The sequence below is a fragment of the Haemaphysalis longicornis genome, unplaced genomic scaffold, assembly GCF_048455015.1.
Source record: "Haemaphysalis longicornis isolate Haplotype H1 unplaced genomic scaffold, Haemaphysalis longicornis Haplotype H1 scaffold_2, whole genome shotgun sequence".
In the NCBI taxonomy this organism is placed as follows: Eukaryota; Metazoa; Arthropoda; class Arachnida; order Ixodida; family Ixodidae; genus Haemaphysalis; species Haemaphysalis longicornis.
The window spans coordinates 117,222,954-117,295,042 of NW_027526295.1; the positions used below are offsets into that span (position 1 = coordinate 117,222,954).

The window sequence follows — 72,089 nt, forward strand, 5'->3', positions numbered from 1 at the left end:
CAAGCAACAAGAAATATTTGCTTATTGATCACGTGACCAGTTCTTTAGTGGGTTTGTAGCCGTTTTGTATCTGGGCCAGACTATTGCGGCCTTTTTCTACATATAAATGTCAACATCCACACACTGGGTGTCCTATGCATGGTTTGCTTTCATCGTCACCATAAATTTTGCTTTACGACGTGAAAAACGAAATGTTTCGATCCGTGACATTGAATGGAGTACTTCGCAAATGTGGCTGTGTGAACGTCTCTGCTTACTGAAAAAGTCGACTCGATCACCAGCACCTTTTCACTTTTGTTGGAAAAGCTCTACTTCGGGAGGCTACAATTGAACACCTTTTTACTAGGTCTGTGTAATCGTTGACACGCGAAGCCTGTGTAGTTTCGGTGAACACATAATTCAAACGTGCTTCTTTATATAAACAAAGGTCTATCGCCACAGCTCAACGTAGCTAAATTATGCAGTTTAAGAGATGAAACATTGCCCTCATAAGCGCCTAACCTATTCCGCTGTGGGGCGATAGCGTTCTGCATGGCTAATACGTCTTTAACTGTTTCAATTATTTTTTGAGTTTTGTGAGCTGAAGATTTAGGTGAGTTTTTTATCTGTGTAACTTTGGAGCGGATTGCAGCTTGCAGATGTTCCAGCAATAATAACAATTCGTGCATCCCGTTGGAGTCTCCGGGATGCCTTAAGATTGCTCCAGATGGCTGCTTTACTAGACAATATAGTGTGCTTATTCGCTAAGAAGCAATGAGATAATATCTGCTCAATCACAAAGAATAACAAAGATGCGAACTTTATGAAGTTTTTCTGATGCACCGCTGGTAAAGTGCTTGTCATTCAAGTCATCCTTGCCGCGTGTGGCCAGTTCATTGTTTAGTCTATCTGCAGTGGGCTTTGTAATATCTCCACGCCTGCGCGTGTAAAAATTCAACTTATTGCAGTACATTGAAGTTCGCATCTGCATTGGCTATTTCCTAGTCATCGTTTAAGAGAGGTTTTGGTGTTGAATTTGTCGTACATTTCACTTGGTACGCTGCTAACCATTAAATCAGGGTATGAAAGGAAACCCCACGATACTATCTTTTCCGAATAATTGCAGTGGTACTCAGAAATCCGTCAACTATAACTATAACAATAGCACAAAGCCCAAGGCTGAGCGCCTGATGCTTCATCTCGTCCATACAAGCACACAAATAATCCGAGAAGCCCCACTCCCTGACAAACGGTAAAGTACTGTGCGTGATTTGTAATTGCTGTTTTTGAAGGCGCATCAATATTACTAATTACGTTTGCTGGTCTCCCGCAAGCTAACATGATGAAATCGTGGTCAGGTTTCTTATCCACCCCAGGAATAACAGGGTGAGGCCTGAACTAATAAATATTACAGCAAATCATTTTACTGTTCATTTTTAATATAATTAAAAGGAATTTGTGGTAAAGATACCTATGCCGAACCCACGGAATGTCTCATCATCATCATCCTCCTCAGGTCCACTGCAGGACAAATGCTTCTGCCATTAACCTCCAACCGCTCCTCTCCTGCGCCGCTCGAGTACACTGTTTACGCCCATATTTCTTTATTTCTTTCCTCCATTATGTTATGGTCCTTCCCCTTTTTCTATATCCGTCTCTAGGTATCCACCCTTTTACTCTTGTCCACCGGTTGTGGGTTGTTCTCACCACATTACCAGCCCAAGTCCATTTCTTTTTTATTTTAAATATGATATCTCCTTCTCTAGTTTGTTCTCTGATATAGGTAGCTCGCTTCCTGTCCCTAAACGTTGTTCCTAACATTATTCGTTCCATGGCCCATTGAGCCGGCTTACGTTTACTGTCTAGTTGTTTCATCATCATCATCATCATCATCATCACCAGCCTATCTACGCCCACTGCAGGGCAAAGGCCTCTCCCATTATTCTCCAATTACCTCGGTCCTGTGCCAACTGTGACCAATTTATCCCCGCAAACTTCTTGATCTCATCTGCCCATCTAACTTTCTGCCGCCCCCTGCAACGCCCCCTGCAACTTCTGCTGCCCCCTAGTTGTTTATAAGGCGCCAAGGTGCACGTCTGTATGTAATCACCGGCAGTATGCACTGGTTGAAGATTTTCCTTTTGAGTGACCGAGGTTGCATACTTTAATTATTTAAGAGCGCTGGTCCCCAACCCATACCTATTCGCACCGGATTTCTCTCTCGTGGTTGGGGTCAGCCTTAACCATGTTGTCGAGGTAGTTATATTTTTTTTAGTTCTCATAGCGTTTCATTTCATAAGCTGAAGGGGATGTTTTTGGCATGTTTATTCCTCATAATTATTTTTCACCCCGCGACCGCGCTTTGGGATTGTAGTTCCTGAAGCATTGCTTGCATGTGCTCTGAAGTCTCACTCAGCAACACTATGTCGTCCGCAAAAATCAAATGGCCCACGTATTCCCTGTTTACCCTTAATCCCATATTTTCCTAGTCAGGGTTTTAAATACGCCCTCCAGACATGCTGTGAATCGCTTTGTATAGATCGAATCTCCCTGTCTTACTCCCTTTCTGATTGTAAATTTATAGTTTTGCTTGTGGAGGGTTATCCTGCCCGTGCATTTCTTTTATATGTCTTCTAGAAGTCTTATGTAGGTTCACTCGGTTCCCTGGTCTTTCAGTGCTACTAAAACAGCCGCGGTGAGTACGGCATCACTTTCTCTTAATCGCAAGTGCGATATTAATGCGTCTGTTGTACTCTGCGGATTTTTCTATCATTTGGTTAACCACAGGGATATGATCCCTGCTTGATTACCCTTTTCTAAGCACAGCCTGTTCTCTGATTTTTTGGGAATCAAGGCTCTCGCCTGAGCAATTACCTATAACTTTAGTAAACAGCTTGTAAACAACTGAGAGTAGGCTGATAGGCCTGTTATTCTTAACGTCATTGAGATCTCCTGTCTTAAGAATCGGAATAATATGGGACTTTTACCAGGCTATGGACAGCTTTTGAGTCCTGAAGCATTCCGAAAATACTACAGCAAGTATTTCCAGCACATTATCTCCTCCACCCAACGATAAAAATCGTTTTCGAAATTTTAATTCCCTATGCCTGGAAGTTTTGTCTCCCCTATGATGTGCCTGCCATAGGTATACTGGCCCACCCGGGCATCGCCGGGTAAAAGCGCTAGTATTTAAATAGACGCGTTTTTGTGTGCCAGAAATGAGAACAATGAAGATGCACCATGCCATATTACTGAGCGTTTTTTATGTCATTTCACATTCCTAAACAAAGAGCAAGACCAATGCTTTTGTTACAAGTTTGTTTTGATTACGGTACGCAAGCATCCGTGGAATTATTGTTGTCACCCAGACATAAAGTTCAGAAGCCACCTCAGTCCAAAGAGCAGAAAACGAATGTCTCGAGGCATGTGCTTGGCGCCGCATCGCTGAAAAAAAATTATTCGGAGAAATTACATGCTGAAGATTCACCTTCTTTCTTTAGCGTTATGATTGTAGCATAGTTAAAAAGTAAGATTTGCAAAAGTCTGTTCCCATGAAAATTCACCTCTTTCGCCGTTTCGTAAACAAGCTATGTAACAAACAGTGGATTGGTAAAAAATGGGGCTTGTATCTGCTGTGCAAAGCTGCAAAAGCATCTACTAAACAGGCATCATTCACTGATGGCTGCCCAAGTAAATAAAAAGTCATCAACGGAGACCATCTATTGGCGGGAAATCAAAGGAGTATCGTTGTTTGGGCGAGCATTAACTTCTGTCTGCACTATACTGCGCTTTTCATAATTAGTAGCCCTGACTATAGCTGCCCCGTCACAATGAGCAGCTCTAGACAGCTCATTCAAGGTGTTATTAAAAGGGTTTGGCAACATTATCGAGCTTTTGATTGTTACGTTTTTTTTATTCAGATACACTAACGGCACCGAAGGGCATTATATAGGTGAGGGGGACAATCTGTTCGATACATTTCAATTCAAGAGCAAACAGTCAAGAGCGGGCATGTAACAGGAAAAGGTAGAAAAGCAACCAAACAAAACAGTAAATGGAAAAGTAGTACAAAGCAAGCGCACATAGCACATGGTTCACGGATCGGATAATTTTAGCTATCTATACATAAAAATCGCTTCAAATGGCTTACAAACAAATCGTGATTATGAATTGTGGCAATATCTTCTGGTAATCGATTTCAATGAAAGATGGCCAAGAACAACGGGGATTTACGAAGAAGATTAGTACGGGCAAACAAGGGGAGGACCACTTTGTTACTTAATGCAGGAAGTATACAAAGACGCTAGCTACGCCCGATGAGTGGCGTGGCCTGAACTTCACTGTGAAAAAGTGCTTTACTCTCACGCCAAACTGGAGAAAATGTTTTGTTCACTTACGGCCGGATCGAGAATGTTGAAACCAGATAGGCGTGACATACATACGACGATATGTTATAAAATCGAGTTCACGGATGAGTGGTTATATCGTAGTGGTTAGTGGTCCCGTAGACTGCACAGGCTTTCTATTCTTCGCTCTGGCATGTGCACGGCGTAGCTGGAGATCTTTTGGTTTCTCACATCATATTTATGTGCCCCTTGAACGTTTGGGTCACATATCCAGAATTTTTAATGTAATTGTAAGTGCCCCTCGGCATCACATTACCACCAGTTCAAGAGAAACTTGTATCTTGGGGAATAAGTAATTGGGGAATAAGCGACTAATCACTTACACCAAATGGAGACCAGTGCGGACTTCTGGGCAAGCTGGTGTTTTTTTCTTGAAATACTCACGGCGCGTACGGGCAAGGACCTAAGAAAGGAGGGAGAGCTCTTATGCGTGGGGCGGGGTAGTGTCCGTCTCCTGCGGTATCTTCACCCTCTTGTAATTGTTCAGTAATACCAACAAGCCATTCTTAGGCACAATAGTCTTTATACGCCGTTTTTTGTACCCAGCAGTCCTGAATTGCTCGTCGTCATACTTATGATTGACTCTACACTCTAAACTTTTTTTCCTCCCATTTAGGGAGTTCGCCGCTAGGTGGCGACTAGTATGGATGGCGCTCACGTTGGCGCTGTGTTTTTGCCGCAATAAGTGCGGTTCAACCACCCCCAGTGACCTACGAGTTACACCATCGTGCTTGTAAAGTGTTCCGCTACACCACGGTGGAAGTCCCACCTCGAACAGTCCTCCCAAGAACCTTGTGTGAGTCCCGAAGATTCCTTGGTGAGCTAAGCCTACCCAGCGACACGTCATCGCTGCCGCCGCCGCTGCTGCGGCCCGCGATGCTGGGCCGCCAGCAGGGATCTCAGAAAGGCCCCGCTGCCACGACGTCGCGTCAGAAGAAGAAACTTTCGGCTGAACAGCGCATCGTAGAGGTGCAAACTGGCTCATCACGACCAGTAGACTTGACCGGACAGCCCCCAGTCCCTCCCGACCCAGACACCCAGATGGACCATGATCAGCGCGTTGAAGACAGCGGGGACAGGATCAAGGACCTGTCTGGCAACGCAACCAGACGAGTGCCACCGCAACTATAACCAAGACAGACCGGGTAAGTCGGCCCCGTTTACTACTCACGCTCAGACCAGTGACCAAAATTAGTATCAGAGACATCCCTAAAGGCTCCTTTGCACACCTGATCGGCATTACAGCCCCTCAAACCTACCTCTCTGAAATCGCATCTCACAAATACGATGTCGCCGGCAATTGTATACACATTACAGTGTACGATAAGGAACACGCCCAGCGTATCGTTCAAACCACAAGTATACAAAGTCGTCACAATGGCAAAATCATCGCTATCCCCGTCGAGGTCAAGGAATCGTATCACTGCCCGAACACGACACGCGGAGTCATCGAAGTCGAACCGAATAAGTCTAATGAAGACATCCTGAGGTGGCTTCGATGTGAGCAAGCTAAGGTGCGTAGCGCACAAAGAATAGGCAAGACCAACAGAGCAGTCGTCACTTTTGACTCTCCAACCCTCCCTAAAGTTGTGAAGTACTATATGGCAATTGTCAAGGTAACAGCCTACTCCCCGAAGCGTATGGTATGTTACAATTGCCAAAAGATCGGGCACATGGCGAAACACTGCCCCCACCCTAGCGTCTGCCGCACATGTGACAGGGATCATGATGGAGACCACGAATGTGCCCCCACCGTTTACTGCACTGCATGCAAAGACGTCAGTCACATAGCAGTCAACCCGAAATGCCCAAGCCGTATCCCAACTCCTTCGAACACACCAGGTAACGACGCAGCCCGTGGTATTTCATGGGCTTACAGAGTGGCACAGACCAGCAGCACTACGGCCTCTAATCCAGAGCTCCCCGTAGCCTCGAAGCAAGATCACCAATCCTCGTCTTTAACTGCGTCTGTTAGTGCAGAAATCCTTGCTCAACTTGCCTCTTTACGCAATGAACTCCAACAACTCAGGAAAGAGAATCAAGAACTCAAAAAGGCCCTTGCCGAAAAGACAAAACCAGCACGTCCACCCCAGCCACAGTCCACACCTCCTAAAATTTCTTCAAGACGTAGCCGGAGCCCCACCTTTAAGCGCACGCCCACATCCCAGTCCAGAATTGACCCTGAACTGAAGGGATTGCTCAACATTATCCGATCGGACGTTCAGAAAGAACGGGCCGCTCGACAAGAAGACATTAGCAAAATTCGCAGCCTTCTAGAATCTCATGTAACGAAAACAACGTCAATGATACAGACCATGCCAAGTCAGCTACCGCAACAAGACCCCAAAGAGGAACCACCTCGCAAAATTCCACCACGTACAATTGCGCAAAGTCAGTAGTGGCTGCACCCTTAGTATTACAATAGAACTGTCGAAGTTTTTTGCAAAATTCACCAATATTACTGCAGAAGATTCAACGACTTAAACCGCTGTTTATTCTCCTTCAAGAACCTCGAGGCATTCCTCAGGTCAATGGATATGTTACGTATTCGGACCCTGTAATAACATGCAAGCTAACAAGCCCCCGAAACTCTGCCCCCCAAACACCAGGGTTATGCAACCCTGATACTGGTTCGACAAGAAATTGCATGTCATCAGATCAAACTCCCTGGACCTACATCGCAACAGCACGAAACAGTAGTAATCCGTGGCAGACTTCCTAATGGCAAAACAGTTCTTGTCGCCTCGTCTTACTAGAAGCCGATCACTGGATCTGCTCGACACACCTCTTTTCAATGGGTCACAGAACTCATGCACCAATATCCTGCCACGCAGACAATTGGTGGCGATTTAACGCCAAAAACACAACGTGGGGCTACGCAGCTACGGATGTTAGAGGAAAACTTTTGGAAGAAACGATGGAGATGAACAATCTTATGCTGTTAAACGACCCCTTCGAGGCAACGAGAATTGGATTGCATGCTTCCCAGAAAGACACCTCTCCAGACCTCACCTTTGCGTCACCGAGGCTTGTAACTACGTGGAAAACATTCGACACCACTTGGGGCAGTGATCACTTTCCAATATCAATTTCCCTTCGTGGTAAGCGAATCCGGACGGCCAAAACTTTGGAACTGACGAACTGGACCTCATTTCGTGAAATTCGCAACGAATCATCAGACCCAGCAACAGACTTTCATACTTTCATAAAGCGTATTCAGAATGCTGCCCAAACCTCTAAAGAGTCCATAACATGCTCTGAGGACACACCTGCCATGGACGGCCACCTATCAAACTTGTGGAACCGAGCTAAACACCTAACTCGTAAATACAGACGACTAGGGAAACGCCACGTCGACCTAGTGAAACTAAGGCACCAATACAAACTGATTCAAGAATATCAGAAACAATTGGCTCATGAGCACTGGCAAGAGGTATGCTCAACTTTAGGCAAAGAGCGCAAACTCTCGAAGCTTTGGAGAATCTACAGAGGCATGACAGGAAAGGGCAAACAACGTCTTCCCCTCTTCGCGACGCTCACGCTCCACAACACCCCGGAGGTAGTCGAGCGGGAGATTATAGCAACGCTTTTCCCTTCAGCAAGTACGCAACCCCGCACGTACCTACCTATCATCGAACTAGACTCGGAAGACTCAGCTTTAGACACCCCTTTTACGATGGCAGAACTTCGCACCGCCATCCGACAAAGCAAGGCGAAATCATCCCCTGGACATGATGGAGTCACGTGGCAACACATCCGTAACCTCGACGAGCCTCAGCTAGAACAACTTCTTGGCCTTATAAATCATTCCTGGAACACAGGAGAAATTTCTGACACCCTGAAGCTTTCCCTGGTTAACCTCATTCCAAAGCCTGGAAAAGACCCTTCTGTCAGCTCCAACCTTAGACCCATATCTCTTACACCCACGTTATGCAAACTGATCGAACGCCTGATTAACAACCGGCTACAATACCATTTGGAATATGTGAACCCATGGTTTCACCCGTCCCAAACTGGCTTTCGTTCGTACCTAGGGACACACGATTGCCTCTCGCTCTTACGACGGGTAATCAACAGATCCCCGTACGACCGCGGACTTCCCGACTACGTCCTTACTGTAGACCTTCAGAAAGCATTCGACAGAGTAGATCAGACGACGATTTTGACTGAACTCGCGCAAGCCTTCCCCAGCAAAAAAGCACAAGTTTGGGTTCGTAACTTTCTCCACAATCGGCCCATTCAACTCAGCAGCATGCTCCCTGGATGGACACCCAATACCCACTACAACGACAACGGTGTTCCACAGGGATCTATACTCGGACCCGTACTCTTCAACATCGTCATGGAAAAGTTAGCCAAAACTCTCGAACAGGAAACGTCAGCCCGTATCGCAATATACGCTGACGATATTACGATATGGACGGAAGGTAGAGACTACTCGTCAACATCCGACATGCTGGTTGAGCTGCAGGCGGCGGTGAACAGCCTCGAAGCATGCATACCGAAACTTGGCCTAGAACTCGCCCCAGAAAAGACAGAACTTCTAACGGTATCAAGCGATACCAAAACGCAACCCGTGGACCCTGCTCTGCTGTACATTGGAGACACAGCTATCCAAGCGACACGTGACCACGTACGCCTCCTTGGTCTCCCACTTGGCAGTAACACTAGTGCTAAGATATGGTTAAAACAACTACGACAGAAATGGAAACCCATGCTTAAATTAACCGCGAGGCTGTTTAACAAATATGGTGGCGGAAGTCAACAGGCATGCCTCTCCATGGCCCGGACAGTTGCAATCGGCGCTCTCTCATATGGAGCGCCAGTATGCAACCTGAACAAAAGGAACACAAAACACCTTCGGGTGCTCCATAGAGCCACATTGCGTACCATCACAGGCCTCCCAAAACATACAAAAACAGAAGCTCTTGAACGAGCGGTTGCGCTCCCTCCTATAGACGTAATCATGAAAGAAACTCGTGAACAGGCAGACACCAAACGTGGGCTCACCCGACAAGGGCTCCTTCTCACAGCATGGGACGAGCAGAAGCCTATACTGGTCATCGACCTTCCCATCCCTTTAGCAGCCTGGACAATCTCGGAAAACATCACCGGCAATCTCACCAAACATATTCCCCGCTCTAGAACGGCAACAAGATCTAAACGTAGCCTTCACTTGGAGAAGTCCAAACTTCCCAATGAGATCGACATCCATACCGACGCCAGTGTGGCAACTTCGCATATTGGCGTAGCATGGACCTGTCCTGAAAACCCATCCCTTGGAGGTCAACTCTCCCTCAGACACGACGGTGCAACTGCACTGGAAGGTGAACTCCATGCCATCAATGGTGCCCTTCATCATATCTGCTATGACCTCAATACCCGACCACCAGCCAAAATACGGATACTAACGGACTCGTTCGAAGCAATTCAAGAACTTCGCAAGCCACTCTCCCTCAACCCGCTCGGCAACTCTATAATCTTACTCAAAGAACTCCTCAAAAGCCACAACGTGCACATCAGAATTGACTGGATTCCAGGCCACGAGGAAACCGGCCCAGGGAACCAGTCCGCCCACGAGGCGGCACAGGAGTGTTTGAACTTTACGCCTCCACTGGTTCCCCTTTCAGCATCCACACCCACTCCTCACCCCCTCCTACTTCTCCGACTAAAGAAACGTAAAAGACAACGTTACGAACAGGTTACACCCCCTGGGCATCTTGGCAACATTGTCTCCTGCAGCAGATCCGAGGAAGTATTCATTACCAAGTTATGCGCGGATGCCGCCTACACTCCTCACACTACCCAGAAATGGACGAGATGCCCCAACACACACCCACGATGCCCCTACTGCAACACTGACGTCAAATCAGATCTCAACCACCTAGTGTGGACATCCCCACACTGCCAAACATCGCCCATAGAGTTTAACAAACATTAATCCCGATACCCTACCACATGACGCACATACTGGGTTAGACGCATCTTTATTACGAACAATTGCCGCTTTTGCAGTTAAGAGTGCTCTGGCGCGAGTAGTCTAACTGGGGCCGGCCCCGGTGAAGACTTCCAGGCCCCCATAACACGAATCCCCTCTTTGAATATGGACCTTGATTAGTAATCCCCTTCCTTCCATCCCTCTCCCCACTATACGGCAAACGCCCTCCTTGCTCCAATAAAAAGACTCAATCAGTCAATCAATCAACCTCCCATATACTCCCTAGAGGTTCTTTTTCGCCTCTCCTCTAGTGATCCTCCTTGTAGGAGTTTTTTTACTACATGGAACAGGGAGGTTTTGTTTACCTCCTCAAAACAGGGCGTTTTTAGGTGATAGAAAGGAGGTAGTTAAGGAGTGTTAAGAAATGCTTGGGAGAATTTAAGCAGATCAAAATGGAGTATTCTTTACTTCCTGAAGGCGTTTTTAAGTGATGTTTATGGACTTTTTAGGCGGTTGAATAGGAGCCTATTATGTCTCCCTTGGGAAGTAGTTATGTTATTTTAGGGGCGTTTTAAGGAGGTTCAAGGGAAGCATTTACTTCTTTTGCATGGAGTTTTACGTTTTGCAGGCCTCGCGAGGGGAGTTTTTAGGAGGTTTAAGAGAAGAATATATTTCTTTTGAATGGAGTTTTTCGAAAGTTGGGGCGTTTCTGTAGGCCTTCCGAAAGGAGTTTTTTCAAGGCCACAAGGGAGAGTTTCTAGTTCCCTGCGGGAGTACTGATTTCACACGGTTTTTCTCGGTTTCAGGTTTATTTCAAACGAACTTTCGCAAACAAGTTTACATGGTACATGGTGTACACAACGAAGTTCCGAAATAAAAACTTAGGGCAACCTCTTATAAGAAAGCACAAATGGTACATTGCTAAATAACCCGCCAGTTAGGAATGGAAGACAGCAATACAATTCTAGTTGCACAAACCGTAGAATTAATATTACTACAAGAACTGAAAATACGCGAAAAACAAAGATAGGCGCAAACACAACCGCATGGTAAGTGAAGTCATTATATAATACTAGCGGATCGAGAACGCGTCAGTACTCAGTACACAAAGTGAAAAAAATGGTTGCAGTGGTTTACAACGAAAAATTCAATTTGGTGGTGAAATGAGCGACCTGTATGCTAGTTGAACAAACTGTAGAAACAATATTACTACAAGAACTGGAAATATGCGAAAAACATATAGGCACAAACACAACGGCATGGTAAGTGACATCTTTATATAATACCAGAGGATTGAGAACTCGTGAGTACTTATCAGTACGCATCAGTACTCAGTACACAAAGTGAAAAAAATGGCTTCAGTGGTTTACAACAAAAAAAGTTTTCAATTGGTGGTGAAATGAGCGAGAGCTGTGTAACGATTTGATATTGAAAGGTAACGAGCACTTTGTAGATGGTAAAGGCACAAAAGTTAAATAATGGAGGAGACAGACAGCAATGAGATGGCTATGGATAAATGAGTAAAGAACGAGAAATATGTTGCGGGAAATACCAGTGCGTTTTGATAAAGACACAAATGCGCCAAGAAAAGTGACCGAGTCTGAGGGGTTAATTGCAAGGATATAGAACAGAATGGGTGGTATCGCGACAGCTTCTTTAGAGTGAGAAGAAAAAGCCATGTAATTCGTGTTTTTCGGATAATTCTTAGTTGATTCATTTGGAACCTGTTTCCAACGTTATTTAGATAATTGTTTCAAGTTAAATTAGTTCGTTAATATTATTGTTTCACTAAAAGATAGCTGTACTATCAGCATACAGAAGGGCCCATCAAATATCCCCTGTTCAGTAAAAAAAGAAAAAATAAAAAGTCAGAAACATAATGCCTAATTCTTTTAGACTACTATTCAATGATTACAGGATTGAAAACAAATAAAATATTAGTGAGGGATATTGATGCGATAAAAGTTAATTAGGTTTAAATCCTTCACGCCTGGTTTGGTGCTGGCAAGGTCCAAAAAGGCATGTTCCACAAACGTTAGAGCTCTGTGTGCCTTCTTGGGATATTGAATGTTGAAAACCCAGAACGATGCAAACAGACTACACAGCCCTCCTAGTAAAGATGATGCAGTTAAGACACTCTGGCCATCGATGCGGAGGCTAACTTCCCCGTTCACGGAATACAGGCAGGGAGTCAAAGGAACATCTGCCTGAAGAAGCAAAAAAGAAAAAACAATGCCCCACATGTAAAATTCAAAACAGACACTATGGTTAAATGAACTTAATAATTCGGTAAAGTAATAAAATTGTTAGGCCAGGTTCCCTGCGAATTTCAGTACTTAAATTAGGAATGCAAAGTCTTCATAAAACCAAGTGCCAGTACATTAACCTACGTGGCTTTTGCAGCAATAAAAAAGATATTACTTCCGCACAATATACTCGAGCACAACTTTAAATGACAGTAAAGTTAAAATGCAAGTCTCTCTAGGTTGATAGATTAGCTCACGGAGAACACTATTATACCCCTCTTACACCTGGCTTTTTTTTTAAGGTTGAAAGTAGCAAAAACACGGTTTCACCGGAAGGGCTTAAATGGCCTGACGCGCGCAACTTCTTTCTTGGCTGCCGCTGGATGGTGCTACTCGTCCATACTTGGGGTGGCAGTACGCTTTCCAAGGGAGCATGCGAGCTACGCACGAGAAAATTGTTCGACGCCAACGATTGCAAGGCCTCAAAAGGCCAATGTTTTTCTTAAGTGAAGCATAAATACTGATCACGGGTCCAATGGAGAAACATTTTGCTTAGTGATCTCGAACGGCAAATGACAGGGGAGTTTGGGGAAGCATGAGCGATTTGACCGAAACTGACCAAACTGCTTGGTACGTGGTAATGTTGTATTCAGTTGCTTGTATACTGCGAATAATCACCGCTGCTTCACTTGCTTCCGGTTTATCCTGATGCAAACAGTGACTGCAGTCATGTTTGCGTCACGTTTGATGAGCATTTAAACAGCGATTTCTCCGCACTTAAGGCATCTTGGCACTAAATCAATGCTGAAATGGCTATGCGGAGGTCCGACTTCCGTTTGAAACCAACTTGCTGGTTGTCTTCAATGACCCTTTAACAACAAGTTACCCTTATGCCTCATCACTGCAACCGATTGTTCCTCCGTGTGGTGCAAAGTGTGTTACTGTGAGTATTTTCAACGTGAAACGAACCGTTTCTGTGATTCGTAGGACTGATTCTGCTATTAATTACTGCAGTGACAACAAGCTATGAAAGAAAATCCCGCAATCTCCACGAAGTGAATGATGATGAGAGGGGCGAAGCTAAAATGCTTATCAGCAGACAATGTGACGCAATAAGTGCAAGCTGCTTTCATAGTGTGTGCATTGACATTAGGATATGGCCCCCTGGCAGAATGATGCGCTGCGCGAGATTTTGCCGTACCTAAAAGGACAGGCAACTCTTTTTTACGGAGTATAGGATCTGTAAAAGGGTTGAGGGTTGGGCGAGTAGGTAATGATGCATCTCGAAAAACAAACTGTGCGCAAATTAACGAGGACAAGAACACATGAAGACGGCACAAGCGCAGACTAGCAACTGGTTCATTATTGCACAATTCAAAGCTTTAAATGCCCAAGCGCCCAATTGCCCCGCCCCCAATGCGTCACAGTTCTCGGCGCGCTCAGCCGAAAATACTAAAAAACCGTAACAACAAAACCACAAAACGAACTTTGAGGCGCACGAAAGGCGAAAAATCAGCAAAGATAACCGCATCATACATGGATTAAGACCCCCCTCCCACCCCCAACACGCATGCCCAGAAGAGGCACCGAAATAGCGCTCAATGTGCGTCTAAATATGAGACTTCTCGATTAAGCAGGGTGATAGAGGGATGACTGATACATTCGGAACCAGCTTTTCTGATGTGGCTGGTTTCTACAATTTCTCGCGTTTGCTGGTTCTTATGTCGGAAAACGATGGCTGTGCGCTCAAACACAGGGACACAATCAGGTCTGCATGCGCGACAATGAGAAGATAAGTGGCTCAGGTCACGTTGAAAAATGAAAAAAATGTACGGTACTTTTAAACGTCGTACGCTCGAGTTCGTGACAACGTACCCGTGTGCGGCTCTGTCCTGAAGTTCGGAGAAACGCAGGAGGGTGGCGTTCCATTTCTCGTCTTGCATTACGCTTTCTTTTATATATTAGCGCCCTCTTTCCCGATCTCTCTACTTTCCTTCCCGCTTGCGTCTGACTGCGCTGATTTTCGCCAGCACGAAGTAACCGTCACGTTGCTTTGAAACGACGCCGCGCGTGACAAACGATTTTATCTCGAATGCCCTGTTACAAACCGGCCTAAAAAAGAATGCGAATGCATACCACAAAACCCACAAACAAGTAAAATAATACGAGTGTGCGCTTTTTTCTTTGCCCGTGCGTGTACATGCTGTGAGCGGCACGGGTACCCGGGTACTTCGCTGTTAACCCTATCCAAACGTTTCACAAACGCATCGACTGATGACAGACCACTTACCAGCGAGCTGTCCACAGCTGTCGCCGTATCCAAATGCTGTTTGCGGCCGTTCCTCGTGTGACAGGGGCACATGAAAATCTTTCCACCAAATGGCCCTACTAGGCCTTCACAAATAAGAAAAAACGACGGCCCAAGTCACCGGCCGCGCTGCGTCACAGAACAGGGAGGATTTGGCTTGATTTGGCTGCGTTGATAGCACAAAGGTTGTTTACATCCGGGCAGCCAGTCGTGCCGCCAGGGCAAGTTGAGTCGCTGCAGTCGGGTGCGTTGGCGCGTTGGCACGAGAATTTAAATTGTCTATGTATTAAATTGTTTGCAACGGCGAGAACTGTCTCTTCGTTAGCAGCAGAGTTTGACAACACCTATCGCCAAAATAAACAGATTGAAACAACACGGCCGCGCTGTCTGCCTGTGATCGCGCTGGTTGAAGCATCTATACAGGTATACGCACGGTATCGGTTTTGTAGCTGCATGCAACCATCGCGTCCTGCTTACTCGTTCTAATTAGCATTAGGCCACGGTTGAAGTGCTGATACACGGAAACAATACAAGACTAACATGGCGAGCGCCCGCTTGAGATGATTACCTCAGATGGGGAGTTTATTGTGGACGTGGTAACGCCATCTCACAAATGGTGTTAAGTCGTTCTAAATCCTCTCTTTTGCTACACGGATGGGCAGCGGTACTACCGTGGAGGTTCGTCCACGTTTTTAGATCATGCCTAGGCAGTAAATTTTTTGCTATAGGTACTTTTCAGGGCACATTACTTGATTAAAACTCCATTTCCGGCTAGTTTGCGTTTACAGTGTAACTACTGAGCAATTGTGTGCGGTCGGCATTTTTTATTTGAGCGTGAAATTTGTATCTATATCTTTCTTTGCAGTGAATCTAAATTAAATTCGCGGTGACCACAGGTTTTCCTTTCGAAAAAAATCTAAAACTTGGATCAGGTCACACACGCGTTAAACGAATCATGCAAAATTCAAAACTTTTACCTCCATAAAAGTATTGTAGCTATCAAAATATTGTATATGTATCATCGCAGATGTATTTCTGTCGACACCTTTATGCTTTTAAATGAGTCAAAGCATGTGTATTCCGTTTGCCGAAGAAATGTCTATAATAAAATGACAAATATGACATATTTCAGAACATTGCAAAATGCCCAGCCCTTTTTTTGTGCAGATAAAGGAGCCAGGAAGCCCAACTTTTTTAGTTGTATTTTTCCAGCATTTTTCATTTTTCAGGAGAATTGTAGTAAGAATGAAGTGAGCCCCAAAAGTAGGGCGGTCTCTAGATACCCTGCAATAAGTACTCTTCCTCAAGGCTGACTGCCTAATAGACACGTTTACTTCTCCTCCTACTCGATTTGAAGAATTCTTGAACAGCTGATAATTACATCACTTTGCTGTAATTTTAAAATTTATATAGATAGATATCTTTGCTTTTTTGTCAAAACTTTACAACTTGAAGCCATGAGTGACGGCATGACTTTGTATTGAGAGGAGCGTACCGATGGCAGCGCCAATGGGCCTCGACGGGGTTATGCCTCGGCGCTCTTTGTGCTCTTTTTGCGCTGTCTCCTCTCCCTGGTCTGGAGCGAAAAAAATTGGCGCAGCTGACAACAGTGTAGTGTACCGTGAGCAAGGTAGGGGGAATGCCTTTCTTTCCTCTTGAGGGTCAGAATGACTGAGCCGGCAGTTGTCAAGGCCCTTAGGTAGTCAGCGCTCTGTCTTTGGGTGAGGACTGGTTGAAGGGGGGAAGCTGGCGACGGAATGCAAAAAACTCAACGAGCTTGTCCGGAGCCGTGGCGAAGAGCGGACGTACAGGGGGAATTTAATGAAATGTGAACAACGGAGAGCACAGCCTCAGGCGCATGCTGCACCATCTGGCTGAAAATTCAGTAAACTACGCGCATGCGCACTTTTTCGGGAGCGTTTGAGAGTGTGGCCTACTTATATGGCAAATGATTGATCAAGAGCGACGCCGGTCGTTTTTTTTTTTTGAGGCGCCTTTTCACGCTATGTCGCCATTGAGCAGGGTGATCACGAAGGGCATCGTGCTAGCTGCAACGTGGCCTCCGTGATCGGCTACCGGCGGCGCGCCGCCGGCAGCAAATTGCGGAGGCCACGGCTGGAATCAGCTTGCTCCGCATTTGGATCGTGAATGTAGTAGATAACATGACGCTCAGTGGCGACACAGCATAAAAAAAATAGCCCCATCTTCCCGAAGGGAACGCTAAGTAGATGCGGGGCATCGAGGGGTTTCAACTACATTTCCTGCAAATTAGTCTACGAACACAATGCTTGCTTCCATCACACTTCATCGGAAGAACAGAGTGAAGTGGAGTCAACCGCAGCAAGCGATGAACTAAACGCACGCAGGTCGCTACCCGATTTACATTCAAAGTTGAAGGAGAGGAGACGTGAGGAGGAGAGATGCGCAAGCGCCGAGCATGCGCCGCGAAAGCAGAAGCGAGAACGCGGGAGAAGCGGAAGCGACGTGCACGCAGCTGGTACGAGAGAAGAAGTGGCGGGAGTATCGCGCACCTGTGGTAGAGAGGGAAGGAGGAGAGTTGCGGGTGCGCAGTGTGAGTGCGGACGCCGACGCGGGATACGCCCAGACTATAAGATGCTCCGCATCTAAAAGACGCTTAAAAATAACCTGCGGACGTCGCTCCTTTTTCAAGCATTTCCCCTAACAGTAGGCCACACTCTCAAATGATCTAAAAGAACTACGTATGCGCGCAGTTTACTGTCAGTGCAGCCAGGCGGTGCGGCATCCGTCGGAGGCTGTGTACTCCGCTGTTCGTATTTCTTTCAATCCCCCCTGTACTCTGACTGGGTCCCGTGGCAGCTTCTGGGCGCCAGAGATCCCGGCATTTCAAGGTCAAACGTGTGACCGTTCGTCCCCCTCTCGGCCTACGGGCTTTTCTTCTGAGGGATCGTGCTGCGATAGCCCTCGTCCGTGGCAGCGTATGTTATACTAACCCAATTATCCTCGTCTTGTATCGTTGCTTCGACGCCTTCATTGTAAGGTCCTATAAATAGCTGTCAATGCTCTTTTTCTGCATCCCCTTCCAAGTGAGTCTCGTCATCCAGACACCATCTCCTCAACGGACTCACCCAACCTCACCAACGAACCAACATTTGCTGGGGGTGAACCCACTGAATTCGTGGGGAGCGAGAGAGGGCGGGGAAAAGAAATTATGTTGATCTGACGTGGGTGGGGGGACAAGAGGCCCTTTTGCACCCCCATGCTGACGCCATGATCGAAGCCAAGGTTTTTCTTTGATTGCACTCCATGATTGCATGACTGAAAGCACGTTGCATTATTTCAGTGGTTTTTGCAGATACAAAGCACAAAATATGATCTTGTTAGCTGTATTGCCTTCACATATTGCAGTGCCTTGTAGCAAACTTCTGACATCTACGTGTGACGACAAATGGCTGGTACACAATGTCCCCTCTAGGCTTCCTGACAATTACCGGCAGACATTTTACGCAGTGAGGACACGTTTGTTTATGTCAAAGGCGAGCGAGAGAACGAATATCTGGAGAAAAATCTGCCTCTTGGTTTCGATATTTGATGGCTGAAGGCATTCACAGAGAACACAAATTATTCGCGAATGAACCCCGCGCGGAAATATTTAAAACCAATTGGGTAGCTTTTTCCTGTCTCCCCGCGGGAACACACATGCCAGAAAATATTGGCGGATTTGATGCCCCAAAGCCATGCCTGTGCTATGAGAAAGAGACAGACAGACAGATAAACAGACAGACAGACAGACAGACAAACAGACAGACAGAGAGGGAGAGAGAGAAAGATTCAATGAGCACTGAAGAGCTTAGCCCCATATAGTAGGTGGGGCTAAGCTAGTGGTCAAGATAGGGATGCGAAGAAAGAAAAAAAAGGGGAAGAATTACGAACCAAAAATGAATAATAGGGAGAAGAAAATAAAACCAGTTCCGAACGTAGAAAAAACTTGGAGCACTAGGAGAAAGAAGAAATCTGAAGATTTGAAGGTTAAAGAAGCTCGATTAATTTAGAGCCTGTCAAAAAAGTTAGGAGAGCCTTTGGATCACCGTATTAGAGGCCGGAAGAAAAATTTATTTCCACCAACGGGATGTGTAACGAGGGTCGACATTTAGACACACCAGTGTTTCTGTTTTTCTTCAGCATCAGAAATACGGCCTGGGGTGGGGCGGGGGGGGGGGCGCTGACCGAACATGCATCATTTCTTTATGGCGGCCTAGCCACTGGTCTGCTCTGGATAACACATGCCAAGTATTTATTATTTCCAAGTCTGGTGTCTTTTTCAGGGAACTATGGATGAAAAGAAGGAGTCACGTTTCGGGTGCGGGCCTCCGTCGTAGCGCCGTGCAACAATCTTACCTCCTGAATGCTCCCATACCATCGCAACAAAACAACGGGAAAAGACATTTTTTTCATATCGCTTGCACGATGCCGGGAGTGTTTCATTTCTTTTCCTCGACGTGCACTCTGGAAGCTATACGAGCAGGAACATACTACTGTGTGACAGGTTGCGAAGTTAAGGTTGCGTGAAATCGAGGAGGACTAATACGATAGACTGCGCCTTACCCCGACAACGTTGGGTCGAACTGTTTTGTCGTGAAACCCATACCCGTTATTTCATTTTTCGGTTCAGTTCCGGTATATATATATATATATATATATATATATATATATATATGTATATATATATATATATATATATGTCAGCAGTGTGAGCCATCGCCCATTTAAATTTAAGAATTATCCAAGAAATAACGGGTGGCTGAACACTCACGTTCCATGCTGTAAGTACGGCGGTGTTGTTGAAGTTGTACTTTTCCACCCAGTCCTATAAGCAAAGCCAGAGAAACAGACAGTGTTTTAGTGGGTGCATCTCGCAGTCTGTCTGTGGTCGCACAAAAGCTCGAAAAGGAGCATTTGTTAATGGTGTCTACATTGATAAGCTTAATGTGTGTTCTGTTGACGATAGGGAGAAACGAAGGCGGGCCGAATTAGGCAGGGACGAACTTCTCTATCTGTGCAAGAAGAAAAACACGGAAAGTCTCCAACACATTTAGAAAACAGCCCACCTGAGCGCGAGTAACTGCTCCCAGGAACAAAAAAGAACCGGATATGAAGAACAAGCAGGGAACGTAGGATCCTTTCCCCAAATGGCTAGGTTCAGGTATAAGCAGCACTCCTTTTCATACTCATCTAATAAAAGCTTTCTCTAAGTTCTTTACGACGCGAAAAAAACATTGCTTTCGTTTAACCGAAAAAAGTTTGCGTCGCTGTTGTCTCACCATTATAGGGGATCAGCTGTGCCCCCCTCGCCCATTAAAAATATAACCGCTGAGGCAAACAGAAATCGTGTGCAAATAAACAAAGCAGGCGAAGAAGGACGCGAGGGCATTCAAAGAGACACGAACAAAAGTGAGCAGTGGCGTAGTGTGATGAGTAAAAAATGAAGGCAACTGTGCTCAAGGATACGCCTAGGCATGGCTGAGTACAAAAAGACATCCCCCTCTCGAGGGGCACGATCAAATGCACAGCATTTCCGAGGGGGTGCGCCGGCAAGTCGTATCTCTCGATCGCGGGACCCGTGTCGCCATCTTTCGGAGGCGTGGGACAATTTGTGGCGCTTTCGAAACAAACCAGAAATGAGTGAAGGATATAAGGCGCGTTCGGTGCATTGAAATCTGTGTCGGTTTCGTGGCTCAGTCGGTAGTGCGCCGGGCACCTTGCGTTCCGCCCGCGGTGTCATGGGTTCGAAACCGGGCGCCGGAAACTGTTATTTCTTTTATAGTGTAGTGGCCTGGCTGCGGACTACGACAAGGCACGCCAACGCCGCAAGACATTGTGAGTTACTAAAATGCTATGCATTTAAAAGGGACGACGTAATACCAGAGCCCTTCGATGCCTTTCTGGTCATGAAACTTCACCGTCACGCTATGGGAGAGCTTCGTACTCTGCCAAGGGAGGCCGCGCCGCGGCGTATTCCGGTTTCGGCGATGCATCACCCACGAAAGGGAGAAAAGGAGGAGTGCGAGAGGGAAAGGCGAAGGGCTGCGGGGCTGTTCTGCCGGCGCACACACTCCCCGCTCTGGGCCCGGCGGCCGGCCGGCAGTGAATACCGAAGCGTGCACCCTTTTCGCTTGCGCCAACCGGCAAGTGTTTCAATTGCGCGTTGGATTTCGCCTTCTGGAACGGCTGCGCTGTGATTCAACCACACTCCTAGATCTGGATATTTTAACGAAGTTAAAAGTGCTTCAACTTTGTCTGTGTTGGATTTCGCGTCCGCTTGTGATACCCACCTCTGTGAATTTCGAAGTGCTTCAACCGGGTCGTTTGATTAAGTTTTACGCTCCAACAGTGTTCTAGGTAATATTACCTAAATACTTTGTAATCCGTGCTGTTTTGCAATCGCAGTGTAGCATTCGCACATCGTCGCGTGAACGGTTGCTACGCAATCGTGCATCCACAGTTCACCCTGTGATCGGCCGCCGCTGTGAAAGTCAACCTTTATTATGAATGAATTCCTGGAGTGTGCCAAATAGAAATTTAGCCTAATGCCCCATAAAGTTGGGCCTAAGTCACGCTGGGAATACGCGATAACTATAATCACTTGTCGCCCACCTTGAACATGTTGGTACTCATATTTTCTGACGATTGCTTTCAACCTTGTCACGATGGTTGCACTTTGTGCCCTGCTGCTTTTTATGCGATCGCACAAACAACCGGGTTGCTTGTTTTGTTTTTTTCTTTATCGTATCTAGCGCTCCGCCCAGACGAAACGGCAGTTGGCACTAAAGTTTTGCCCAGGCAGAATAAGAACTGTCAAATACTCCTGCTCTGATCTTCGCCTCTTAGATTTAGACACGCAGGACTACCTTTGCACCGGCTCCTCTTCGCGATCGTGTGTTCACGGGTCTTTCTTTTTTGCTTGCAAGCCCCAATGGTGCTAGCACCCACATTTATTTGCGAGTTGGATTGTGAAGCCTCCACTGATGACTTACGTTTGCCCACACACACTGACCAAAACAAGCTACAAGGGGCTTTGGTATCCAGTATTCTTACGCTGGAGCATGCTTCAAGGCATGTGATCACAAAAGCACTTTAAGTTTACAGCAAATACAGGTTCTCAAATTGACTGAAAAACTGAAACATAACATTAAGCCTTATAAATCTTTACCTAGTATGTGTGCTAGTTCTGCATCAATTGCTAAAAAAAAAACCCGCAACACATGCTAATGAACTGACCATGAAAAAGTGACGTAGTGAATAGTAAATCTGTCTGCTGAAAACAATTTTTTAATAAAACTACAGATTTGAATATAGATTACATGTTGCAATGTATGGGCATATGAAACAGCAGAAACCAAGTCCCAAAGCTCGAAAATTCTTTATTAAATGCTTTATAACCTCAAATATACATACAACATTTTACGTGCCCATCACGGTTTAGGCCACGAACATCTTGGCTCAAAACTTTCAACAATTTCTCAGTCAGCACCTGCAACACCAAAAGAAACAAATAAACGCTTCCTTTTACAACCACACCGCAAACGTCAAGTGAATCTAAATTCACAATTGATGGTGTATTTTGTCCCATATATGGCTACATTAATATGTACACAAAAGTTAGTTTAGCCTGCTTTTGAACTATTCTAACTGCTTATTCTGAATTTTTTTCTACGTGACACCAGAGATCCTTTGCTGATGCAGTCTTGTGTCTAAAACCTGCTTTAGGCCCTTCACACCAAACCGTATTTTTGACTTTTTTGAGAATTTGTACAAGGCCAAATAATGGCTTACACTAGTAGGATTAAAGTTCTGAGCTAGACTGCTTTGATCTCTGATCTCGTTAACAAACTGCACTGCCTTTCCCAATAGCTAAGCAGGTGCTTACAGTGTATTTGACAGAACAGCTGTCACGCAATGGACAAATAGGACAACTGGGCCGGTTTATCAGTCAGGAATTATATGAGGGGGCACTAGGCTTAGCCCCGCTCATCACACCACTGCTGCAAAAACAAAGTGGAAAAAGATTCTATTTCGGGGGTTGTAGTTGCCGAGGCCACTCTTGGGCTATGAAGCATGACACAGTGTTACGTTCGATTAACGTTAATCCTGACATTTGGTTATCTTAACTCGCACTGAAATCTCCACACACGGGCGTTTTCGATTTTTTTCTTTCTGCTTTCACTAAACAAAATAAAAAAACAGGAAAAGAAATAAGTCACTGGGCTCAGCTGCACAATGCTTTAGGAACTGCGGCTGCTGCTCAGGCACAAGTTGGAGCCATTACTTGACTAGGCACAAATCCTCAAGAGTTGAAAACTGATTTCAGCGCAAAGCGGCAAAACAGCACTTTATTAAAAACAAGAGAAGTGGGAAAGACCTTATAACAACACTCGCTAAAGAACGACGTCTTTCAATAAACACAGTGTCACTTTGTAAATCGTGAATGCCTGGATAGCATATCCTTCATGCACAAGTATACTTAGTTGCTCCTTTAGACCGACAACGATGGCCAGAAGAAGTCAGGCTGCTGCCTTGCACGCCTTGTACTTGCTGCTTCGCCTTAATATTACCATAAGTTAGGAGCCATGTATCTGAAATACCCATCTGTTTGATGCTTTGAACGTGCCATATAGGTGTTGCCGTGCAGTAATCCTCATTGGACGACGAGAACGAATGCAAATTAAATGACTCACGAGCGAAAAATGACGTTACCAAAGTTGATCAGTTCGCTACTCTGGCACCGCTTTACCATTGAGCCAATGCTGTGGACTTGTTTGCAAACAACCTGTAATTTCTCTGCGCCACGTAACATCATTGATAGTGGTTGCGGACTGAAGCAGCGTAGAAAACCGGGCTAGTTGGGGCAGATTCATCTTCGCAGCGCAGAAATAACGGGACAAAAAGGAGGATAACACTGGACAACCACTGAACCAAACTGAATTTGTATCGAAGAGACAAATATAAAGCCATCGAACGTATAAAAAAAGATAAAAACATGACACATCAAGCCAGTATAACAACTGTACAGACAAACGCTCTCAAGTACTGCTCTCTTCAAGATACGCCAATTCTGCATCTAAAAGTGCTAAAGACGAGCGCTAACACACGAGTCAGACATTTTTCGAATTTTATGTGCTTCCACTATACTTCCCTCACCTTTTGTTCATCGTGCGCGAACAGTACCGTTGTATCATGAAGGAAAAGCGTACAACCACAATCTTTGCAATAGGTGGGAAGAGGGCCAGAAGGCCCTCAGTGTACTGGCCAATATCAAAGCGACCACAATTGAAAGGAATGCAATAAACCACGTTTAATCTACAAGGACCAACCTGTTTCTCATGTTTCACACCACAGCTGTTTGCTCGGCCCTTATTACTAATATTCTTTTCGATGGCGGGACAGATGCACTTTAACTTAATTTTGGCTGAAAACACCACATTGATGTTATATCTGCACCCCACTTCTTTCAAGCGGTGAGATACCTCGTGCAGGTACGAGATTACAACTATCTTTTCCTTCACAACATCACAAGCAGGAGACAAGTTTTCTTCACCAAATCCAACAACTGAAGATGGGCCGACCCAATGACTTCGTCACCGTAGGCAGCATTTTTGGGTCCAACTAACTGTTCACCAAAGCTAGACTCCATTAGGTGAAAACAAGACTGAAAACAAAACAAGATGGCTAACCTGAGGCAGTTGACAAGAATCCCATATTTTACAATCCTAGAACGTGCTGATGAAGAGTTCAGTAAAGGCTTCTTCGATCGTGGGCTATAGAGCCAACATACATGATTCTGCTCGAATTTTAACAGGTCCAAAAACTGGATTGTTCTTTCGTTTAGCGCCTTGGACATAAAGGTCAGCCTAAATGCGTGACGTTTGAATGCTTTTAAAATGTCTACCATTTTTCTTGTAGGGTCATAGTTTCCACAAAGTACTAGGTAATCGTCAACATACCCGAAAGTTTTAATTGCCAAACCCTCCAAGTCACGTTCCAATACACGGTCAACATGAGCCAAGAAACGTCACTAACAAGGTGAGGAACTTTAGAACGTCTACAGATTCCAGATCTCTGCACATAGACACTGTCACACCATCCTACAATAGTTGATGCTAAGTAGAAACGCAGAAGCTCCAAAAAGGATTCCACGGAAATCCCGCAACTTTGCATAAACTTAACCTCGCCGTTGTAGACGGTGATACATTCTTTCACAGAGACCAAACCTTGTTCATGCGGAAGGGAGTAGAAAAGGTTTCCAGCGTCAATGCTGACAGCAGAGCACCAGCCTGGATTACTGTGCGCACAATAACCTCATTTGCGCGCTGTGAAGATGAAGAGGCTTGCTCAGCGTGCCCTATCCTGGTCCTCTTGCACTGCAACATCTGCTACCTCACACACGGAGCTGCGCAGTGGACGCCAGGTCGGCACAGAAATTTTGGCACTCGATGGAGCCCTCTAGCCGACTATGCCATTCATGGTCGTCTCCCATCCCTGCGACCGCAGCACCTTCTGCGGCACTGACGTTGATGACTGGATAAGCACCTACGAGAGTTCAAGCGCTCATAACAGATGGGACGCAACCTTGGTGCTGGCCAACGTAATATTTTACCTCAAGGGCCTAGCCAGACTATTGTTGGTTTGAGACACACGAAGCAGACCTGACAAGCTGGGAAACCTGCAAATTGACATTACGTGAGCTGTTCGGAAAGCTTGTTGGCCACCAACTAGCCGAGAAGGAACTTTCTTCCCATGCCAAAACCTCGATGGAGTCATCCGTCGCCTATATTCAGGATGGTTTTGCTCTGTTTCACAAGATAGATGCCGACACGTCAGAAACTGGCAAAGTAGGCCATGTGCAGAAAGGAATTGCTGATGGCCCTTTCAACCTGCTTGTTTATAAGGACTGCACCACCACAGACGGCATCATTACAGAGTGCAGACCGTTTAAACATCTTGAAAAGGGCCTCGCAGCCTCTGGAAAATGTTTCTTTGGTTATCAACGTAACTAGTTGATGCATTGCTTTTTGTCATTCCCCCCACACTGTAATGCCAAAAGGCACTGTGGGTACCAAATAAAGAAAGAAAGAAACAAGCGAAAGCTCACTGTATTGCCCCACAGTTCACTCGACTGCCTAACACGGCTCCCACATCCTATTACGAGTATACCACTCCACTGGAATGTGCCCTTCTTTGTTCGACGACTTAATTAAAATAGTATGCCGTGAGCTGGAGGCTACGGCTACGGCTGCCCTACTAGCCCCGACCCGTGAATGAACGTCACCTTCCATCTCCCTAATCTATGCGATATACAGCAAGAGCTCGCAAGCCACACCATTCCACGCATTTGCTGTGTAGCTCACCCGAATAAGGCTTTCACTGTTCCTCGTGTCTTAACTGGTCCCCACCAATATGCCCCACGCCATTTTCAGACACAAAATTCCGAAGAGTGAAGTACTCCTGAAAACAAGCCAATATGCTTCCACTGCTGTCACGGTGGGCATGTGGCCCGCTACAGCTTTCGACATTGCCACGCTAAGCCTTCGCCGCACCACAAGACTAATCAATGCAGCTCAAGGAGGTAACACTGCATCTGTGACCTGGACGACAGATCTTCTATTAACAAAGGAGTCTAAGCCCAATTTACTAGACGTTACTGTTGATGGTGTTGCAGCCCAGGCTCTCACTGACACAAATGCTCACATCTCTGTAATCAGCTTAACCCTCCGCTGGCATCTCCGCAAAGTTCTGACGCCACCCATGCAAACATTTGTTCGAGTTGCCAATGAGAGCACATCTTCAATTGCCGGAATGCGTACCGCCTGATTATCGATTGCCGACCACGATAGTGTCGTTCTCTTCACCGTCCTTGAAAAATGCCCCATGACATTATCCTCAGCGTCGATTTTTTCTCGAACCGCTCTCATTGACTGTTCGCGGGACTGACTGTTCTGCGGGACTTCTCCAGCAGACATACGCTCCTCTAGCCCATGACTCAACTAGCAGGTTACAGACCAAGCTTCAAGAACTGCTAACCAGGCTTTTCAAGCTAGTCCCTCCGCACCACAAGGGCCTCTACTACAGGTTACTGTGCATGAACGGTTCAGCCCCGGCAATCTACGGTCGGCCTAAAATCCACAAGCCTGGCGTTCCTCTTCGGCCTATCGTCGACTTCTCGAGGTCACCGCTCTACCGACTATCAGGCTACCATCACCAAGTGTTGAGCCCTCTAGCCGGTAAGACGCCCACGCACGTCGGAAACTCGTCCTCTTTTGTTTCGAAGCTGAAGGACGTAACTCTAACTGAAGACGACGTCATGGTTTCGTTCGATGTCAAGTCTCTTTTCACTAGTGTCCCAGTGGATCTGGCAGTAGCCATGTGCGAAGAAGCACTAAACGCGGACATTAGTTTTCCCGATCGCACTCCCTTTGACGTCCCCGAGCTCTACGAGTTGCTTATGTTTTGTCTGAGCAACACCTATTTTTCTTACGGGGGAAGCCTCTATCAGCAGACCCATGGCATGGCAATGGGTGCATCAGTATCAGTTACTACGGCCAATCTAGTTATGGAGGCTTTAGAGGGGAAGGTAGTGGCAACCTTCACACCGGCACCGAGGTTTTTTTGCCGCTATGTCGACAACAGTTTTTGTATTTTAAAAAAGCAAGATGTCCCATGTCTTCTGGACAGCCTCAACGCCCAGAATGTGCATATACAGTTCACCGAGGAGTTCGAGCAAGGCAACATGCTTCCCTTTCTTGGATGTTCTTGTTCGCCGCGATGCGGGCGCTCTCTCCTTCTCAGTGTACAGGAAGCCCACAAACATGGGTCGTTACCTCAGTTTTGAATCTTGCCACCCTCTCGGCCACAAGACATCCGTTGTGTCGTCCTTGATAAAGCGCACCGTATGCATCTGCTCAGATGACAGTGCACTGAAACGTGAATTAGGAACGATCCGCCAACAAATCGCCAATGGCTACCCTAAGCGACTTATTTGCCAAACCAAGAATAAGATACTACAGCCAAGAATGGCCAACAACAGGACATTACGAGCACGCGCAGCCATCCCCTACATCCCAGGAATAAGCGAAGCATTGTCGCGCGTCTTTTCAAAATACGACATGCGCATTGCCCATGTACCGACCAGCAAGCTCCGCGACGACTGAAAAAGCACCAACGTGATGTAAGAAATCATAATCACATGACGAATGCCATTGCGGAGCATGCGCACAAACATTCCCACAAGATTGACTGGGAGAAAACACCGCAATTTTAGCTAAGGAAAACAACACATCATCTCGGCGCCTGCTAGAGTCACTTTTTATCCAATCAACGCCAGCCACAATGATCCGGACGGATGGGACTTTGCCTCCCGTCTACGCATGCTCTCTACGTCATGTGCTGCCTATATAATTTACGACGACGGCTTGTCTTACGTAGTGAACAAGGAACCTCTATTGGTTCTGAAACGTCAATATATTTTTATTCTTGGTGAGTGTTCGCTTTTCTTTTGCAAGTTATTATATGGTCTTCCCTATTACAGACGCGCTGCTTCTGTGAAACGTCACTCTGCCACACATCATCATCACTGTGGTAGAGAACCAAACCTGCCTTCCCTTTCAGTTTTTCAACTTCAGTTTCACACCTCAAGTCCTTCCCAAGGGGATTTCGCTTGCAATGCTGTGCCCTTTCTGCCATGAATGCTAGCACTCCTGCGGATGTACCTCCTGCAGGGCAGGCGTCCCATCAAGCACCATCAATCAAGGCAGTGGCTGCTTCAGACCTTCCACCGGATCATACCGTCGATCTCCCTCGTCTTCTGGATTCCTGCAAGGACATCTTCGACTTAGACAACCATCCACGAACCCAAACTTCTGCAGTCACCCATCATATCAACACCAACGATGCTTCACTAGTGTACAGGTGGCCCTATTGCGTATCATTTGCTGAACGACTCGTCATCCAAAAGGTAAAAAAAAATGCTCAGTAAGGATAAAGTCGAACCATCTTCCAGTCTGTGGGTGTCTCCAGTCGTGTTGGTCAGAGAAAAAGATGGGACGTAGCGCTTCTAGATGGATTATGCAAACTTAACTATTATGAAGGAAGGCCTTATACAGTGGGATTTCATTGATACAATTCTGCATAATACGTTTTTCATTTGATTCCAAGCCAAAATCCCTTAGAAAAAATGCATTTTCGTGCATTTTATAGGATGACATTTTTGACAGAAATTGGATAATACGACCACGAAATTGAACCTTGACCATTTTTAGAAACCTTACATTTATGCTCCGGTATACTAGCTCAAACCCCATGACCTGCATGGCAGCGCCGGTTCTGCGACAAAAATACTGCTGCCGGGCGTGGGCGCTCTGTTCAATGAGGATAATATCTGAGGCGAGGCACTGTGCCATCTTGTGAAACATCATAATCATAGAGTTTCTCAGTTGTATCATAATCGAAGAAGAAGGTTCCAATGCTCTTGGCAGTCGGCGACTTCCCTCCCCCAACTTCTCGCCATGCTCTGTGCTTCCCGCTCCGTTCTTTGTTCTCTTTCTGCGCTGTTCCTGTGTTCGGTGGTGTTGCTTATGAGGCTATTTTTGTTCTTGTTCTATTTGACTAGTCTTGTTCTCCTTAGGCTGCCTTGTTGCTGTGCGGGGTGTGCTGCCAGGCTTGTGGCAATGTCGAGGAAACGGAAGGCACTCAGTATAAAAAGAAAAAGTGGAAATTGTACAGAAATTGGAAGAAAACCCGAAGAGGAAATGCGTGGATTTGGCACACAAGCTCGGTTTGCCAGTGTCAACGCTCAACACTATTGCCGGTCAGCAAGAGGAACTTCAAAAGATGCCGAGGAGAAAGCAGCAGGTTTCGTTATCTACAAGAAATCGATGCTGGCTTGCGCTTTGAAACTCGTACACAACAGGCAAGTGGCTTCGGCTTGACGTGGCTTGACCAGTGTTGCTTTTGTCCTGGGCAAACTTAATTCAACTAAAAACCTCTGTCATACGACCGATTAAATACATCCGCTCGTAATCTGTTATTTGCGGAGGTTACAGAGTATAAAAGTTGTGTAACAGAGGATTTTAGTTTATTTAATTTTGCGCAAGGCAAAAGCAACACTGGTCAAGCCACGTCAAGCCGAAGCCACTTTCCTGTTGTGTACGAGTTTCAAAGCGCAAGCCAGCATCGATTTCTTGTAGATAACGAAACCTGCTGCTTTCTCCTCGGCATCTTTTTGCGTCATAAACGAAAGGTAAGATATTTTTTAAGGGCTAGCATCAAGAGGCACGGGTAATTATATACCTGTGCGTGTACTGCAAACGCCGTGCGCTCTCCGTATGTTGGACATGACTGGCTAGGCACATTCTGAATGACAATGTAACTAAAGCACTCAAGGAATCATTTGTTATTCGCAAACATGGGCTAAATTTAAATACGTTGTTCTAGAGCCCCCAAATACACTTTCCTTGAGGCTGTCAGCGGTACGTTCACGTAGCCGCGTCGACGACCTCGTTCGCATTGAAGTCGGCGCTAGCTACGACGTGATGTGCACGGTGGCTACGCTTTTACATTCACTCAAGGTTACCAGAAAGGTTGTAGCGCTTTTTAGAGTGTAAGCTCTTTAAGGGCTTGCGTTATAAATTGGTGTTGGGGTAAACTGTAGTCACGGGGTGACGAAACGTGGAAGCAGCCGTACGATGCGTTCATTCCTGCTAGTATGCTACGACTGTGTTCTCTACTGTGCGGCTCAATCCTGCGAACGCGGCGAAGTAATCGCATTTTGCCGACATGTGCTTGAAGGGCGTAGTAATATATTTACCGTTCTTGCTGTAAACGCTTGTATGCATACGAATCCGCTGATAGACGACGCCAAAGCGTGTCGGCAAGGACGCTTCCTTGACATTCAGCGAGGACATTCAGTGGCCATAGAACAACTTTGCGCGATGCAGCTTCGTACGCAGGGTTTTTAAATGCGGGATGGATGTTCGTTCTGCAGTACACAGTGACAGTAGGGTTGAAATGTTCCCCACTGGCTCTGCCGAAGTGGGGTACCTGGTGTTAGACCATATTGAAATATAGGATATTAGCATGACTAATCAGGCTTTGGTTGCACGAAGTTACCTCCCTTCACAAGTTGCCAGCCACATCTTGTCTATGTATCATGTACAGTGAAATCTCGTTGATACGTTTTTCAGGGGAACCGGGAAATAGAAAGCATTATGTGAAAATCGTATTATCCAAAGAGTTTGTTAAAAAAGGAGAAAAATTTGCATTCTCCGTCAGCAACTCAATTTTATTGAGCAACAGTGGAGTAGCTGGTAAATTTGTGCTGCACTTTCTTTTCGAAGTCTGGGAGAAAATTCTCCGGAAATGTAAAAATAAAAGAAAAGCTGCTGGTATTTTTCACTTGGGCGGATGCTGTTCTGTATGACACTTCACGTTGTGCCTTGAATTGGTGAAGCCAGCCACCAGACGCTTTGGAGTGCTCAATGCCCAAGGAGAGCGCAGTGTTGTCAACTTTTTCGCGTAGTACTGACCTATCGGCGTTCATCCTGCCGCTCTAACTTCCTCCCACCATGTGAGCAGGATGCCTTCCATTTGGTCATGCTTCGCACCTTGTGCTTGTTTCGCATCAGGGCCGGAAACTTGCAGATTCTTTTGAAGTTCCTCTTGCTGACCGGCAATAGTGTTGAGCGTTGACACTGGCAAACCGAGCTTGTGTGCCAAATCCACGCATTTCCTCTTCGGGTTTTCTTCCAATTTCTGTACAATTTCCACTTTTTCTTTTTATACTGAGTGCCTTCCGTTTCCTCGACATTGCCACAAGCCTGGCAGCACACCCCGCACAGCAACAAGGCAGCCTAAGGAGAACAAGACTAGTCAAATAGAACAAGAACAAAAATAGCCTCATAAGCAACACCACCGAACACAGGAACAGCGCAGAAAGAAAACAAAGAACGGAGCGGGAAGCACAGAGCATGGCGAGAAGTTGGGGAGGGAAGTCGCCGCCTGCCAAGAGCATTGGAACCTTCTTCGTCGATTATGATCAAACTGAGAAACTCTGTGATTATGATATGTTTCACTAGATGGCACAGTGCCTCGCCTCACATATCATCCTCATTGAACAGAGCGCCCACTCCCGGCAGCAGTGTTTTTGTCGCAGAACCGGCGCTGCCATGCAGGTCATGGGTTGTTGACATGGGGTTTGAGCTAGTATACCGAAGAATAAATGTAAGGTTTCTAATAATGGTCAAGGTTCACTTTCGCGGTCGTGCCATCCAATTTTTAGCAAAAATGTGATCGTATCAAATGCACGAAAATGCATTATTTCTAAGGGATTTTGGCTTGGAATCAAAAGAAAAATGTATTATGCAGAATTGTATCAATGAGATCCCACTGTATAAGGCCTTCCTTCATAATAGTTAAGTTTGCATAATCCATCTAGAAGCACTATGTCCCATCTTTTTCTCTGACCAACACGACTGGAGACACCCACAGACTGGAAGATGGTTCGACTGTATGCTTACTGAGCATTTTTTTTACCTTTTGGATGACGAGTCGTTCAGCAAGTGATACGCAATAGGGCCACCTGTACACTAGTGAAGCATCGTTGGTGTTGATATGATGGGTGACTGCAGAAGTTTGGGTTGGTGGATGGTTGTCTAAGTCGAAGATGTCCTTGCAGGAATCCAGAAGACGAGGGAGATCGACGGTATGATCCGGTAGAAGGTCTGAAGCAGCCACTGCCTTGATTGATGGTGCTTGATGGGACGCCTGCACTGCAGGAGGTAAATCCGCAGGAGTGCTAGCATTCATGGCAGAAAGGGCACAGCATTGCAAGCGAAATCCCCTTGGGAAGGACTTGAGGTGTGAAACTGAAGTTGAAAAACTGAAAGGGAAGGCAGGTTTGGTTCTCTACCACAGTGATGATGATGTGTGGCAGAGTGACGTTTCACAGAAGCAGCGCGTCTGTGATAGGGAAGACCATATAATAACTTGCAAAAGAAAAGCGAACACTTACCAAGAATAAAAATATATTGACGTTTCGGAACCACATACGGGTCCCTTGTTCACTACGTAAGACAAGCCGTCGTCGTCAATTATATAGGAAGCACATGACGTAGAGAGCATGCGTAGACGGGAGGCAAAGTCCCATCCGTCCGCTTCATTGCGGCTGGCGTTGATTGGATAAAAAGTGACTCTAGCAGACGCCAAGATGATGTGTTCTTTTCCTTAGCTAAAATTGCGGTGTTCTCCTAGTCAATCTTGTGGGAATGTTTGTGCGCGTGCTCCGCAATGGCAATGGCATTCGTCATGTCATTATGATTTCTTACATCAAGTTGGTGCTCTTTCAGTCGTCGCGGAGCTCGCTGGTCGGTACATGGGCAATGCGCATGTCGTATTTTGAAAAGACGTGCGACAATGCTTCGTTTATTCCTGGGACGTAGGGGATGGCTGCGCTTGCTCGTAATGTCCTGTTGTTGGCCATTCTTGGCTGTAGTACCTTATTCTTGGTTCGGCAAATATTTCGCTTAGGATAGCCATTGGCGATTAGTTCGCGACGAATCGTTCCTTATTCACGTTTCAGTGCACTGTCATCTGAGCAGATGCGTACGGCGCGCTTTATCAAGGACGACACAACGGATGTCTTGTGGCCGAGAGGGTGGCAAGATTCAAAACTGGGGTAACGACCCGTGTGTGTGTGCTTCCAGTACACTGAGAAGGAGAGAGCGCCCGCATCGCGGCGAACAAGAACATCCAAAAATGGGAAGCATGTTGTCTTGCTCGAACTCCACGGTGAACTGTATATGCACATTCTGGGCGTTGAGGCTGTCCAGAAGACATAGGACATCTTGCTTTTTTAAAATACAAAAACAGTCGTCGACATAGCGGCAGAAAAACCTCGGTTCCGGTGTGAAGGTTGCCACTACCTTCCCCTCTAAAGCCTCCATAACTAGTTTGGCCGTAGTAACTGATATGGACGCACCCATCGCCATGCCATGGGTCTGCTGATAGGGGCTTCCCCCATAAGAAAAATAGGTGTTTCTCAGACAAAACATAAGCAACTCACAGAGCTCGGGGACGTCAAAGGGAGTGCGATCGGGATGACTAATGTCCGCGTTTAGTGCTTCTTCGCACATGGCTACTGCCAGATCCACTGGGACACTAGTGAAAAGAGACTTGACGTCGAACGAAACCATGACGTCGTCTTCAGTTAGAGTTACGTCCTTCAGCTTCGAAACAAAAGAGGACGAGTTTCCGACGTGCGTGGGCGTCTTACCGGCTAGAGGGCTTAACACTTGGTGAAGGTAGCCTGATAGTCGGTAGAGCGGTGACCTCGAGAAGTCGACGATAGGCCGAAGAGGAACGCCAGGCTTGTGGATTTTAGGCAGACCGTAGATTGCCGGGGCTGAACCGTTCGTGCACAGTAACCTGTAGTAGAGGCCCTTGTGGTGCGGAGGGACTAGCTTGAAAAGCCTGGTTAGCAGTTCTGGAAGCTTGGACTGTAACCTGCTAGTTGGGTCACGGGCTAGAGGAGCGTATGTCTGCTGGTCTTCGAGAAGGGCCAACATCTTCGTGTGATAGTCACTGCTATCTAGCAAGACCGTGGCAGTGCCTTTGTCAGCAGGAAGGATTGCGATACTGCTGTTATTCCGCAGGCTCCTGATGGCTTGCCTCTCCGCTACCGATAAATGCAGTCTTGCACAATGTCTTCGCAAACCAGAGAGCACACCAACAGCACGGGTGCGCGCTTCTTGCCGTACTTCAGATGGAAGCTGGCCGACCGCGCGTTCGACCGCACAAATCACCTTTCCTGGCTCCGGGGGTGCTTCCGTGTTAAAATTCACACCACGGGACAAAACCTTAGCCTCCTCTTCGTCCGGTGTGTACGGAGATAGGTTGATGACCTCTTGGGTGCATTGTGGCACGTCCGGCCGGAGTGCTTGAGTTTCCTCTCTTGCGACGTTCTACGACGGCCTTCTCCCATGCTAGCGGTGAAGTTTGCGTGCAGCTGCACATCTGGGAAGTCCTCAGGAATAAGATATTCAAGTTGCCAGCGTGCAAAGAAGGTTTGCTTCTCCAAAGCTCGTAGCTTCTGGCGGCACTCAAGGATACGTGCTTGTAGTAGCTTCCGCTCAGCTTGTCGAACAATCTGGTGAGAAACGGGTGGGCTTGATCACAGGGGCATGTATGTTACAGCAATTTACAGCAAATGGACATAATCTGTGGAACGAGAATGGTGCTTTTGAGCATTTTTGGCAGAAGGAAATTCAAAAGAGAGAAGTCCCGCAGAACAGTCAATGAGAGCGGTTCGAGAAAAAATCGACGCCTAGGATAATGTCATGGGGGCATTTTTCAAGGATGGTGAAGAGAACGACACTATCGTGGTTGCATGGGTGGCGTCAGAACTTTGCGGAGATGCCAGCAGAGGGTTAAGCTGATTACAGAGACGTGAGCATTTGTGTCAGTGAGAGCCTGGGCTGCAACACCATCAACAGTAACGTCTAGTAAATTGGGCTTAGACTCTTTGGTTAATAGAAGATCTGTCGTCCAGGTCACAGATGCAGTATTACCTCCTTGAGCTGCATTGATTAGTCTTGTGGTGCGGCGAAGGCTTAGCGTGGCAATGTCGAAAGCTGTAACGGGCCACATGCCCACCGTGACAGCAGTGGAAGCATACTGGCTTGTTTTCAGGAGTACTCCACTCTTCGGAATTTTGTGTCTGAAAATGGCGTGGGGCATATTGGTGGGGACCAGTTAAGACACGAGGAACAGTGAAAGCGTTTTTTGGGTGAGCATGGAATGCATGGAATGGTGTGGCTTGCGAGCTCTTGCTGTATATCGCATAGATTAGGGAGATGGAAGGTGACGTTCATTCACGGGTCGGGGCTAGTACGGCAGCCGTAGCCGTAGCCTCCAGCTCACGGCGTACTATTTTCATTAAGTCGTCGAACAAAGAAGGGCACATTCCAGTGGAGTGGTATACTCGTAATAGGATGTGGGACCCGTGTTAGGCAGTCGAGTGAACTGTGGGGCAATACAGTGAGCTTTCGCTGGTTTCTTTCTTTCTTTATTTGGTACCCACAGCGCCTGTTAGCATTACAGTGGGGGGAATAACAAAAAGAAATGCATGAACTAGTTACGTTGATAACCAAAGAAACATTTTCCAGAGGCTGTGAGGCCCTTTTCAAGATGTTTAAACGGTCTGCACTCTGTAATGACGCCGTCTGTGCTGGTGCAGTCCTTATAAACAAGCAGGTTGAAAGCGCCATCAGCAATTCCTTTCTGCACATGGCCTACTTTGCCAGTTTCTGACGTGTCGGCATCTATCTTGTGACACAGAGCAACACCATCCTGATTATAGGCAACGGATGACTCCATCGGGGTTTTGGCATGGGAAGAAAGTTCCTTCGCGGCTAGCTGGTGGCCAACAAGCTTTCCGAACAGCTCACGTAATGTCAATTTGCAGGTTTCCCAGCGTATCAGGTCTGCTTCGTTTGTCTCAAACCAACAATAGTCTGGCTGGGCCCTTGAGGTAAAATATTACGTTGGCCAGCACCAAGGTTGCGTCCCATCTGTTATGAGCGCTCGCACTCTCGTAGGTGCTTATCCAGTCATCAACGTCAGTGCCGCAGAAGGTGCTGCGGTCGCAGGGATGGGAGATGACCATAAGTGGCATAGTCGGCTAGAGGGCTCCATCGAGTGCCAAAATTTCTGTGCCGACCTGGCGTCCACTGCGCAGCTCCGTGTTTGATGTAGCAGATGTTGCAATGCAAGAGGACCAGGATAAGGCACGCTGCGCAAGCCTCTTCATCTTCACAGCACACAAATGAGGTTACTGTGCGTGCAGTAGTCCAGGCTGGGGCTCTGCTTTCAGCATTGACGCTGGAAACCTCTTCTACTCCCTTCCGCATGAACAAGTTTTGATCTCTGTGAAAGAGTGTATCACCGTCTACAACGGCGAGGTTAAGTTTATGCAAAGTTGCGGGATTTCCGTGGAATCCTTTTTGGAGCTTCTGCGTTTCTACTTAGCATCAACTATTGTAAAATGGTGTGACAGTGTCTTTGTGCAGAGATCTGGGATCTGTAGACGTTCTAAAGTTCCTCACCTTGTTAGTGACATTTTCTTGGCTCATGTTGACCGTGTGTTGGAACGTGACTTGGAGGGTTTGGCAATTAAAATTTTCATGTATGTTGACGATTACCTAGTACTTTGCGGAAACTATGACCCTACAAGAAAAATGGTAGACATTTTAAAAGCATTCAAACGTCACGCATTTAGGCTGACCTTTATGTCCAAGGCGCTAAACGAAAGAACAATCCAGTTTTTGGACCTGTTAAAATTCGAGCAGAATCATGTATGTTGGCTCTATAGCCCACGATCGAAGAAGCCTTTACTGAACTCTTCATCAGCACGTTCTAGGATTGTAAAATATGGGATTCTTGTCAACTGCCTCAGGTTAGCCATCTTGTTTTGTTTTCAGTCTTGTTTTCACCTAATGGAGTCTAGCTTTGGTGAACAGTTAGTTGGACCCAAAAATGCTGGCTACGGTGACGGAGTCATTGGGTCGGCCTGTCTTCAGTTGTTGGATTTGGTGAAGAAAACTTGTCTCCTGCTTGTGATGTTGTGAAGGAAAAGATAGTTGTAATCTCGTACCTGCACGATGTATCTCACTGCTTGAAAGAAGTGGGGAGCAGATATAACATCAATGTGGTGTTTTCAGCCAAAATTAAGTTAAACTGCAGCTGTCCCGCCATCGAAAAGAATATTAGTAATAAGGGCCGAGCAAACAGCTGTGGTGTAAAACATGAGAAAAAGGTTGGTCCTTATAGATTAAACGTGGTTTATTGCATTCCTTTCAATTGTGGTCGCTTTGATGTTGGCCAGTTCACTGAGTGCCTTCTGGCCCTCTTTTCACCCATTTCAAAGATTGTGGTTGTACGCTTTTCCTTCATGATACAACGGTACTGTTCTCGCACGATGAACAAAAGGTGAGGGAAGTATAGTGGAAGCACATAAAATTCGAAAAATGTCTGACTCATGTGTTAGCGCTCGCCTTTAGCACTTTTAGATTCAGAATTGGCGTATCTTGAAGAGAGCAGTACTTGAGAGCGTTTGTCTGTACAGTTGCTTATAGTGGGTTCATGTGTCATGTTTTTATCTTTGTTTTATACCTTCAATGGCTTTATATTTGTCTCTTCAATAAAAATTCGGTTTTGGTTCAGTGGTTGTCCAGTGTTATCCTCCTTTTTGTCCCGTTATTTGTGCGCTGCGAAGATGAATCTACACCAACTAGCCCGGTTTTCTACGCTACTTCAGTCCGCAACCACTATCAATGATGTTACGTGGCGCGGAGAAATTACAGGTTGTTTACAAAGAAGTCCACAGCATTGGCTCAATTGTAAAGCGGTGCAAGAGTCGTGAACTGATCAACTTTGGGAACGTCATTTTTCGCTCGCGAGTCATTTAATTTGCATTCGTTCTCGTCGTCCAATGAGGATTACTGCACGACAACACCTACACGGCACGTTCAAAGCATCAAACAGATGGGTATTTCAGATACTTGGCTCCTAACTTATGGTAATATTAAGGCGAAGCAGCAAGTACAAGGCGTGCAAGGCAGCAGCCTGACTTCTTCTGGCCATCGTTGTCGGTCTAAAGGAGCAGCTAAGTATACTTGTGCATGAAGGATATGCTATCCAGGCATTGACGATTTACAAAGTGACACTGTGTTTATTCAAAGAGGTCGTTCTTTAGCGCGTGTTGTTATAAGGTCTTTCCCACTTCTCTTGTTTTTAATAAAGTGCTGTTTTGCCGCTTTGCGCTGAAATCAGTTTTCAACTCTTAAGGATTTGTGCCTAGTCAAGTAATGGCTCCAACTTGTGCCTGAGCAGCAGCCGCAGTTCCTAAAGCATTGTGCAGCTGAGCCCAGTGACTTATTTCTCTTCCTGTTTTTTTATTTTTTTTAGTGAAGGCAGAAAGAAAAAAATCGAAAACGCCCGTGTGTGGAGATTTCAGTGCGAGTTAAGATAACCAAATGTCAGGATTAACGTTAATCGAACGTAACACTGTGTCATGCTTCATAGCCCAAGAGTGGCCTCGGCAACTACAACCCCCGAAATAGAATCTTTTTCCACTTTGTTTTTGCAGCAGTGGTGTGATGAGCGGGGCTAAGCCTAGTGCCCCCTCATATAATTCCTGACTGATAAACCGGCCCAGTTGTCCTATTTGTCCATTGCGTGAGAGCTGTTCTGTCAGATACACTGTAAGCACCTGCTTAGCTATTGGGAAAGGCAGTGCAGTTTGTTAACGAGATCAGAGATCAAAGCAGTCTAGCTCAGAACTTTAATCCTACTAGTGTAAGCCATTATTTGGCCTTGTACAAATTCTCAAAAAAGTCAAAAATACCGTTTGGTGTGAAGGGACTAAAGCAGGTTTTAGACACAAGACTGCATCAGCAAAGGATCTCTGGTGTCACGTTGAAAAAAAATTCAGAATAAGCAGTTAGAATAGTTCAAAAGCAGACTAAACTAACTTTTGTGTACATATTAATGTAGCCATATATGGGAAAAAATACACCATCAATTGTGAATTTAGATTCACTTGACGTTTGCGGTGTGGTTGTAAAAGGAAGCGTTTATTTGTTTCTTTTGGTGTTGCAGGTGCTGACTGAGAAATTGTGGAAAGTTTTGAGCCAAGATGTTCGTGGCCTAAACCGTGATGGGCACGTAAAATGTTGTATGTATATTCGAGGTTATAAAGCATTTAATAAAGAATTTTTGAGCTTTGGGACTTGGTTTCTGCTGTTTCATATGCCCATACATTGCAACATGTAATCTATATTAAAATCTGTAGTTTTATTAAAAAATTGTTTTCAGCAGACAGATTTACTATTCACTACGTCACTTTTTCATGATCAGCTCATTAGCATGTGTTGCGGGTTTTTTTGTTTTTTTTAGCAATTGATGCAGAACTAGCACACATACTAGGTAAAGATTTATAAGGCTTAATGTGATGTTTCAGTTTTTCAGTCAATTTGAGAACCTGTATTTGCTGTAAACTTAAAGTGCTTTTGTGATCACATGCCTTGAAGCATGCTCCAGCGTAAGAATACTGGATACCAAAGCCCCTTGTAGCTTGTTTTGGTCAGTGTGTGTGGGCAAACGTAAGTCATCAGTGGAGGCTTCACAACCCAACTCGCAAATAAATGTGGGTGGTAGCACCATTGGGGCTTGCAAGCAAAAAAGAAAAAGACCTGTGAACACACGATCGCGAAGAGGAGCTGGTGCATAGGTAGTCCTGCGTGTCTAAATCTAAGAGGCGAAGATCAGAGCAGGAGTATTTGACAGTTCTAATTCTGCCTGGGCAGAACTTTAGTGCCAACTGCCGTTTCGTCTGGGCGGAGCGCTAGATACGATAAAGAAAAAAACAAAACAAGCAACCCGGTTGTTTGTGCGATCGCATAAAAAGCAGCAGGGCACAAAGTGCAACCATCGTGACAAGGTTGAAAGCAATCGTCAGAAAATATGAGTACCAACATGTTCAAGGTGGGTGACAAGTGATTATAGTTATCGCGTATTCCCAGCGTGACTTAGGCCCAACTTTATGGGGCATTAGGCTAAATTTCTATTTGGCAGACTCCAGGAATTCATTCATAATAAAAGTTGACTTTCACAGCGGCGGCCGATCACAGGGTGAACTGTGGATGCACGCTTGCGTAGCAACCGTTCACGCGACGATTTGCGAATGCTACACTGCGATTGCAAAACAGCACGGATTACAAAGTATTTAGGTAATATCGTAATATTACCTAGAACACTGTTGCAGCGTAAAACTTAATCAAACGACCCGGTTGAAGCACTTCGAAATGCACAGCGGTGGGTATCACAAGCGGACGCGAAATACAACACAGACACAGTTGAAGCACTTTTAACTTCGTTAAAATATCCAGATCTAGGAGTGTGGTTGAATAACAGCGCAGCCGTCCCAGAAGGCGAAATCCAACGCGCGAATGAAACACTTGCCGCTTCACATGGAGGAAAGAAATGGGTATTCACTGCCGTCCGGCCGCCGGGCCAAGAGCGGGGAGTGTGTGCGCCGGCAGAACAGCCCCGCAACCCTTCGCCTTTCCGTCTCGCACTCCTCCTTTTCTCCCTTTCGTGGGTGATGCATCGCCGAAACCGGAATACGCCGCGCCGCGGCGCTGGTGGTGATCGGAGGGCAGCCGGGGGCGTAGTCAGAGCGCATTCGACAGGGAACGGACCACGGAGTAAGAAAGATAAAACAGACGCTCGCCGCCTTACCAGCAGTGCGATTTCGCTTTACGTGTCGTGGGCTGCTAAAATGGACTCGTCATTTTGTGAGTGGCGAAAAAATTTGCCGCGAACGGGCATGCTGCTACTGCGTTCTTGCCTGCCGGTTTGGCTACAGAGCAGCGGCGGCCACCCGATGCTCTCTGATCTGCGGTGGCGCCCCACGCGGTAGCCTTTGTCCCCGTACAAAAATTGGCCGGGAGTTTCATGAGCAGAGAAGCATTGAAGGACTCTGATAATACCTCCGTGCTAAAGCTAGTAAGAAGACTTAGGTTACCTATAAAAATTATTATTTATATTGTATTATACTAATTTAATATAGTTGTTATATACGTAATTTACATGAGAAATTACGCACCGGACTTGCGTTATGAAACAAACATAACTATCAGTAAAGTTAAAAAATACACATTTTTAATTTGCGTTTCAGCTGATTTCAGCTGAAATTCCAGTTGTCAACTGCTTGCTATGCAGAGTTGTCGACTGAAGGGTACTATTTTGGCTGGGAGGTAGTACGACGGCCTTAATCTTTTTCTTTATCTCTGAACCCCTTAATCTTTGGCCCCTCTCACCATGCAGAATGTTCTTCTGCCTATCCTACTTTTGCGCTTTATATGAAAGAGATCACATATTTGCACGGATTTGCAGTCGTCCTACCCCTCCTGTCTCTTCTCTGCTTGATTCTCCGACTACAGCTTGCACCATTTGCGGAAAAACGAGACATAGTGAATCGCATGCTAAAGGTCAGCATTACTGAACAAAATTTGTTTCCAACTCACGTAGCCACCCTAACCGGGACATCTTTGGAACAACGCTTGTAGCTAGCCTTGAATACGAAAGGTTTTCATATTTATTTACACGGGGTCTTGTTGAAGCCTCCATTACATCGCAAGTTTTTTTTTTCTTAAAATTGCGCACCCTATTATTTGTGTGGGTTTGCTATTCTTCATACCCCGCACGGGGCACCTTGAGTAATCTTGGTGACGGTGAGTGGCGACACCGTGTACCCCGAGCCCCCCATACTTAAGCTGTCACCTACCGTGGCCAGAAGTTGAAAGGTGAAGGGTTAGAAGCCGTGAACGGTGGCCGTCGGAGCATTGGTCAAGCTCCGGCCGATGGGCTCCCTGCCTGTCTACCAGGCAGGGAGCTCCGGGACCTCTTTGACTACCAGGGTAAGGTCAAAGGAGAAAGTACCCCCGTCTCCCTGCTTTCCAATGTATCATATGGCATTTTCCAAACCCCCCCCCCCCCCCCCCAAACGTGATCGGTCCCAAAAGGGGCCGCACCGAAGTTTCTTTTTCTCCTTTGCAATCGATCTCTCTATCAAAGCCTTATAATTTCTCGCGGTTTTTGATCATGGAATCTGTTGACAAGACAAAGCCCATCACTTCCCAGTCTGTGTTTCTTATCTCCAAGTTTCTTGAAAGCCTTATCGGAAAGTCGTACAAGGCTAAGAAACTCACAACGGGAGAAGTTTTGATAGAAGTAGAAAAAAACAAAAATCGTCTAACCTCCTCAAGCAAACGGGCATGGTAGATGTTGACATCAAGATCACGCCCCATCGCAGCCTCAATAGCTGCCAGGGCGTGATCTCTGATCGGGATCTAAAGAATGAGACTGACGCAGATCTGCTCGAGGGCCTCCGAGATGAGGGCGTGACAGCAGTGAGGGGGATCACCATACGCCCAAATGATGAAATAATTCCTACTAAGCACATAATCTTGACACTTGACCGTTCAAACCTTCCTGAGGCGGTCAACGCAGGTTTCTTGAGATGTCCAATCCGACCCTACGTGCCGAACCCACGTCGCAGTTTCAAGTATCAGCGGTTTGGGCACGGCACAACGTCTTGTCGTGGTAAATTGACGTGTGCAAAATGTGCAGCACATGATCATCTAACTGACAATTGTAAATCCGAGAACTTCACCTGTGCGAACTGCCAGGGCCCACACCCTGCCTATTCTAGGAGCTGTGAAAAGTTCAAACAAGAAAAACAGATCATTGCCTTGCAAGTCAACGAAAACATCACCTTCCCAGAGGCGCGGAAGAGGTTCGCCTCCTTCCCTCTGGGCAGGTACGCCGACGCAGCTCGCCGGGGGGCGGAGCGGCGTCTTGTTTCGGGGGGAACCCAGTACCGTGAGTCGGACTTGGTCCCGCCGCCGCCCCCCCTCTTCCCCCCCTGGGTTGCCTCCGGCAGCTCAACCCACCACCGCGCCGCTTGCTCAGGCAGCAGCGGCTGTGGTGGCATCCACGTCCGTTGGGGATGCTGCACCCCCTTTTTCCTCCTCCCCCGCTGCCCAAAGCACACGCGAGGGCCCGGAGGAGATGGAGACGGTGGAAACCGCAGCAGTTCCCACCTCCGCCGCACCGCCTGTGCCACCCGGGGCGCTCCTGACGCCCTCGGTGGTCGCGGCCAAAACGAAGGGCACCGCTAAGGGTGCCAGATCCGGGGGGTCCGGTACGCCGGGTACCCCTTCCAAATCAGATGATGAGGTGGATGTGGGACTCTTCCTGTCTGCTTTGCAGCGGAAGGAGCGGGTCCCTCCATCTAAACCTCCAGAGGAGGTAAAGAAACCCCGTCCAAGAGTCCAAGCCCCGAAAGACCCTACATAAATAGTCATACTCCAGTAGCTCTAATACATCATAATGGGAAGAAAAAATATTGTTCAATGGAACTGCAGAGGCCTTCTGAATAATCTTGACGACGTGTATGAGATTCTGCATACCAATCAGCCAAGTGTAATGTGTGTTCAGCAAACACATTTGAATTCTAAACACCGAAATTTCCGGAATAGTTACCTCGTATACAGGAAAGACAGGGATGGCTGCACACACTCTTCTGGCGGTGTGGCCATAATTGTCCGGAAATCCTTAGCATGCCACCCTGTCACTTTAAACACTATCCTTGAGGCTGTAGCAATACGCTTAATAATATTTAATAGGTTGATAACGGTATGCTCCATAACATTTCTCCTGATGTTACACTTTTAAGCTCTGACATCGAGGCGCTGGTGGACCAGCTGCCCGAACCATACATTCTAACAGGCGACCTTAATGCTCACAATTCTTTTTGGGGCTCTTCTCGTACGGATGCCCGGGGTCGCCTGATAGAGAGGTTTCTTACATCCTCTGGAGCATGCCTTTTCAACAATAAACAGCCTAATTATCATAACATAGGACACAACACATACTTATGTCTTGACTTGGCTATTGGCTCCGCAGTTCTCTTTCCTCTTCTCGAGTGGGGTGTGGGAACTGACCCATATGGCAGTGACCACTTCCCCACCTCACTTACATATATAGGTAAAGACCCAAGCAGTTCACCTTCCCATAATAGGTTCAATGAAGCACGAGCTAACTGGAACACATTTACAGAGACATCGAAACTACACTACACAACTAAACACACCTACACGTAGATGAAGCCGCACAACTCTCACGGCGCACATCCTCGACGCCACCGAAAAGTATATTCCCAACGCCTCTGGTGCCTCGCGCCACCAGCGGAGGCCGTAGTGGAATGATGACTGTAGGCGGGCGCGAGAGGCCCAGAACAAGGCGTGGGGTATCATCCGTCGGTACCACACGTCGGGAAACCTCCTCTTGTTCAAACGGGCCAAGGCATTCGGAAAACGTGTGCGCCGTGAGGCAAAAAGAGATAGTTGTCGCTCATTAATAACATCTATAAACTCCTACACAGACACACGCAAGGTATGGACACGTATACGCAAACTCAAAGGACAACAGACACACAGCCTGCCTGCTCAGTACAACAGGGGACACACTGGAAGACCAGGCTGACACACTCGCACAACACTTCCAACACGTGTCCAGTTCAGCACACTACTCCTAACACTTTCCTGAAACATAAAGCCTCTTGTAAAAAGGAGTCCCTACACGACAACAACAAATCAGACTTCTTACAACTCCCTGTTTTCACTACATGAGCTGAGGGCTGCTCTGAGCACGTGTAAACCCTCAGCTCCAGGCCCAGACAACATTACATACACAATGATACAACACCTACACGCAGACACACTTGAAGCACTTCTACATCTATATAATAACATATTTCTTTCGGGGCACATTCCACACTCTTGGAGGGAGGCCATTGTAGTGGTTTCTTGAAGGAGCGAAAGGACCCGTCGTCTCCCTCAAGTTACCGTCCAATAGCCCTGACGAGCTGCCTGTGCAAGCTCTTCGAGAAGATGATCAATCGCAGGCTCGTGTACTTTCTCGAGTACAATGGTCTTCTCGAGAGCTTCCAGGCAGGCTTTAGGGTGGGGCGATCGGCAAACCATCAACTGGTTGCACTTGACTCATACATCAAGGATGCCTTCGTGCATAAGCAGTACTGTTTAACTGTTTTTTTCGATCTCGAGAAGGCCTACGACACCGCTTGGCGTTATGGGATCCTTAGTGACCTCAGGTCATTCGGTGTTTCGGGTAATATGTTGAACACCCTTGTAAGTTATTTGTCGGAGAGAATGTTCAGAATAAGAGTTGGTTGTGCACTTTCAAAGGTTCACGTCCAAGGAAATGGCGTGCCGCAAGGTGGCGTGTTGAGTTGCACTTTCTTTATAGTAAAGATGAACTCTCTTGGAAAGGCACTGCCACCAACAATCTCTTATTCTATGCATGTAGACGACGTGCAAATATCTTTTAAATCATGTAATATGTCAAAATGCGAACGTCAAGTCCAGCTTAATGTCAAGAAGCTTGCCGGCTGGGCAGACAAGAATGGGTTTAAATTGAATCCTGCACAAAGCTCCTACGTTGTGTTCTCTAGGAAGCGCGGGGTCCATCCAGACCCAGACATTACACTGAATGGCGTGTCGCTTCCTGTGAACAAGGAGCACAAGTTCTTAGGTGTTGTGTTTGACCAGAAAGTCACATTAATTCCACACATCAAGGAACTTAAACATAAATATCTAAAACCAATGAATATACTTAAGGTTCTCTCCCACCAATCGTATGGTTCCGACAAAGAACTCCTACTACGGCTCTATACTGCTTTGGTTGGGTCTCCTTAGACTATGGCAGTGTGGTATATGGGTGGGCGACTAAAACAGCGTTGCGAATGCTTGACCCTGTGCTACACTTGGGGCTACGGCTTTCGTCTGGTGCTTTTCGCACTAGCTCTGTCGGGAGTCTGTATGCCGAGTGTAATAAGTGGAGCCTTGAGAACCAACGGACGTACATGCACTTACTTTATGCTTTTAAAATTTTATCGCTGAATAACCATCCTTTTTATCCTGTCTTTAACGACACATCCACATCTGTGCTTTTTGTAAATCGCCCATCCGTTCCGTTGCCCTTTTTACTTAGAGTGAGAGAGCGAGCCTCGGATCTGAGCGCTTCGTTTTTAGATGTGTACAGATCATCCTTTTCAGACATTTTACCTCCTTGGAAAGTTCGTCCTATGTCCTCCGACCTTTCTTTTATGAAACCTGACAAAAATCGGGTACTGCGAGCTGCAATACTGCAGCACTTCCTTTCTTTGCAATTTAAATACCCACGTGCAGAATTCTACAGTGACGCTTCTAAAACCTCCACTATGGTGTCGTGCGCTGCTCATTGTCCGAATTTCAATGCAGCCAGAACCATGAGCGTGCACGCAACAATCTTTTCAGCAGAAGCGTATGGAATGTTACTTATTGTACGACACATTCTTGAGAACCAGATTCCCAATTCCATCATCTATACAGATTCTTTGAGTGTTCTTCGCGCACTGGCATCGCACAAGCCCTCCAAAAACCACATAGTTAATCTTGTATTCAACACTATTATGTTTGCGTATGCACAAAAGCATGAGCTGCTCCTCTGCTGGGTCCCAGGACACGCAGGGATCGCTGGGAATGAGTTTGCAGACGAGAGGGCCGCTGCTGCTGCACTCAGGAACACTGTAGACATTACAACGATACCCTACACAGACCTCAAGTCACACATAAGACAACACCTGCGCAGAACATGGCAAACACACTGAGATGAACAGACAGACAACAAACTACATGTAATAAAGCCACACTTGGGACGGTACACAGGTGACTCACACAACAGACACACGGAAGTCGCCTTGAGTAGGCTGCGGATAGGGCACACCCATGCAACGCACTCGTATCTGCTTACGGGATCTTCTAGACCCCAGTGCAGCAGGTGCGGAGAGGCCCTATCCGTGGTTCACATTCTAATTACATGCAAGGCACTTCACACAACACGACACAAACTCTTCAGAGAACTATACAGACAACATATCCAACTACATCCATCCCTGTTTATCGGTGACGATGCCATAGTTTCTGTGAAACGTGTGTTTGAGTATTTATCAGACGTAAAGTTTGTAAACTTCATTTCCTATCACGCATATTCAAATCTGGCCCTATACACCAGCCATCACCGTTGCCGTTAATTGATTTTATTGTTGTTCTGGCTTTAGTAGCTAGTTTTTTTTTAAGATACTTTTGTTTGGCGCTCTTTGCCCCAGCTGGCCTTGCGCCAAAAAACTCCAACCATCATCATCAGCTATTCTTCATAGCTGTTGTTGAGATTTGTTTTAATGTAAAACCACTGAACTCATATAATCCGGGTGGGCCCTGGTAATAAATAAAAAAATGAATACATAAATAGAAATAAATAAATAAACAAACAAATCAAAATTAATTAAAAAGTAAATCTCGCTACACCGACGCCGCCCTCTACCCCACACGCCAGGCTCATGCTATGCCGGTTGCAAACTCAGAAGGCACACTTCTCACCTCCCTCACAACTCTCTCGACATCAACCACCACTGCCGAAGAAATTGCCATAGCCATCGCCGCTACAACTGGCTCCGAATACCTTACAATAATTACAGATTCCCAGCAAGCCTGCCGTAACATTCAACGTGGACGCATCTCACTTCCTGCATTACGCATACTCGCATCAATCAATCCCCTCCCCGACCTGTACATCGTCTGGACCCCTGGCCACTCGTCCCTCGAGGGAAATGAGGCGGCTCACGCCGCTGCCCGCGCCCTTCCACACCGGGCATTTCCCTCAGGAACAGGACCTACGGTCCAGCCTCCTCCAACTCCCGCTGTTCCATCACGCTACCACGATATCCTGCACCATTATCGCAACCTTCGCCTCACATTGCCTCAACCTCACCCTCAACTAACCAAGGAGGAAGCAGTCATCTGGCGTCGATTACAAACAAACACATATTACAACGCACCCATCCTCCACGCTATCTCCCCTACCCAATACACCCTCACCTGCCAATTCTGCCCCTCTCTTAATACTACCTACCACATGGTGTGGGCCTGTCAAAACACCCCATCGCTTACCCCCAATCCCAGACATTCCCCAGAGCAGTGGGAGGGCCTGCTGACCAGCTCCCGTCACGCTGACCAGATCTTTCTGGTCACCCGTGCCAGGGCTGCAGCCAAGGCCCAAGGGTACCTGGACTGAGGTGAACCCACCCCACCGAGTGACGGCTCAACCACCACCGTCTGCTCTAATAAATGTTTCTTCTCTCTCTCTCTATCCTAGTTACTCTCACAGTGAAATCTGCCGAAACAGCCGGGCTGTGGTTGCCCTGTATCGGTTTGAAGATCGACGCGCGCTCGTCCGAGAACGGAAGCACACCGCCGCGCAAATTGTGCTGTTCGCGCAAAGTAATCGGCAGCTAAACGTCAGAGTTAGAAGTCTTCCTCCTCTCTCCCTCGCTAGATGGAGGGCGAAGGGCTCGCCCTGCGAGACCACTGCGCGCGGTATTGGTGGGACCAGTATTCGGATCACTGGCGGTCCCAGATTAAGCGATTGTGGCTGCCGGCGGGTGCGGTAAACTCTGCGTGGCGCACAAGCTTCAGCAAACGGACGGAAAGGCTGGACCAACAGCGGCTAAGCTGTTAAAGCGAACTGCTATGAAAGCGGCTTCATTGATTGATTGTAGCGTTTAACGCGCCGACGCAACGCAGGCGATGAGGCGCGCCGTTGTGGAGGGCTCCGAATTAATTTCGACCACCTGGGGATCTTTAACGTGCACCGAAATCTCGTACACACGGGCGTTTTTGCTTTTCGCCTCCATCAGAAAAGCGGCCGCCGCGGCCGGAACTCGAACCCGCGACCTCGTGCTCAGCTCAGCAACGCCTGAGCCACTGAGCCACCGCGGCGGGTGAAAGCGGCTTCGCCTAACCCACTTCGTAACGTCTGCGGATCTACAGCGCCTCGTCACGTGTTGCTGCAGTAGGCACGTCCTCTAGGGAGACGTAACTACAGGAATGAGGAGAACTCTGTTGGATAGGATCATTTATTTTGTCCGCCATCTAATTAGCGTTATCTGGTTAGAGCTAATTGGATTTGGCTAGGTGCAAATTGGGTTGCAGTGTTGTTCGTCGTTTATTATTCTGTGCCGGTCGAGACACTTGACAGCCAAGATGTATTCGTTTTCCTGTTTTGTGACGGTTTGATAAAATCCGAAAGGTACCCACCGACTTAACTGTGAGGGCGGCATCTCCAAATTTCTGGAAACACTTGAATGCATATTTAGCCATGGCTGCAGTGTTCTGCATTTTAAGAAAAAAAAAACAAGGATTCAATCTTGTTCTACAAAAAGCATATTTTACCAAATAATTGCGTTCTTTTTAAAAGAAAAAAATGATCTTTTAGGACAATAGAATAGTTAGCACTATTTAAATTATTTGCCGCCATGAAACCAATACAACCAGTCCATTATCAGAAGGTGTTATATGCCCAATATCACAAGGGTTTATACTTCAACAAAGGAAATACGAATTGTGCAGCTTCGTTGGGCGCACATATACGAGTAGCGTCATTTCACGCCTCTATATCTATCTCAAAATATGGAGGAGAGAATTGGGTGGAAGGTAAAGAAATTGCAAAAGCCAAACTGTCATAACAATGGAGCTTTTAATTCGAACTTCTTCCGCTGCACAGGTCGCCTGTTGATGACTGCGTGACAACGCCCGTTCTATGATAGCCGGCTCTTTGGACAAGTTCGAAAGATATATTTTCCACAAAGTTCAGCACATGAAACATTGCTGTTTCTCTCCTGCTTACACGTGTGCAGAGATATTTTTCTCTCATTTTGGGCCACACTGCCCGTGCAAGGAGAAACCGTCAATTTGCTCGCAACGAAGCTAGTTACAGCCGCAGGATTTGAGTATATATTGGACTCGCTCGCTTCTCCCCCCCCCCGCCCGTCGAATGTTGACGCTAATGGGCATTGAAAAGAAGGTAAAGCATGCTTTTTTTGTTTTTATGTAACATTAACCCTGATACACATGGACGATAGCTTACTTTGTTCAGGTAAACTTGTGCAAACATATTGTCTATTGTGCATGCTCTTCTCTGCAAGGCATTTCTTTAGTAACACTCGAAAACACGAACAACTTGGTCCGCGTTTGATCATGTATTATTTATCTTTTTATTAAAAGTGAATTTAAAAAAGCCAAGTACCAGAAAAAGGTTCATGAAGAAAGCTATTGATTTCAAGGAATAAAAAATGTAATTACGAATTGGCGTTTCTGATTTTAACGGCAAAAGCATTTAAAGTTACAGGAGCCGTTTTTGCGGGGTTACAATTCTTGAACGAAACGGCAGAGGCAACCAACGAGGGAAGCGGACGGTAATGAGAAGAGTGTTTTTATTCGATAGGTTGTAATAAGTAACAAAATGTGTCTTGGATGTCTGTTGGGGTGCGTTATGCAGTAGCTTAATGTTATTACGGGGCCTCAAAATCACCAAAAGTGATGCCTCCCCAGTTATCATCCTTCTGAGACGTGATGAAAGAAAACAAAAAAAAAAGCACAAGAGCGTAACATATAAGTTCCACGCGGGCATGGCGTGGGCGTGTCGCTTGTGTGTACTAAATGTCCCGTGTTGCAGTCAGAGGTTGTGTCAGATCGTTACTGGGAAATCTCCAGTTCGCACTATTAGCTTGCAATTTTTCCTTTCAAGTAGCGCATTTTTTGCTTAAAGAATGCCCCAACTACATGATAATATATTTTTTGCTTAAAGAATGCCCGAACTACATGATAATATATTTTAGGTATTTGTTTCAGTACCTAACTGATAAGCGAGACAATGTTCTTCAAAGTAATCTTTTGAAACTTATTTTCTATTACTTTGTAACAATGGGATGTTTTTAGTATATGCTGCCTGCGCATGGCAGTTCACGTAAGACAACAACGTTCCGTGGGTTTGTCTTCTCTTCACGTATAAAGTACGCGTTAACAAATAATTATTATTCTTTTCCCCTACCACCTTAGGGTGCCTGTTCGTGGCACTCCAAATTGGTCTCCCCTTTAGCCTTCGGATTGTACACTCGAAAAATAATGCTCATTTGCTAGTCAAATTGCTTGGGGTTTCCGCTTTTTATCTCTTGTACGTACTGTCGTGATGAATTTAAATACGAACAACGGAGGGTGTGGGTTTCAGTACATGCCGCGCGTCCTGGCGACTGGCCGCGTATGTGCAATGCAAGCAACTTACGAGAGTTCGTGACGAACCTTGATATGGAAAGACCATTGTCTTTCCGTTGTCTGTTGGGAGCTCAGCACGAAACAAAAAATAAAGGAACATAGCTGCGTGCGCCGTTTTCACTCACCGCAGCAACAAAGTTAGATAACGCTTGCGTGAGCGGGTGCCGAACGTGGTGGAAAAACAAACCAAAACGCTCATACGCCGAACGACGCTGTTTCCATATCAACGTTGGGCAAAAACTCCCGTAACTTGTCCGCACTGTGCATACTTGGCCCGTCGCCAAGATGGGCGGCATGTACTAAAAGCCCCGCGCTCCTTTGTTCGTATTTCAATTTATCACTATGATACACTTTATTGCAAATGGCGTTGTCTAAGTTTCAACTGGCACTTTTGTGTTCCCGCAGCTCGGTCGTCCCATTTGACACCGGCGTACGTGTGCAGTGCACAAGTGCCGCTCAAGATCGCACGAGAGTTGCTTGCGCCTCCGGTGTCGTCGCGCAAAACTCTCCTCTTTTGGTTTCCCCCCTCCTCTCACTTCTTGCCCGAAGCTGTCGCTCCCCTGCGCAGCTGGCGCGCGCGTCATGCGCGGCGTATCACCCAATATCACAGGTGTGCACCGTGGAAGTCGCGTGAGCCAGTTCACCACCATCTGCGCATGGGTAGGCCACGCTTGGTTTGCACCGCGGTGTGTCTGGGTAAAGCTCAGCAAAAAGAAAAGGTTACGTTGTTATCGATAAATGGTTTTGCATTTCGATTCCAATGGTTGTGTGCTTTGATTTTGGCAGGGAGAATTCACTTTCAGTTTCACTGAGGCCAAGCTTCGATTCACCCGTGTTTTCGCCAAGGAGGGTGTTCATTATTAGTCATTAAAATACAATGCGCATACTTCCGGTGATGCTATTCTTTCGTTATTAAAACTAGGGTGCCATGAAACGATATTCTTTTTAATAAAACGGTCAACAATAACAACCAAATAGTTAAACCGCAAATCTTGAAACCTATAATAAAAGCATGGGACGCGGGCCTAGCAATATTCTAGTAGGAAAAACAATAATAACCTGCCGTGTGAGATCTGTTCATTTGGTGCAAGTTGACAATGCAGATATACAGCCAGGCAGCCGGCCCTAAGAAAAACGTTTCTAAGATGTAATTGATTTAAAGGTCATGCGTTCCAGTGTCTGGCCTTAAAGTTGGTACAACGAGTGGCATCCCGTCTGCGTAGCCTCGTTTAATAAACTACATGTGTGCGAATTTTTCGGTCTTTGAGACGTCCGGAATTATTATTGTCATCATGGTTTAATTTAGTTTACATCAGCGCAGTTTGAAGCGCATCTTGCACATATATTCAAAAAATATACTCTTGATATCTGTAAGGCTCGCAAATCCATTTCTTTCTGAGGTTCGTAGAGTGAACGGGTAGCAGCATAGATTACGGTTATTGTTACGACTATTCTTAACTCGGACAAGTTCTAAACTTGGCTTCGGTATACATATACATAAAAATTGACAACAAAAATGTTTAATGACCTTGGCAGTACCTCAAGCAGAATTCGCACTTTTCCAAGACCCTTTATGTGTCAGCAGAGCACAATATATTTAGATAAAAAATGCCCTAAATATTTTTTCTAAGTACATAAAAGATGTGCTGTCAGGAGAAGAAGCGTTACTTTTAGCGGCTCGTGTGTTCCATGTGGGAATAACACTTTATATTTTGCTGTTGTTGTTCTATGTGTTCGGCAGCATTGTACAGTTTGCCAGGTTTTTATGTTCTCTGCAATTCTTTTGTTTACTGCTTCGGATGACCAGAAGAAACGAAACCAGATGCTTTGCGTCACAGCATTTTTTGTTAATAACCCTGACAGTACTCAACTAATGACCTCTTAAGTGGTATTGCTTGATTTAGTAGGTTATTGTTCCAGGTGCGGGTGCATGAACGTGGCGTTGACGATACGAGCCGCCAAGTGCTAGTAAATGTAAAAGAAGAATATTAACGTAATTTAAGTATTAATAACAAACATGAACACCACACAAACACAGAATATATGAAGTAAAATTACAATAAGCCGCAGCGCACGAGGCTATCGTGGCACGATCTCTTAACGAAGGCCAGAGAGCGAAAAGGTGCCGATTTGTCGCACGTTTGTCTAAGCAGACGCGGGTTGTTCTACCGCCTGGAAGCCGCCACGGCAGAGAGCGCTGCTTACGACCGCTCACGGCCGCTGTTCCCTAACAAGTCATTCTATGTTTGAGCGCGATCGCCGGACTAGCTCTTTTAAACAGGCCGCACCTAAAACAAACAGGCTTGAAAATTATGGCCCCGAAATCTGCCCGCCTGCTTTATTCAATGTCACGGAGGTGAGAGGTGCTTTGTACGATCCTGTCACTTCGGCCGTCATCCCTTCATCGTCTGCGGAACGCATCAGTGAATTCCTCACGCAAATACGGGTGATCAGTTTTGAACAGACGGCGCGCGGCGGCGAGTGCTCTGTGTCCCACCGACAAGGAAGATAGCTCCTGTGTGCACAACCGTAAAAAGGGTGGAAGCATTTGTCCCAGGCACCTCTTTCCCGGCAGCCTACTCTATCATAACACTGTCGTTGCTACGGAACTGATTCTTAATTCACCGTTCAGCGTAACAGGTTTAGTTAAAAGGAAATCACGAAATAAACGGCTAATGGTTGATGTTCATGCACCATTACAAAATACCGTGATGTAAAAATAAGCGCAAGTGCAGAGCAAAACAAGGCCACGCAGGAAGAAGAGGACACCCCACTAATTTACTCTCGCACTGATATGTTTTCTAGAACCTGATTGGTTCAGAACAGAGGTTTAGAATGATTTATATATTAAATACCGGTTCTACTGAATGCGTGCTTGTAACTAGACAAGTTTTGCGGACAAGGAAGCGAAATACCAAGCTCACAAGCCGGACAAAAAAATTGAGTTTTCCAATTACATGTGAAACGAGCGCTGTCTCCGGAGAAGCAGTCTGCTTGAGAATGAGCGAGGAAGAAACCCAGTCAATAAGCAAGGGCGGCATATCTGAAACATATGGTTCTGCACCTTTTCTGACTTCGGCATCGGTTGGCATCGCAGGCTTGTAACCCTAATGGCATCTTGTGCGTTAAAAAGATGCACCTTAAATTGCAGCCATGACATGACAGATGAGGGACAGAGTAGTTTGCTGCGGAAATGTTTTTTTGTGTACTGTTATGCACTTCACGAAAGCACGAAGTAGGCCTAGCCTGCCTTGACTGAGGGTGAGACTTCGCTGCTTCAAAGGGGTAGCATCATGATATGTCAATGCAGTGTGCGTGAGTGGCTGTAATGTCGCAGTTGAATTTATTCATTTATTCTGCAAAGGGGTTTATTGGAAGGAAGACAGAGTCCGCTAGACAGGGATCAAGAGGCAAAACCGTCCAAGGTGAACCAGCCAGAGGATTCGACTCGAGCCGCGCGATCACGCACCGGTGATGACAGCCGTTGATCCGTGCTACATGCTCTTTCGGGGAATGGCCGGTGGGTGAAGAGTGATTGGACGGCGAGAGCACTTCAAGCAATCTCCTTTACAATTGCCCCCGGTGAAGCAGGAGCCATCCTGGCGACTTATGGCGATAAAATTACTGCGGGGACGTAGTAGGGCTTCAAGCGACTGACGTGGACGGCTTCGCTGCCACGACAGCGAAGGTCTGTAGAGGGCGTCAGTGGTTCTACTGTGTAGTTCACGGGAGAAGTACACTTGAGGACACGGTAGGGGCCGTGATATTTCGAAAGCAGTTTGGAGGATAGACCCGGTGTTGTAGCGGGGACCCACAGCCACACAAGGTCGCCAGCACGAAAGGAAGATGAGGCGTGGTCGTTGTCGTGCAGATGTTTCTGGCGACCCTGGTCATTTGTTGTCAGTGAGCGGGCGAGCTGGCGGCACTCTTCGGCTTGTCGAGTTAAGTCCGAAATAGGGTGGCACTCTGACAAATCGGGGCTGTACGGTATTATTGTATCCATTGTGCAAGACGGCTCGCGCTCATAGAGGAGAAAAAATGGTGAAAAGCTAGTAGTGGTCTGTGCGGCGGTGTTGTAAGCAAACGTTACAAAAGGTAGCACCACATCCCAATTTGAATGATCACGAGCGGCGTACATGGTGAGCATGTCTCCGAGTGTGCGGTTGAATCTCTCGGTCAGGCCGTTCGTCTGTGGGTGGAATGCGGACGTAGTGCGATGAACAATTCTGCACTGAGCGAGGAGGGATTCAACAACCCCAGAGAGGAATACGCGCCCTCTGTCGCTGAGTAATTCGCGGGGTGCACCATGCCGCAAGACAAGGGACCGCAAGACGAACCTAGCAACATCACGCGCCATAGCGGCTGGAAGCGCTGCGGTTTCGGCGTAGCGGGTTAGGTAGTCGACCGCAACAATAATCCATCGGTTGCCGGAAGGAATGCATGGCAAGGGGCAGTACAGGTCGATTCCGACACGATCGTAAGGACGAAGGGGACATGACAAAGGCTGCAGAGGGCCGGCTGGTTGCGGTGCAGGCGTCTTGCGGCGCTGACAGTCAGTGCAAGCACGGATGTATTTGCGCACGAAGCTGTACATTCCACGCCAATAGTATCGTTGGCGGAGGCGGGTGTACGTTTTAAGAAGGCCAGCGTGAGCGGTTTGGGGATCAGCATGGTAAGCAGCGCATACATCCGCACGCAAACTGCGCGGAATCACAAGAAGCCACTTCCGACCATCGGGCATATATTTGCGGCGATAGAGAAGGTGGTCATCCCGTATGGCGAAGTGGGCGGCTTGGCGTCGAAGAGCCCTGGGCCGCGTAGGAGTCGGTGTAGTGGAGAGAAACTCGATGATCTTCGCAATCCATGGATCACTGCGCTGCCGGGAAGCTATGTCGGCGAAGGTCAATGACGCTACCAGCGTATCGGTTCCCGCAAGACGTTCCGGGTTACCAGGCAGCGGAGAGCGAGACAGTGCATCCGCATCAGAGTGCTTGCGGCCGGATCTATAAACAACTCGAATATCATACTCCTGCAGGCGGAGCGCCCAACGAGCAAGACGTCCCATAGGGTCTTTGAGGGACGACAGCCAGCACAGCGAGTGATGGTCGGTTACCACGTCAAAAGGGTGGCCGTAGAGATAGGGTCGAAATTTGGAAAGAGCCCAGACGATGGCAAGGCATTCTTTCTCGGTAACCGAATAGTTTTGTTCAGCTTTTGTAAGAGTCCGGCTAGCGTACGCGACCACGTACTCTTCGTAGTTAGGCTTGCGTTGAGCGAGCACCGCACCGAGTCCTGCGCCGCTGGCATCAGTATGGACTTCAGTAGAGGCGTTCGGATCGTAGTGCCGCAGTATGGGTGGCGAAATCAACAGACGCCGCAAGGTTGTAAACGCTTGATCGCACTCCTTGGACCACGAGGACAGGCCATTGTCACCACCGAGGAGCTTGGTCAGTGGCGCAATGATAGACGCAAAATTTCGTACAAAGCGCCGAAAGTACGAGCACAGCCCAATAAAGCTGCGGAGGGCTTTCATTGACGTCGGTTTGGGAAACTCGGCGACAGCACGGAGCTTTTCGGGATCTGGTAGGATGCCATCCTTTGACACGACATGGCCGAGAATACTCAATGTGCGAGCGAGCACCAAAGCGACACTTTTTAAGGTTCAGTTCGAGCCCTGCAGCAGTGAGGCATGTCAATATTTGGTGCAGACGGGTCAGGTGAGTCTGGAAATCCGAGGAAAACACGACGACATCGTCCAGGTAACAGAGACATGTCCGCCATTTGAGACCACGCAAGATATTATCCATCATTCTTTCGAACGTGGCGGGCGCGTTGCACAGGCCAAACGGCATTACATTAAACTCATATAGGCCGTCTGGCGTGACAAAAGCTGTTTTTGGTTGATCAGACTCAGCAACCGGGACCTGCCTATAACCGGAGCGCAAATCAAGGCTGGAGAAGTATTAAGCACCGTGCAAACAATCAAGGGCATCATCTGTTTGAGGCAGGGGATAAACGTCTTTCCCGGTGATCTTGTTAAGGCGTCGATAGTCAACACAGAATCGGAGGGACCCATCTTTTTTCGTTACTAGGACCACAGGCGACGACCAGGGGCTTTGAGAAGGTGGGATGACGCCACGTCGGAGCATATCATCAACATGCTCACTAATCACGCCACGTTCCGAAGCCGACACCCTATATGGTCGCTGTCGCAACGGCATGTGGGTACCTGTGTCAAGGTGATGGGCGACCGTGGATGTTCTGCCCAAAGGAGCTTGCTTGCAGTCAAAGGAAGACAAACTTCCTAAGAAGAGCCAGAAGGTCTTTGCGTTGCGGGGGGTCTAAATCGGAAGCGATGGACTTCTGGAAGATGTCGTCAGAGGTGGGCGTATCGGTGGGACCAACCGCGTTCAGCGAATGTAGCTGCTGTGAAGGTGCGTTGTCGGAAACGTCGAGGCTGAAGACGGATTCGACAGGTTCAATATTACCGACAGTTTCCCCACGAAGCAAGCTGAAGGGGCGGGTCGTCTGGTTGCAAACAAACATCGCTGTGGGGCAATATAGGAGTGTCAGCATAGCAAACGGAAGCGGCAAACCCTTGCGAAAAACGAAAACGTTTGATGGCGTAAATAAAACAGGTCCATCCGCCAGAGGACTGCCGGAAAGGGCGACAAGAACTGAGCTTTGCGGCGGGATATCCACGTCTTCGTCTACGGCGAGCTTTTCTCCGTTAGTAGAGGAATCGTTAGGGGTCGGAGCGTCATTTTGCGAACAGAATTCGACTTCGGCACGGGCGCAGTCAATTACGGCGTTCTGGTTCGACAAAAAATCCCACCCAAGAATAACGTCGTGTGAGCACATGGGCAAGACGGCGAACTGAATCGTGTAGAGAATATTTTGAATGGCGACCCGAGCAGTACACGCAGTCAAAGGTGCAACAGGTTCTGAGCTTGCAGTTTGGAGAGAAAGTCCCAGAAGTGGCGTCGTAACTTTCTTCAGCGACCGACACAGTTTAGCACTTATGACCGACACGGCTGCTCCGGTATCAACAAGCGCCAGCGCAGGTACTCCATCTATTAACACGTCAATTACATTTTGCGGAGGTAGGTGAGGGCTTCGGTATTTCGACGGGTACGCAGTTCGTGCCTCAGGAACTGCGCGAATCAGTTTCCCTCTGGAGTGGGGGCGGAGTGGCGGCGCATGGGGGATAGGGAGCGGCGACGGGGTGACGGCGATCGGCGGCCTTCGAAGATCTGACGGTTGGCGGAAAACGAGGTTGGAGGCGGTCCTGAGGACACGTTATGATGTGGTGGTCGTGCGGCGTAGGCGGACGTCTGGGGCTCACGAGGAGATGAAGCGACACGGCGGCAGTAACGGGCAACGTCACCGGGGCAGCAGCAAGAAAAACATATAGGACGGTTGTCGGGAGTGCGCCAGGGGTTACCGTACGGCACAGCTGGTGGTCGGGTCGGTGGAAACTGAGGAGCGGGCTGCAAAGTGGGAGGTGCCACTGCTGGTATCGCTGGCCGAAACGACCGAAAAGATGGGTGCACTGGCTGCGCGAGACAGTCGGCGTACGTCATTGGCATGACTGCTGGAGCTGCAGCGACTGTAGCTGTGAGCGGCGCCGCGACTGTAGCTGCCACCTGCGGAACGGCCAGGGGTGCGACCGCTGCGGTAGCGACGTTAGCAGGCGGGAGTGCCTCGGCAACCTGTTCGCGGATGGTCGCCTGCAGAGCAGAAGGCAGGCTGGACGAAGCCTGCTCAGTAAACAACACCAGCGATAGCTGACGTGGTACCTCCTCGCGGACAAATTCTTTGATTTTCGCCTCGAGCTGCAATTGGTTCGAAGAGAACGTGAGGTTCGAGAGAGATTCCGTGGTCGGCAATGAATGGCAAACCAAGGCCCTTTGCCGGCGCAGTTCCTCAAAACTCTGGCACAGGCCAATCACTTCAGTCACGGATCGAGGGTTCTTGGACACAAGCATGTGGAACGTGTCGTCGTCCACTCCTTTCATGATGTGTTTGATTTTGTCATCATCGGACATGGACGCGTTGACGCGCCGACAAAGATCCACAACGTCTTCAATGTAACTGGTGAAGTTCTCACCCGGTAGTTGCGCCCGTGTACGCAGGCGTTGTTCAGCGTGCAGTTTCCGTACGGCGGGTCGATCAGAGTCACGAGGTAAGTTGTTCTTGAAGTCAGCCCAGGTCTTCATGGTCGCTGCGTTGTTGTTATACCACAAGATCGCGGGTTTTTCGAGGGAAAATGGGACGTTGTGCAGCTTGGTAGCGTCGTCCCTTTTGTTGTAAGCGCTAACTCGCTCGTAAGAAGACAACCAATCTTCAACGTCATAGTCACCTTTACCGCTGAAAAACGGCGGGTCGCGCTGACGGAGCGCCCCAGCGTAGATGACCGATGGCACCTGTGGAGGCGGTTGGTCGGCAGCGGCCATGGGTGTGACGGGCATTGGTAGCTTCCGGCTGCGGAGTTCCAGGCTGTACGACGGTTTACCTCAAACCCCGGCTCCTCCACCAATTGCAAAGGGGTTTATTGGAAGGAAGACAGAGTCCGCTAGACAGGGATCAAGAGGCAAAACCGTCCAAGGTGAACCAGCCAGAGGATTCGACTCGAGCCGCGCGATCAGGCACTGGTGATGACAGCCGTTGATCCGTGGTACATGCTCATTCGGGGATTGACCGGTGGGTGAAGAGGGATTGGACGGCGAGAGCACTTCAAGCAATCTCCATTACAATTCATTTATTTATTTACAAATACGCTGTTCCGTGGCTGGGGCATTGCAGGAGTGGGTACAGAAAATCAAACAAAAAACAAAAGCAAGCACCGAACACAATTTTGTAACACCCAAAGTTCTTCTTCAGATCTTCAGTGTTTATTCTACGCGAAGCTCGTCAAGTTCGCTCCACAGTTAACCGTGCGCGGAAAAACAAAATTTTGAAGTAGTCGAGGAGAGATCTGGAGGGTACCATGTTCATAGGATCTGTGCTACGCGTTTTGCGCACTGATAGTATTCCGCATTTTGCGCTAAGTAGTTACTTAATTGGCATTGTGTTGTAGAGGTTTCTAATCTACGCTCTAAGTAGTCAATTTGCGGTACAGCGTGGCAACTTATCTGACATACATGTCTGCCGTGTTTAGGGTCGGGTGACAATGAGAGGTTAAGATATTTGAATTTGCTAACATGAACTAGCAAGCACCCATTGTAAGTAAAAGGGAAACTGGGAGGCTGTTTTTAATTCGAGAAAGTCATAGCTACAATGTTTTGGTAACTTATGGGCATATACCACGTGTCAATTCAATGTCAAATTACCGATAATTCATTGTTAGGCATTCACTTGTCTTGGGAAGTGGTAATGTGGTTGTGCAACATAAACTCATCTGCATACAAACCTATGTTTACAAGTGTTCCACCGATGACTTCAAAACATCATTATAATAATAATAAATACGGGAGGCATGAGCACTGAGTCTTGCTGTACACCCAAGGTTTTTTAATCACTGAATGACTGCACATGGTTGAATGTAACAAATTTAGTTTGTATTGGGCTATGTGTACGCAATAATGGATGCCATTCGAATTTCCTATTTGAACACTGGATAACTACACATGATTGAAAATAATGACTTGAGTTTCTATTAAATTTTGGGTCCGTAATCATGCATGTTACTTGTTTTGTATACCTTTCAGGCAAATGAGACGCCGAAAACTTGATAAGAAAAGCGACCTCTGTTGCGAAAAAATTGGGGTTTTTTTTTTGCACCTATTTGCTTCCTAAATTTGCCTCACAGCAGACGTTGTTTCAGAGGTCGTTTAAACCTATGTGTACGGGTTTAACTCAATGCCACAAAATCACAGTATGCACTTACGTTGGTTCTTTCCTCTGCAAGGCTGTAGCAAAACCGAAAAGATATACACAGAGCAGAAGACTCCTGCAAAGATATATGGTTTATGCCTTAGTGCGCCAGAACCGGTTCGAAGGATGAATTCAATATATATCATCTTAACTTCAGCGTTTAAGCACGGAACGTGGCTAAGTAGCCGCGTTTCGTTTTCAAACTCCGACAAAAATGAGGAAAGCTCAACCAGCAGTTCTACTACAACGTGCACTTTTACCATTATTTAAAAAGTTTCCATTCAAGTGTGAAAGTTTACGGCTTCTCACTTTAGACAAAAGCGCGCCAATATTAGGGGATGTGAAAGAAAGAAGAGGTAAATCGTGAGCAGACTGCAGAAACGTGGGGATTTCTGTACGACGGTGCATCGGGTAGCCAGGATACAATTCACAGTTGAAAGATGATCGTGGTTATGAAGATTGTTTAAACCTGCGAAAAGCTCGTACCGTGCGCGATCAATCTGAACGCCTTGTAACCGCTACTTTTACTTCACCGTCATTCTATGAACCCCTTGCTTGCCTAAGGCTACCCACATCGGCGCTTCCTTTTTTTGCCATGCCAAATTGGCGCAAAACGCCAGTTGTTCCAGCGGGGCATCCAGCGTCTTCCGGTTCCCGCAGTGTTCGCGTCTACCTCCTTCATGCGCAAGCGCCGCAACACAAAACAAACATTAAAAAATTATACTTTTCTACCAGCCGAAGGTGCGTCTGGGGTACACAAGATGTGCCGTAGTAGGCAGCTAACCAACAATTTCGGCCACCTGCGGATCTGTTACGTGCCCCCAACTCAAGAAACGAAGGCGTTTTCACAGTTCGCCTCCACATACAAAATAGCCACTTATCGGCTTGTTTCGTTGCAAATGTCGACGAATGACTATAGTCGACGGTCACCCCTGCCAAGTGAATGCCTGCTGCCTCCCTTCTCTTTCTCGCTCACCTCTCATGCTGTTCCTCTCCAATCTCGTTCCTCCAAAGATAAACGCGCTAGAGGTTTGCTAGGGTCAATTTAAATTTACACCGTTACACTGCACCAAGTCTGCTGCCTAGATGCCAGCGCAGCCGTACGGCGGAGACGCGCGATAATCGAGGCACTCCACTACAATATTTATGGAACCCCATTTCTCTTCTCCCCGTGCGTTGCAAACAGAATGTGGAACCTATCTAGTGGAACCTTTCGTTGCCGTCGCCGTTTGATTTCTTAAAATGCTGTCACGAGCTGTATAGGCGCGCGCGACAGCAGGCGTCGGTTTTCTGAAGTAGATGAAGTATTTCCCTTGTTATCGCAAACACCGAGCAACCACGAAATTTTTAACAAAGAAACACTGCAAACGTTACTAATGTAGTGATTTTTATCTTATATTTGCGTAATGTGTTGTTCTTGTTACAACAATGTTGACAAGTATGGACGTTGCCACCGGACGTAGACGTTTAGAGCTGGCTTTGGGTATATAAGAGTATTGCGGAACTTATGTTTGACTTTGGCCACGTGGTTAAATCTAGTCAGACAGACATACAGACAGACCGAAATTTCCCCGTTTAAGTAGCCCAAGAAAGACTTCCGTCTTCAAAAATGGCCCTCGCGACCAGGACCGAACCCGCGTCGTGGCGCCCAGCAGCACAGAGCTGAAGCCATTGAATTACCTGAGCTCGTACGACGGACTTGTTCGCTGTTTGACAGTTCCTTCAGCTGCCGCACCATATTGATCACATTTCGGAGTTTCATGCTTATTTGCCGCACGTCGAGCTAGTTCGATTCAGGACGGGGCGACTGCAGCGAGTCCCGCAGTTCATTCATGAGGTATATGAAAGTTTAGGCTCCTCATAGAATTATGCGGTGATGTACCACTCCTGGCGCTTTCAAGATGTCTTCCCGCAGAGTGAGAGCTCCGATGTGAACGCTAGTTGTTTTCATGACGATGGAAAGCACCCGCATCGTCGCTTTTCTTGTTGAGCGCCTCGCATTTTGCTTTGCATGGTGGCGCGATGCCTCCTCTGCCATGTCATGCTAAGGTTCCACGTAGAGCACAAAACTTCCCCACCCTAAGGCACCTAAAATAGCTAAGGTAGCGCCGTCTGGTGATATCGGCGCCTTTCTCCTTCAGCAGCGCTTCTTTCCTTCTTTGTGTAAACTGAGATCTAGAAATCCTATAAATGCCACAAAATGCGATTGGGGCACCGAAGCAAGAGCAAACTGCGAGAAAAACCGTCTGCAGTCTGCATCCCAATGGACCAGTGAGGGCGTCTAGGCGGAAGAGGTAAACAAAGACGGCGGCACCGTCGCGAAGTTAAAGGGCGCGCCGCGCTGCAGGAGACGACAAAGTAAACATGAGCAGAGTGGCGGAGAAGAAGCGAGCAGTAGCCGCTGCCTTAGTAATTTTAGGGGCTTTACACTACCCCAGAGGATGTTAAGCCACTATTATTAACAAAAACAACCCGCACAACAGATTAAAAAAAAATGTTTTAGGGCGCAGCCCTTTGTCGCCCGTGAATGGCCAAACCGGGTCGCCGTCGTCGAAACAAGCGAGGGATAGGAAGATTGATTGATCGATTGCAGGGTTTAATGCGCCGACGCAACGCAGGCGATGAGGCGTGCCGTAGTGGAGGGCTCCGGATTAATTTTGACCACCTGGGGATCTTTAACATGCGCCGAAATATCAAACACACGGGCGTTTAAAGGATAGGAAGACAAACGAGTGAAATATAATGCGAAAGATGGGAAGACCGACGAGTGAAACACGGCATAGAAGCATAGTGTCGTGAAATTGGGAGGGGAGGTCGGTTCGCAGTGGCGGCGCGAGCCAGCGCTTTCCGAAAGGGTGCCGTGGGGGAGCAGTATGCTGTGCTCGCACGAAGCGCTCAACGGCACGACGCTTGGTGAAAACGTGGGGTTGTGCGCGTGTCTGTGATGTGCATTCGCTCCCATACATAACGCGAAGAGAAGGAAAGCCAGGGCTGAGTACCTAGGGTGACTATGGGGCAGCAACCAGAATACTTTATACGTGGACGCCACCGGACCCTAAAAGGAAAAGATGGTAGCAGCAGTTACGACGCGGATGGAAGAGTTGTAAATTCGGCTACCCTAAAGACAAAAATAGCCGCCCAGGGGAAGAAGCAGCCATCACCCTAGCTATCGCTTACAACTCGCAAGAGGCCTGCAGAAATTTTATACAGGGCAATGTCTTCAAAATCACCCACCAAATTCTTCGTAAAGGCCCACCGGAAAATGTGCTCATTATATGGACGCAGGACACACGGGTCACAAGGGGAATGAGGCCGCAGATGCCACAGCCCGAGGTCTTCTTATCCCGGCCCCCTTGTACCAAGCCCCGTCCTTAGACATGGTGAGCGTTCCCTTCACCGAATATTTGAGCATATTGAGACTCTACAGAAGAACAAATCCACCACCGGACAAAAGCCTCAGTAATGACGAAGAGCACATTCTCAGGAGATTGCAGACAGACACATTACCCACACTGGCTAGATTACACTGCTGGTACCCCACGTTATATTCACCTTTTTGCCCGCACTGCCGGGAGAGGGCGGACGCGTACCACACAGTGTGGGCATGCCAGTACATACCAACAGTACGCCCACTCACAAACACGTCAAGGGAGCAGTTGGAGGCCTCCCTGCGCAGCGATGACCCTGCCTGCCCGCGATGGCTGGTAGAGAGAGCCATAGCGGCGATGGAGGCCAGTGGAATCCCGGAATTGGGATAGCCACCTTATTTTTCCCCTCTTTTTTCTTTTCTTTTGAATAAAGATATTTTCAATCAATCAATCGCTTAACACGCAGTTCGCGGTCCCTTTCTGAGACGCACTTGCCGCCGCTGACGCAGAGGCTTATCATCGCTGCCATCGAGACAACGCACAAGTGAGTGCTGCCTCAAAGCACTCATGCTGTGCCCAAATATCCCATTATAGAGTATCGTAATCACCAACCAATTTTTCTTTTAAATGTAAGATCTAAATACAACCCTCTGTAGTGGCTCAGTGGCTGAGGCTTTGTGATGCGAGCACGAGGACGCGGGTTCTGTTTCCGGCCGTTACGTCTGCTTTTGTGATGGAGGCGAAAAGCAAAAATGCCTGTGCGTAAAAGATTTCGGTGCGGGTTAAAGATCCCCAGTGTTCAAAATTAATTCGGAGCCAGTCACTACGGAGCGCCTCGTCACCTGCGTTAGGTGGGCGCGTTAAACCCTACAATTGATCAAATAAAAATTTAAAAAAGAAAACGCTGTTACACCCACATAGGCTCGACAAAAGGTGTCAGCGCCAGTTCCCCGAACTCTACCTCGAGGTCGCAGCAGCCGAGTGGCGGTATTCCTTCAGGAATTTCTCAGTAAAATACTGCGCGAAGTGACATTCTATATCTCATGTGGGGTCGCTGGGGAAGCCTTTGTATGCACTTGTCCTTCTTATACAGCCCCAGTGACATTTCCTGGATGGTGCGTTTTATAGAAACCAATGTACCTTGTCCAGCACTGCCCCTTTGTCTTCAAGAAGTCTCTCTGTATGTATTATGCGCTTCTCAACAGCCAGAAGATTACACATCAAGTAACGGCCATCGCTCTGAGACATTTCCGTGAATAATGAATCGGTAGCCGGAAGCTAAGAACGTTTCTCGTGTCTGTATGCAGACCCGATTGATTGATAGTAGGGTTTAACACGCCGACGAAACGCAGGCGATGAGGCGGGCCGTAGTGGAGGCCTCCAGATAATTTTGACCCCTGCGGCATCTTTAACGTGCGCCGAAATCTCGAACACACGTGCATTTTTTTGCTTTTCGCCTCTATCAGAAAAGCAGCTGCCGTGGCCGGGAATCAAACCTGCGTCCTCGTGCTCAGCTATACGCAGACCCGCGTGGCTTCTGATGACTCCTTGTTGCGCAGCAGGTCCGAGCTCAATCCTGTCCGGTCGAACGTGCTTGTCATATTCTTTAACCCCGTTAGGAAGAAAAACGGTGAAAATGAGACATTATTCAGTGATCGCAACCATTCGGTTTCGCCACTTTTTCCAAAATGTTTCCGAAAGCTGTCACGTCTTTTTTTTTTTCACGCACTGTTTTTACAGTCCTGCAAATGTCCGAACAGGAAAGTGCCACCAAATGGAAGCAGACGAGAAACGAACAGTGCGTACAACTTTCTGAAACGACTGCTGTAGTTTAGTGTTGCAGCATTTGTCCTGAAGGCGATGTCAGCCCACTTTCAGTGTGTCGCAGTTACGGTAGCATTGGTACAGCCAGTCGAGCGGTGTTCCCGGATCTGTCTTGCGGCTGCTCCTGTTTGATTATTGTACATGTCATTTCCGACAATTTTATTTTTGTGACTGGCGTTGTCTCAACTTACGGCACTGTTTCTCGACGATGCCTCGCTAGTTCTTCAGACAGGGTTCTTCAGCCTTTCCAATTTCTGTGATCTCTAACGGTGCAGATTTGAACAATGGTGCAAACTTTCACACTCTTTCGGCGATTCCTCTCGCCTGATTTTGAATCGCTCTGGTACGGGACTCCCATTTGTGCAGTCTCTGAAATGCAGATTCGGTCTAAGTCAAATTGTGACGTCACTATCCTTTCTTTCACGTCATTGAAACCTACCCATTTTACGTCCTGTGCTTGGACCGCTACCGCTGAATGGTCGTTGTGTGCGACAGGCGTATTTTGTGTTCTTCGCACTTGTCCATTGTTAGTACATTTGACGCTATTTCGACGCCGTTTTCTGCAGGCGGGCATTTGCGTTGCATCTCATCTTCGGCATTTGGGGATTGCTGTGTATTAGGTGTAACGATGGCGTGTTCCTTAATGCAAACTTTAGATACCATACAAAATGAAGTACTGCTGTTGTCAGTCTTAATCGACTGCTACTGTTGCGGTAGAGACTGGAAGCATTTCTAAGTGCCGCATGTCGCTGTAATCGTAATGTGGTATGGAACACACCTGCTACGACAGTTACAACAAAAGTACTCAAATATACTTTTAAATCTACAATATCCTGGGTCGAAATTCAGGACTTCATGACGTAGAGAACGCAGCAGGATCAGTATCCACTTTCTTTGCTCGGTGCGATGAGCGTGAGCGTAAGCTTATGTGGCTGCTGAAGCACTCGATCGTTGGTTGACAGCCGGGAAAGTTTCTTACGCTGACGATAGCCGGAGGGTGTGCGTTGTTGGGTATCGGAGTCTCAAAGTGCTCCTAAAACCCCTGCCTTTCTTGTGGCTCACTGTTACTAGTTTCGACTTTCTGCATGGGCAGGACAGCTCACAAAGTTCATGTGCGTGAGAGCGGTCGTCCGCCTGGGCGGTTGGGCGAATAGTATTGGACACGATTCTCGGCTGTTAAGCGGAGACAGGCTCGCCTGTAGCGCCATCATTATTAATTATCACGCCGGCCGCCCTTACAGAATTTACGGTAATGGGGAGCCGACTGAGTGCATGGCGAATGTTTTCTTGGTATCCCTAGGCGTCGAAGATATCCTGACCAATACCGTTGCGTTCACGTAGCTCGCCCGTCTTCTTGTGTGGCTGCAAAGTGTAATGTCTTTTCCTGACAAGTTTGTCAAACCCCTCTTGCAAGTCATGCGAATACTGTGACGGGTTTTAATAATTCTCAATCTCCGCCTTGACTGTCGCCTCTTATTGGCACCGAAAATAACTCGTTGCTGTCGCGCAGCTAATTCATGGTTGATCGCTATATGCCGGTCTTCTTCCCGGTTTCAAGAAACCAAAATGTTGAGGACAGATGAAATACTACACGTGTGCAATCATTGTTAAAGCCTTGCAGCAATTGTTGTTCCATAAACCCCACGCTACGCTTGCGCTGCCCACGTTGTCTTTCTCTTCCTTGACTTTTTCAAACACGCTGGAAACATGACGTGTGCCTTATGGAGGATTAAAAAGAGATAACAGGAATGATAACAATAAATATACAAGTATTTTAGATTACTGCGATTTGGAAATGAGCTGCTACTAAGGTTTGAATTTATTACTTTACCACAGACTTTACGTGCTGGATGGGTGATGGGGGAAGTATGGGTAAATGTAATTTTTTTGGCGAAAGATACCTAAGACCATCAGTATTGTACATAAGGAGACATGTTTCTGAAAAGAGAAATCTATCGATCAGTTTGAAATAACTTCAAGTAAATTAGAATACCCTTGCGACAAAGCTTTTTTTTGAACAGCTCAAAAGGACATAGGCCTAAGTTTCTTGCGCTCAGCTTCAAGCGTTTTCTGGTTCTTTCTGTTTGGTTCCTTACGTGAGTGTCTTTTTATAGTTTTTGATGTTTATCATGACCCGGTTCACTGCTCTAAGTAGTTTATGCATTGTATTTTGGTGTTATTACAGCATATCGCAATGTTTCAAACCTGGTTTATATCGTTTCACCACATCCCACTACTGTGTATTTTATAGTCCTGGTCCAACATCGGCGCGGCAATCTCACAGTCTTTTTGTCACGTTAAGGGAATTGAGGGCTGAAAATATGCTCAGACAGATAGTATATCAGTCCGACAACGTACTTATAGGAACAGTAGACACATATTTTGCGCACATGCTACTCTAGATTTAACCGTTTTATACCAGTCCAAGGCTGGTTGGAAAATTTGTTGCCGTCTAGAATTCTTGCTCGCCATGTAGCCATGCCTACAACAATATCGGCTGAGCGTTGTCACGCATAAGCCATGTAACGAGCATAAACCAGGGAGAGTTTCAAAACAACAGGCAGCAATGATTAATTTTCTGAATAATCAAGTCTGTAAAAACATTTAAGCGTACAAGGCTTCAATACGTAGCAGGTATGTTATTCGGCGTAAAATCGGCTGAGCGCACACTTGTCTAATAAGTGTTGGTCAACCAACAGCCTTCTTTCATTGATTCCTATCGAGTTAACAATATGTTATTGAAAGGCTACGAACTGGTGCTTCTTTTTGGTCATCTTGGCACTGAGATGATTTTGTAAGCCTAAAAAATCACGCATAGCGGTGAAAATTTACACCAAGGTCTGGAAAAGTATACATTTCAAAAAGAGTAACCTGAGTAGTGTACATGCGCCAGCGTTGAAAATTTACAGCAAGGTCTGCCAAAGTATGCGTTTTAAAAAGAGTAGCCTGAGTAGTCTGAATGCGCCCACGAAGGTTAAATATCGAGCTCTTTTTCTAACACAGCACTACAGTTGTGAACATAGTAGCTTGTGTAATCTTTTCTGACTGGAGTGAAGTCAACGAATACACTATAAAACTCATACCTTAAAGCTGAAAACAGAGTTACGTCTTCATCAAATTACCCTTATAACCCCGGGCTTGATGTTGAGATTAAATGTTTCTTGTTTACAAGACAAGAACATGTCTGTTATCATCTTCATTGCTCGTGCAGTTTCCACTGGGTCTGGAAAGAAAATACAGATTGCAATGTATGCACTCACGCTGCGACTAGTATAACTTCACAGGGGATTAATCCCCGTAACTAATTTTTCTTCCGTTCAAAGTGGGAAGGCTAAGTGTGTAATTTCTTCTATTATCATGACAATTACCTTTTCTACCTCCTGTGCAGCAATACAAAACGCAGGTCTGCTTGTCCCTACTAGGGAAGTAAGTGGAATGAATAATATTGTTTTTAACAAGTACCTAATAAGGGCAAACCACAATAAAACAGCGGACAAATGTACATTGCGGGAGAATGCAGTGGAGGAGAAAATACAGTAAAAATGCACCGGGCGCGAACTAAACTACGTTAATACGGAGCCTGCGTCCTTGGATTGGCAATTTTACTACTTATCAAAAATAAAGAACGTCCATTGTAAAACCAATCACTCCACGCATGGTAACGGAGTCAGGCATACATCAGGACAACACAAGCGCAGTATCGTAAACTGTTTTATTTTATTTATTTATTTAGAAGATACTGATAGCCTCTCAGTGGAGGATTTTGCAGGAATTGGGGGATACATTCCGAACAATGACATAGGACACTTCAAATAAACTTTCGCAGCACACTTCGCATTTAAAACAGAGCAATGACATAGCACACGCCAGAAAGAAATCCAAAGCACACTTCGCGTTTACTATGTATTTCAAGAAGGGAAACGTAAGGCATGAAAAATAAGAACGATGTAGCGAAACTGCGACAGTTCACGATTTAAGATAAACACAATATGTCATTTTTGTGAATCAAAATTCGTCATGGGGGATAAAGATGACAATGTGTGAACGGTATAATGACCATGCACGTGCACACGCGTGCAAAAATGACAGACTCAAAACCGCAATAGATAACTGATACGGGCAATGCTCAGATGTGGTCCAGGGCTTGATACTGCCGACAAAAAACATCAAGGGTTCTGCAGGCAACCACGTTATCTGGTAACGCATTCCAATCTCTGATTGCTTGGGGAAAAATGAGTACTTGAATGTGTCTGCGTGGAATCTGTATTTTCCTAAATGTCGCTGTTTTTTATTGTTCTTTTTGTTTATTGTTTTTGTTTATTAATGTATTGTTTCGTTTTTCATTGTTGCAGACATCAAAAGCATGAATACCCCAGCGCCCATTTGAAACGCCCTACGTGCGTTACAGGTCTCGGCACACTCGATCGCACGTACAAAAAACAATAATAACAATCTTTTAGTCACACAAATGACAAAAAGCATCGAGAACCGCATAACAGATACATCATAAGTTTAGCCTCCCAACACGCATGCCCTGTGAGGCACCGTATTCGTGCTTCTTACCCATCTAAGTGTGCGACTCCCCGGACAAGCAAAGCAATAGACGGATGACTGATGCAGTCCGAAGCAGCTTTTAAAATGTGGCTGACTTCTACAATTTCTGGTGTTTACTGGTTATTATGCCGTATTAAAATGATTGCGAGTTCAATTACAGGTACACAATCAACAATTAATACACGGCAATGGTAGTGTATCCCCTTTGAAAAATTATGTTCATTTAGCCTGGTATTTACACACCGTATCGGTTGATCAATGTATACTTTTTTACAGGAAAGTATTGTAGGAGGCTAAACTTTTATGTAGGTTAGCTGTAAATGTACACGACGGGTAAGAGTTCGGCAGAGTGGCGCTTTGGTTTTTCGCCCCTATTAGAAAGATGCCATTGGGCAGGGAAAAACTACTCGGCTCCTGTTCGACAACGCAGTGCCGTCGACTCTGAGAGAAAACAAAGCTGCTTGTAAGGAATAAATAACAGACGCTAATGAAGGTAGTAAGTATGAAGCCGCAAACTTTTACCCTTCATACTAACACAGAACCATGTAAAAATGTTTTGCAAATTGTGCAAACATTCGCCACACACCACGGCTCACATGACTACACTAGCAGCCATCTGCACGAAATCTGGTTGAAGATGGGATAAACGAAGCTTTAGAGTTAACATAGCTTTAGAAATCAACTCTTTAACACAGTTGGCTGTATTCACTGATTTATTTTAAAATAGTTCGGACACCTATATTTCTGTACAAGATCGATCGAAGAAAATTGA

General features: G+C 46.8%; 2 long non-coding RNA genes across 2 annotated transcripts; one reads left to right on the forward strand and one right to left on the reverse strand.

Moving 5' to 3' along the window:
* Positions 1–3,311: 3,311 nt before the first annotated feature.
* On the reverse strand, positions 3,312–49,751 carry LOC144167324 (uncharacterized). Its single transcript, XR_013321953.1, has 3 exons — positions 49,683–49,751; positions 19,670–19,723; positions 3,312–3,423 (listed from the first exon to the last, which is right to left on the reverse strand). It is a non-coding gene; the product is annotated as an uncharacterized LOC144167324 (long non-coding RNA).
* On the forward strand, positions 30,047–39,689 carry LOC144167323 (uncharacterized). Its single transcript, XR_013321952.1, has 3 exons — positions 30,047–30,148; positions 32,582–32,684; positions 39,562–39,689. It is a non-coding gene; the product is annotated as an uncharacterized LOC144167323 (long non-coding RNA).
* Positions 49,752–72,089: the final 22,338 nt, after the last annotated feature.